Source organism: Protopterus annectens, chromosome 11.part0 (assembly GCF_019279795.1).
Source record: "Protopterus annectens isolate FY-2018-M chromosome 11.part0, PAN1.0, whole genome shotgun sequence".
NCBI classification, from domain to species: Eukaryota; Metazoa; Chordata; order Ceratodontiformes; family Protopteridae; genus Protopterus; species Protopterus annectens.
In genome coordinates this window covers 938,876,975-938,949,063 of record NC_056745.1, presented here as the reverse complement: position 1 = coordinate 938,949,063, position 72,089 = coordinate 938,876,975, and positions in this window count along the sequence as shown.

The following is a 72,089-nucleotide window of genomic DNA, read 5'->3' as shown; positions in this document are numbered from 1 at the left end:
TCCTTGTGAAGCAACAATTGGTCTTAGAGGGGGGTCAAGTATAGATTTGTGCACTTTTGGTATTCCAAAGATACCAGGGATGACAGGTTTTGGAACTTTTAAATAATTGTATAAAGCTAAGTCTATAAGTCCTGTTAACAAATTATCCTCCAAGATGAGATCAATTTTCTTGTAAAATATATTGATTTCATTTTTGGTAACAAGACAATAATTTTCATCCTTATCTAACATTTCTTTCATTTTTCTGATGTATTTCCCAAGTCTCTATCAGAACCACACCCCCTCCCTTATCTGGTTTCATCACCCTTAGCCCCCTATTGTTGCTCAAATCTTGTAATAATTTTTCTTCTGCCCTACTCAAATTGTGTTTCCTTTGTAAATTAGCTTTGTGCTCCTTCCTAATTCTATTAATAACACATCGTTCAAAATTTAAAATTTCATATTGCAAGGGTGGGTTCCAAGTACTATGTCTGATAAACTTACTATTATTGTTATTGTTATTAAAATTTATAGATTCTTGATGTATATGCCTAAGGTTCAACTTTCTTGTAAATAATTTAACATCTAAAATAAGTTTCTCTACACTAGGCTGTTTAGCAGGAACAAAAGAAAATCCTTTTGTGAATAAATCAAAATGACATGCATTAATCTCTATATCTGTGTAATTAAAGATATTAAACTTATTGTGTGTGTATATAATTTGTTTTCCAACCTCCATGTAGTCTGAAAGGGTAGATTCACTGTGCACCATGTCATAGTCTATTTTAGTTAAAAAACCTGATCTCCCCCTTTCCTCCCTTCATTAACATAGTTCCCTGTGGTAGCTTGCGCATAAGATTGTTGATTCCTATTCCTCAGTCTCTCAGATCTTCTCACTTCATCGACTGTCTCAGGGATATTCATTCTGTCTGTAATGCCATTTCTATCTAATATGGGAAATTCTTCATCCAAGTAATTGTTTCCCCTATTCTCATTATATCTGCTAGCGTAGTTGTTGTATCCACCTTGCTGATGTTGTTCATATCCCCCCTTGTAAAATGTATGGCCACGTTGTGGCCTTCTATCCACTGGTTGTGTCTGATAATTGGAATACCATTGATTACGTCTCTGCACATTAATGTTTTCACCATGTGTATAAGCTGTCCCTGCATTGTATTCGTTCAGGTCCCTATCCAGTTTCTTAAGCTTTCTTTTAATGTTTAAATTGATATATACATCTGTGTCATGAAGAACTCTGTAGTAAATATGCTTATATTCATCTATGGTAAATAATAAATCACAACTAATATCACTCTGAAGCTTATCAATTTCAATTTTAGTTTCTTGCATAATTTTAATATTATGCTCCATCATAGCCTTGAGAATGGATAGGCCACAATTATTCAAAATACCGCAAATTTCTTTGAAAAAAATCTCATCCCCATTAATGTTGTTGGGGAACTTATTTAACCTAAGGCCTTTCGGGACTATATTGTCCTTAATACATTTTTCAAAATACCAGTTCTCGATTGATAAGGATTTATACTTAGATAGTAATTTTTTAAACAACTTGCATTTGTCCTTGTAAGTATAGCCGTTAGTATGTTCCCTGACTCTGGGTGGATTGCTTTCCCTCGCGCTGCCTTGAAAGGATTTGTTCAACCAAGCACCGAAATCAATGTCCTTGTAAGCTTCCTCGTAGCACTGATCCTTGCCCTGGTGGTCGCCAAACTCGGATAAATTATTGGAAAATGTTCTACCGGTTTTTCTGCCATTATTGCTCCTATTCACAGTACGCCCATCATGCCTTGGTTGTTCTTTCAAGTCCGTAGGATTACGACAACTCCTCGGGTCCTTCGGACTACTCTGCACACATGGAATACCACTACTGGTGCCTGCCTGTGTGGTATCAGTCTGCGTATGGTTTTGTATAACCCTTAAGAGTTCGCTGAGCATACTACTGTTGTTCATGGTGAAAGTAGGTTGGATAGGATTCCTCGTGTCCAAAATGCCAAACCAAAAAGCAACTGGTAACCAGAAAAAAGAAACTGCAACCAAATAAACACAAAGGTGTCCGGCACAATGAAGGTTATCCCAAGTTCCAGAAATGTAGGCAAATCACTCCAAAATGTAATAAATCCTTTTATTACATAAAAGTAAAACACTTTTATGTAATAAAAGGATTTATTACATTTTGGAGTGATTTGCCTGCATTTCTGGAACTTGGGATAACCTTCATTGTGCCGGACGCCTTTGTGTTTATATACTCTTGCAGCTTTGTCATAGTTAAACAGATTAATCACTCCAGTGACATTATCTAATAAAATGGAAACAGTTACAATATTTACTTCTTTCACTTACCTCCTAGATGAGGGTAGGTGTACCTGATTTAGGAGTATGTGAGAGGCATCCTTCCACTTATTATCAATGCCCTATATGAGATTTTCTTTTATCCAGAATTTCAGAAAACAGCCTAAGCAATATCTGGTAGCTCCCTATTATGCTGTTGCAGACGCAGGTTGTCGAATGCATCTTTGTTGAACTGAATAGAGTGAAAAGGCAAAATAGCGAAGCGGCTTTTCAGCGAATTCTTTCCCTGGGAAAGAATTTGTTTGGCCGCTTTCGCTACTTTGCCTTTTTGGCACTGTAGTGTGATCTTGGAGTTGGTAAATTTAAGTGGGGGGTGTGGGGGTCACAGCCCCCCACATTATGTAATGTTTAACAGTTTTTTTTTTTTTTGTTTTGGAACAGCGATTTTTTTTCCCTTGGAAAAAATTGCTGTTCTGAGGTTTTGACATTGTAAGCTTTTGCTTACATGGAGTCGATTATGTGTCGTTCACTCTTCTGAGCATGCAATATCATAATATAGACCCTTACCTGGTCTCCCACCCCAGTGTCACCAGATGGTTTCCTGGAGCATTTGAAACTATCCAAGAGGCATTTTTCATTGTGTTGCCAAATTCATCTAATAGGTTCATAGGGTGATACTAGGCTGTTGACCCAGAGGCCCTGATAAGCCTAGCCAAGAATTTCACCCATGTTACCACAAAGTCAGCACCTGTTTCCCCTGTCCAGCAGGGACATAGATTGGATCCCAGGGGTGTATTTTTTGTTTCCCATCCAGTCGTCCATTTTCCTTATAAAGAGGGCTAGTAAGGTGGTCTGCTTGACATGGAGAAGGAGTCTGTTCTACATATGGGGGATTCTTGGGACACAATTCTATCCTGCCAAAAAATTCTATTAATGTCACAGACCAGGTTGAGGCCTTGTGTGAGGGTTGCGTGAATGGAGTTTGACTTACGGATATGCAGCAACTCCATCAAGGCTGGGTCTTGGCAGCCTTGTATGCCAGACACGGGTCACCTCTGAGGAGTCTGTACAAGACTTAGTAGAGGGACTATGTAGAGGATAGGTGTTTGAAACTCTGGATTTTCCTGGTCAGGAACCTATGTGGTCTCTCCAGCTGCTGCATGTGCTTGGCAAAGTACATGCCAAAGGGGGCATTGTACTCAATAATGGGCCTGAGAAGGGAAGAGTACAGGTATGTTATGACCTCTTTGTTCCTGGATGAAATACCCTTACTTATGAGGCGGGCCATGTAGAAAGCCTGCTGTATAACGGAGGCAATGTGGTTGTCAAAAGTCAGGTTGCTATCAACCTGGGTGCCAAAGTCCCTCATGACTGATTGTGTGCTTAGTACATTGTTATTAATGTGATAATTAGTGAGGATGCAATTTTCTCCAAAAGGGATAATGATGCATCTTTTGGCATTCAGTATGAGGCCATGCTTCTGGCACCAGTCATTAGTTTGGTAAGGCCCTCTTGAAGGATGTTCACATCACTAGGGGAATTTAAGACAGTACCCAGCTTGCAGTCATCTGCAAACTTGGTCAGCCACAGACCACTGGTTTTGGCTTGCACCTCAGAAAAGTATACCACAAACAATAGAGGCCCCAAGACCAATCCTTGGGGTACGCTGCTCATTATGGGTCTACTACTAGAGGTGCCTTCCCCTATTTTGACTGAGAGGGTTCTATCAGTGAGCTAGTTAGTTACCCATCTGGCAACATATGGGTTTATACCTAGCTGGGAGAATTTCTCTATTATGCCTGAATGGGGAATAGTGTCAAAGGCTTTGGCTAGGTAAAAGTCGGTGGTGTGCACCATCTTCCCCTTGTCCATGGCTTTGTTGACTGTTTCGAAAAAGTCGACCAAGTTTAACAGTCATGATCTCCCTTTGACAAAACCAAACTGTGTGGGGTCAAGCATTTGCAGGTTGCCAATGTCCTTGTTTATAAGGTCCATGATAATGCATTCCATGGCCTTGCAGATCAGGCTAGTTATGCTGATGGGCCTGTAATTGCCTAGCTCTGTGGATGCTCCACCTTTGTGTTGAGGGATGACAGTGGCTGTCCTCCATTTGGCCGGGATGAAGTCGGTGCTCAGGCTTTGGTTGAATAGCATGTGTAATGGTCCTGAGAGCTCATGTCTGAGTTCATGTAGGATGCAGCCAGGGATGCTGTCATGTCCATGGAGGCTGTATTTGTCTTTGAGAGGGCATTAAAGACCTGCTCTCTGGTGATGGGGGGGGGGGGCAGGTGCTGGGGATATCCTGGTTTATTGATGGGGGGACGGGGGGGTGAAGTTTTCATTGAACCTGTCTGCCAGCATGTTGGCTATATCTACAGTGTTTGTGTATGTGGTGTTCTTGACCACCAGTTCAGAGCAGGTTTGGGTGTTACCTTTGAGACTGCAGACGTATGTGAGAAAGGCCTTGTGATTGTACTTAGTGGATATGGCCATTTTGGACTCCAAGTTAGCTTTTAAGGATTTCACCAGTGACCTTATTTGCTTGTTCAGACAAAGGAAAAATTGCTTCCAACATGGCAGCTACTCCTTCTTGGCCCTGGACAGACATTTCTTCCTTTTATTATAGAGTTTGTTTATTGCTGATGTCCATCAGACAGGTTTACTCTTCCTTGAGGAAGATGATTTATTCCTGTCAGGTATTGCTAAGGCCATGTGGCTATGTAGTTGCTCATACAGTTTTTTGGTGTAGGCTTGACATTAGTGCTAGTTCCTTCTGAAGGGTCAGTGACTGTGAAGCTGCTTATACCTGCTCTCAGGATATTGTAGTCAGCTTTGGGAAAAGTTTTTTGTTTGACCCTGGCAAGGGTGGGGGGGGGGGGGGTCAGGGGGAAAGGTGACTTCAAAAATGATTTTTATGATCACGTCTTACCAAGGAGGATGACATTGTAGTGGTGCTACCATGTCTACTCATGTTGGTTAGTGCCAAGTCCAGGATATTTTCACCTGTCATGGGTGTATCAACCAGCTGATCCAATGCATTGGCATTAATGAACTTAAGGAATCTCCGGGCATTCGTGTTTTGGCTAGAATAGGTCTTCCACTCTATGGTTGGGTAGTTAAAGTTGCCTAGGATCAGGGTTGAAGGTTGAATCTTGAATGATTCAAGTAAGTGCAGATAGGTGGAGTGGGTGTCCTGAGTCATGGTTGGGGTCTGAAGCTAGCTATGATTTGAATAGGTGTCTTGTCAACAGTTAACTGCACTTGGAGTGTCTCCTGTGCATCATACTGTTTAACCAGCATGGAGGTGTGTACATCTTTGATAAATATTGAAACTCCATCTCCTTTGGTTTTGTAGACCTCCATTTGGGGTCTGAAAGTATGGCTGGATGAGTAACCTGGTAAGGCTGGGTTGCTGACCGCAGCTTTGAACCAGGTTTCAGTGACTGCACAAATGTCAGCATCCCTCAGGTTGAGGAATGCTTGCAATGAGTGCAGTTTCATGCTAAGACACCTAGCGTTTAGCAGCATGACCTTTAAATTTCATCTAGAAGAATGTTTCACCTTGTTAATTTTGTTCTCATGACTTTGCCTAAAAAAGACACTATGGGGGAGGCAAGAGCCTTTGCCAGAAGCCTGAAGCCCAGGGGAGACAGATGAAGACCATCTCTGGCAAAGCATCGTGGTTTGTCAATCATATTCTCCCAGGCTGTCAGGTACTCGATCCCCTTGGAATGACAACAGAAACTAAGCCAATTGTTAAAGTCAGTCATTTTCTGTTTGTATTGAGGCATCATTCTAGGTGATGGTAAGATGCTGCTTAAGGCTAGGGACATACCTGCCTCGATAGATATTCAGTGAACTCAATCATGTCTCTCTTCATGTAGTTCAGAGAGGTATGTCTCAAGTCATTCATACCAACATGGACTATGACAGAGTCATACCAGTACTTGTTGCTAAGAGACTTGAGTGCTTGCATGATATGGTGGATTCTAGCACTTGACAAGCAGCTGGTGAGGGGCACATCTGTGTCTCATGATAGAGTCTCCTATGACTAGTATATTGGGTTTGTGGCTGGGCCTTAGAGGCTGTGTGACACAGGCATGTGTACTATGTGTGGTGCTTGTTGCTGTGGGTTGTGATACGTGTGTGTGTTTTTGCCTCAGAGGTCTCTTTTGTTTAAGTATGTTTTTGTTGAGAACCTCCACATATGTAGGAGTGTGTTGTATAGGTGTGGGTGGTGTTAGAGGTGTAGTGTTTGTGCAGACAACCTTTTCAGTGCCAGATGTACTAGCTTGAGATTGAGAGAGCAATGATTCTAGGTTCTTAATGTAATTGCATCTCTCACATATTGTGTTCCTAGGTGGTAGTAGTAGTAGAGGGTTGTCTGTGTACATGCGGTAGTTGCTACACTGTCTCAGGATGCCCATATCAACCAGACTAGCAGAAGAAACCATAGGAAATTGTCCATCCCATCCTTCACTATTCCAATTACCTAGTGTTTCCTTCTAGGATTATCAGTCTGTTAGTAAAATCTGGAGACTCACCCCCTGACAAGCATTACATGAGACACTTACTTATTTAAACTGTTGGCTTTTTTACCACTGGGTCCTACATCTACAGTCATGACAATGCTGACCACCTTTTATGCATAGATCACTGCTGCCATCTCATCTACTGTAGTCTTGAACTGAGTCCATTCAGACTCCATGTTCTTGGCCACCGCAGGTATATTGCAGATGTTGTCCTTTTGGTAGTTTTTAAACATATATTGAAAAGAACAATGAGTCTAAAATTCCCAGGATATATTAATTATATATTTGGCCCTTCTCTTGCTTCAGGCATGTGACCCAAATGACCACAAAATGGTGTTCAATTGACTGCTCAGTACACACTTTGGCAAGATGATCTTGAATATGTGGCCTCAGGTCTGATGACAGGAATGCAAAGTCAACCACTGACCTTTGGTTCAAGGTTCTGTGGTACCAGATACCCTTCTAACCATCCTTATATTCAAATGTGGTGCTTTTTGTGGACAATCTATAGAAGTCTGAACATGTACAACTTGTATTTAGACCAGACGTGATGTTCCTCTCAACCACACACTTCCTTCATTCTTCAGGCTATTGATAAAATCCCCTAGTAAACGTACGTAGTCCACATGTGGAAGTCTACTGAATATTGGTCCCACAGTTTCTAAGAAGGCCAAATTCTCTGAAAAGATTTTAGGTGTACAAGCACAGAGCTATTTATTTATTTATTTAGTTAGTTATTTATTTGCAGCATGTTAACCGGGGAAGTCCACTGGGCTGTACTGAGCCTGTTTTCACTGGAGACCCCAGGAGAAAAGCTCAACAGTAATAGAAAAGTTACATAGTATAAAAAAAGTAGAATTTTAAAGCAGAGTTATACAATTACAATAATGGGTGATTAACACATTGTAATATGTATAGATATTGAAAAGTAGAGGTTTAGGGAGAACATCTGTACAGTACATGGAAAGTAATGTCATACATTGGCATATTACATATCAAGTTTTTAGAAATTAGCCATTAGTAAACATTGTTTTTAATCAGCATATAGACAATGGTTAATTTCAGGATAGGCAAATATAATGAATATGAGGCAACTATAGTGAAGAGTCAAGAAGTTTCATGGGGGGAGGTTAGGTTTTTCAGCTCATTGTTTTTATTGAGGTGTACTCTCTTTTACTGTCACAAGCCTCAATGAATAATACCCAACCAGTGAGCTTATGAGTACTGTCACACACATCAGGGGACCTTCTGCCGACTCCCGAGCAGTAGAAAAAAATGCCATAGCTCTAAAAAGTCTGATATGAACCAATACCATGTATAGAAGCAAGACCAGTTAAATGCAACTGATAATTTTTAATTTTTTTTTGTACGTCTGACAGTTTTCTCACTCCTGAAATAACATTCCATTTCCTAAGAATCAGTTTCAATTGCCATGCCTTAGTCTGTCTTTAATTCACCATACTTTTGCTACTACCTGGTTGATACTAATACAGACAAACCATTTACCATAAAGGCATTGAGCTTATACAGTGACTTCGTGCAGCTTTATGGGCAAAGGCCAGCTAAGTTGTATGGGTCACACACATATTTCTGAACCTTTTAGCACAAAAAAATCTACGACAAAGCTCAACAAAATGGGGCAACAAAGGCTCAAAAATAGGGACATATTTTAAATATTGCTCTTACAAACTTAGAAAGTTGCTAGAGTAACAGGGTTTGTTTTAACATACATTTCTGAAGGATTTGAAGTCTGAAACTTAAATGTACGTCATTATATACTGACTTCAGTCCTCAGATCATCCCAGTGATTTGCTGGAAAACTCCAAGTTTTATGAGTAACAGATCAAAAATATGAGCCAAAAATCAAGACGTTCCCCAAAAATCTGGACAGTTGAGAGGTATAGCACACAGTCCCTGGGCACATGGCCATAAACATCCATTTCTACGGTACTAATGACGTGTTTTAGCATTCTTATTTCTTGTAAAGCTCTCAAATACTTGAAATGAGACATTACAGGAAGTGGTCTATATCACTGATTGTCCTCCCCTCTCAGACCATTTTTCAAGGTGACCCAACCAGAACCATAAACTCTAACCATCAAAGTTGTTAGGATAACCAAATCACATAACTCTTCCCTATGATAAGATCATCAAGATCATAAGAGGAATGTATATAAGGAATGCAAGGCATACACAAATGCGTTATTAATCTTATCTACACTTATGAAGATTCCCTTAGTCCCCAGACATGGGTGCCAGAAGATTGTGGAGAGGAGACGACTAGAAAATGTCTTTAGCACTTGAAAAAAAATCACCTTCTACTTATTCAGCTATAGCATATATGACTTCCAACAGACATCTTATTAAAGATAAGTTGCTTGCAGTACTTTTTTTTTATTCAAGAGCATACTGTATATAGCATGTTCCTTTCTGTACAGTCAATTTTTGTCTTATAGGAAGGCTGTGGTTATTGCTCATTATACCATGCCCCTCCATTAATATTCCAAAACATGCACGCTGATTGGCCAGCGTGCACGTTGTAAATCGACTTATACTAATGGAAAAAGGGCGACGCTCGCCCGGACTTTTTCCATTAGTATAAGTCTTTTTTTAAAACACTGTCTCACTATGTTAAAAGAGTTTAACATAGCGACACAGGTTTAAAAAAAGCAACGGAGATCTCCGTTGCTTTTTTTAAAGCTGTCCCGCTATGTTAAACTCCTTTAACATAGCGACACAGTGTGTAAAAAGCAACGGAGATCTTGCTTTCTCCATTGCTTTTTTTTAAAACCTGTCTCGCTATGTTAAATGGGTTTAACGTAGCGAGACAGCTTTAAAATAAGCAACGGACTCTGTTGCTTATTTTAAAGCTGTCTCGCTATGTTAAACCCATTTAACATAGTGAGACAGGTTTAAAAAAAAAGCAATGGAGAAAGCAAGATCTCTGTTGCTTTTTACTGTTTTGCTATGTTAAATGGGTTTAACATAGCGAGACAGCTTTAAAATAAGCAACTGACATCTCCGTTGCTTATTTTAAAGCTGTCTCGCTATGTTAAACCCATTTAACATAGCGAAACAGTAAAAAGCAATGGAGATCTTGCCTTCTCCATTGCTTTTGGCCACAGCTCTGATGTAATGCGTAGGCATGCGCAGTACATCAGAACTGTCGCGGATCCCAGACAGCTGTGGAAGGGCAGCAAAGAGGCATTATACAATGCCATTATTTAAGAAAAGTAATTATTTCTTTTCTTAAATAATGTCATAGTATAATAGCCACGGTTGTCTTTGTTTGGTCCCGAGGGTGAAGCGCCAACCGTGGGTAAATCCCACATTACCCACACCCAGGCATGGGTTATTGCTATATTATGTATTAATAGGCACAGTGATACTACCCAAGTATGTTCAATTTTCTTTTCAGAACTTCTTCCCTTTTTAGCAGGAAACAACAAGAAAATGAAATCCATCTACTTATAAGCAAACATGTCTTAGATTGTAGATACCAATTTAAGTTAGAGTGTTTGACATAGTTTATATTGCCATGGTGCACAGAATGATGCCACATAAACATTTGCCATCAACCTAAAAAGTACAGTAAAATTTGTCAACTTCACATTTCTGAAAATCATTTGATATTGTATATTAAAACTTAAGTCAATCACACACACATGCTAATATATGTATGTATATATATATGTGTGTGTGTGTGTGTATATATATATATATATATATATATATATATATATATATATATATATATATTTTATTTTTATTTATTTTACATTTGTTGACCGGGCTAGTCTAGCTGGATATATGTCCATTTTCAGTAGAGGCCCGGGGAGAAAAGCTCCACACATAACATAAGCAAGACAGATAGACACATTGATAATAAAGACATTACACATAAAAATATACATTTAAATCAACTAGTAATCAAAAATCAGCATACATTAAAGGAACTCAAAAATTTAGATTCATACACAATGTTCTGTCGATTTCAAAGCAAGTTTACCTAAAACATATGGTTATGCAGTAAGGCAACAGCCATGAAGATTACATTAAAAGCTCGAAGGGAAGAGAAGTAGAAGGAGTATGAAGGAAAGAAAAGAAATGGCACAAGGCCAGAATCATAAGTAAGAGAGGAGAAGAAAAAGACAGTCAAGACGAGGTGGGAGAGATGGTAGACGTAGGTCAGAGCATAAGAGGACAGCAGGGAAGGGAAGCAGGGTAGACGTTAGTTTTCAGGCAAAATGAAGGGTTAAAGGTTAGGAGAGAGTAAGGAGAGGGAGGTTAGCCTGGAGTACTACAAGAACAGAGCCAGTGGTTTTGGAAAGTTAGCCTGGAGTGCATATATATATGTATATATATATATATATATATATATATATATATATATTTACAGTGTCACAATATAGTATGCAAACTTGTTTGTAGTCCATTGGTTAATTTGATTGGGAAATATGTTGTAAGTCAAGCTCTTTCCAATATATATATATCAGAAAAGTTTTTTTAAGGGGATTTTCATCCATGCTAAAGTTGGTCTCATTTTTGAGGAGTTAACTTTTTCTTTTGATGAAAGTTTCTCTGACAGAGCAATATATCTGACTTGGCCAAAGCACTGCATACTAGTTTCCAAGTAAGTATCACTGACCATGTATATAGGTATTGAATTAGAACTCATATTATACACTGGTTGAAAACTGAGTGAGGAGGTGGGTCAACATAAGTCAGTGGGTAAGGTTAGACAATATCACAGGGACTAATGGGTACCCTCCTTTTTGACCATTGTTTATATGCATAATGCCTAATAGAGGAACATCATATGTATTTACCAAAAACTATATCCTAGGAAACCATATGACTTGTAAGGAAGACAGGGTTTTGCTTTAGACTGCTGCAAGGGATGTGCACCTTATCCTTTAACATCTGCAAATGCTCCATCTTGCATTTTGGTAGATATAGGTTCATAGGTTTGTATTAGGCTAACAAACACAAGGGCCTTTTTAAGTCTAGTCACACATCCCAAATCTCTGGCAAGTTCTGGTACCCTTGATAAGTGTAAGCAGGGGCTTGGGAGGTGAAACATTTACAAGCAGAGGCCTGGAATATGATCTATTTACAGGCAGCCTGTGTCCATTAGAGACATAGGTGCCAAATTGGGGATGAATTTCCTATTCCCCATCCAATTGTTCAAGTGAAACTTGAATTGGATTAAGGAGGTCCTCTGCTTCACATGGATGGAGAGCCAGTACCAGAGAAGGGGTAGTCTCTGGGATACATACCTATCTCTCCAGCAGATCCTATTTATATCACAGGCACGGTTTAAGTCTTTAGAATGGGTAATTATAGCGCTGTTTGTTTTGTGGAGGTGCAGTAAGTCTATCAGAGTGTGGTCTGACAATGCCTTGTATGCCAGGCACAGATCTCCCCTCAGGTTTATAGTAATGCAAGTGTCTGCTTTTAGCCAAGACTACTTTTAATGTACAAATGTGCTCATGACCTGCCACAAAAAAAATAAATAAATAAAAGGATGCAGCATATGTCTTACATTTATTGGTTCTTGCAGTTGAAAAAAATTATGAGATGGCATCATTTATTTGATGTGACTCACCACTTCTGAAATTATTGTAGACAATGTGATGATATAAGTAATACGTTTCAGATGAAAATTAGTAAACAATGTGGTGGGGAGATGAACCATTTAAGCCTAACTGTTAGACTAAGTCTATAAAGCTAAATCCTTTAGTGCTGCAGGCAAATGTCTAGTATGCTGTTTGAAAATCAAATATTCCAAAAATAAATATATCAAGAAACAAAATAAAATTGCAGTTATTTATTTAGCAGTAGAACTTTATGATTCAGCTCGTCTATTCTGAATCTGCTTTTGTTAACATTCTAGAGTGTTTGTACCTCTTCTCACTCATTCTCTTTTATAGGTATTATTTTATTTTGTATCACATTAAAAGGTCCTCTCTGAAGTTGTTATAGTTATTGGAACAAGAAAATAAATGTACAGGAGGTTTTCAGTTTCAAGGTAGTTTTGACCACTAAGACTTTGGTTATATTATTAAATGAGGTTACTTTTTTCAATTCTGGAAACACTTTTTGTAGCCACAGGTAAGTAGTCATAAAGGGAATCTTTTGGATATTTAGTTTTAAAACCTTTTGCAACTTCATGAGTTACTTCAAATGGATTTGCATTAGCATATTAAAGCAACATATTTTCCACTTATGTCAACAATCTGTAGACTTTCTAATCAAAGTGTCTCCTAAGTTCAAGGATGTGGGAGTACAAGGATTTTGTAGATACAGACTTTACAGATTCATGTTTCAGATAATGTGCATGACCATGCTGTAGCCCTCTGAGACACTGTGGTGCCTGTAAAAGTTTTATTCTTTAACATTTTTCAGCTCACATTATACCTAATCAAAACCATCAGATCATCAGATTGATTTTTCAGGTTTAACTTAAGGGTATTTTCCTGTTTTCAGAAATATTTAAAGTATTACAGTGTCACAGTATATCCAATGGATGTTGCAGTCTTTGTCACCGTTGACAGATCCCTGACTGTTTTCTTTCTGTTCGTTTTATCATACATTGCAAATCATTAAAAAGACACACAGGAAACTTGAAGATCTTTCTGTAGGACCAAACAATACTTTAAGGACACTGCAAGAAAACATTAGCTCCTGCCTTCACTCCTATATGTTTCTCCTATCCTCACAAATTTAAATTGTCACACAGAAAGCCAAACTCTCCTCCTGCTACAGGAAATATTTAAATTTGCTGCCAAACCTATATAGATCATATCCTTTTGAGGCCCTAAAATGAATAACCTGGTTTGAATTATCCAACTACCTAAGTTACACACAACTGATTATTGCATATAGTCTTATTCATTCTCCAGAAAAAAATGTCTGGCACTAAAAGATACCCTATTGCCCTACTATCCTAGTAAGGTCCTACATTCAAGTATAGAATTCTTTCTTAACATAAATAGGTTTGACAACTCAGAGATTCAGTGTTCTCTCACTACTTCTGTAAACTCTGATATGCCATACCAACAGACCTAAAAAGGACTGAAAAACTCTAGTTTTAAGCTTTTGCTAAAAAAGCAACATATCCAGTCCTGGCTATGCTCCTGCTTCGCACCTGGGTGAGATTTCCCTTCATCCTCAGTTCTCCTGTCTCCATGTATCCTTCAAGCTCTTGTTCTAAGCTAAAATGCCACTACCCTTTATCCACATTAACTCATCAGTTTAACCATATACTCATCCATCAAATATAATTATTCTCTCATAGCCCACCTACTCCACCATCACTAACTAGTCAGTATCTAGTAGTCATCCTCTATAATGACTATAGCAACTATGCAAAATCTTACCTTTTTCTCCACAATAACCCCTTTCTCTGTTTTTGCTTACATCAAACCCAAACAATATACATACAAAGGCCACTGAAAAGTAGCTATATTCAATCAAAAATATGGACATTTACTTAGTATAACATTTGAATACCAAATAACATAAAACCCTTACTACTTCCAGGAGGAATGTGGGATACTACTTAAAAGCATATGTTTAATAAAGAGAATGTGTCAAAAACAATGGAAAGGTATAAGCATATTATCAAACAGACAATGTAAAATCTGTAGACTTTAATGGACTGCATTGTAAAAGCCCACCATGCAATGTCATGTATTTTTGCTTTTGAAAAAGGGAGATGTAAGATGTGTGTTATCTTTCTTTAAATTGCCAAAGCCACTCATGTGTCTGGTTTCCTGTGTACTGGATAGCTTTAAACAATCACACATGATGAGGGGGATTCAGAAAATTGTGTGAAGGCAAAGATCAAGTCTGAAAATCAAGACATAGCTCCAAGAATAGCTGTAGCATGTCATGGGTTAAATCAGGCCTGAAGGTAGATAAGATCCTCTAAAACAGGGGCAATTGAGAGGTCTGATATCTCTTTTAACTTTAGCTATATCACATATTTCTATTTTCACTGGCCCCTTTTCCTATCTCATTTAAATCTAACCCAATATTTCACATTGTACGTATTTGACAAGTTTCTCTAACCCCTGCCCTGCCATGATGGGTAGTCCACCTGTTTGATAGTCATTCATAGATTTGTCTATGATGCAATGCACTTTGTACCTGTAAAACAAAATGCACAATCTGCTGAATGAGTTTCAAGAATAATTTATATTTACTGAAATGCAGTTCTAGCATTGTAAATACTGCAAGTGTAATCCAGTAGACTACACATTTTTTATTTGTGAATGCACTCTTTGTTTAATGTATGTACTGAAATTGTAAACATAAATTCCTTTTTTGGAGTTTTTCTCCTAGCTTCCTCTGAAAATGGACCTTGCCCAGTCAGTCTTTCTTGGTAAAAAAAAAAAAAAGACAAAGAGGCAAATAGACAAACAAGTATTGGTATATGAAAATTTTTGTCTAAACAATCTTTGAAAGTTGCTAAGATACAGTACACTAAATCACAAAAATTTATAAAATATAAAAATGTTATAAAAGCATTTTATAAAAATTTTATAAAAATATAAAATGTATAAAATTTTACTTTCTAAACTCATTTGATTTAAACAAAACCCTACAACTAATTACAATAATGTATGTAGGTATAAACATTTACATTTCAAAATCCAATTTCCTATTTGTGACATAAAGAATATCATATTGCTCTAGAAGAGTGCTATAGAAATTAACATGTTCATTTAGGTTTATAACTAAAAACGTAAATGTTTTTGTACTCTGTCTTTCACATGTGCAATAGGCTGAGACTGATCCTTTACAAATTTACTCCATAGAGGATGATGCCAGGCTAGGCCTAAGATGCTGCCTTTTCCACTCTGTTTCAGGTATTCCTAACTGGAGGGTGTACTCCTAGACCATGTGTAAATAATTGGCGATGAGACACGTACAGCTCCAGGAAGCCAATGAAGAAACATATCCATGTGGTGTAAATGTTGTTGTTGTTGTGTCTTTCGGCTTTTCCCGGTTAGGGGTCGCCACAGCGGAACTCTGGTCCGCTAATGATTGGCAGTAGATTTTTATGTACCGAGTTGCCAGCTCTGACGCACAACCTTCAACAAAGGGACGCCCATTCACGCATGTTTCCACACAGAAGACGCTTTAGCTGAGAATCGAACAAGACGTCTTACTGTGAGGCGACAACGTTACCGCAGCACCACCACCGCAGTATGTATTTGTTTGAAATGTCATAGTTACCCAAGTATAAATCTCAGAAGTATAAATGCTTACTGTTTTTTCCAGACATTAATGGATGGTGCATGCATGGTCATGTATATTTCTATCTATGTCCCTATCTGATAGAATGGTCTGACAATTAGCCAGACTTTGATAAACTCAACAGTTCTCAACTGACAGTTCTTTGTATATTTTGTGAGCAACTCCACTGCACAGCAAAGATACATATCCTTTTGTATGGTGTAGAGATTCAGTTTCTGACAATACAAGATAGATGTTAATGGAAACATTGCCACTATCTGAGATTCTTCTGTGATAGTCTCACAGGTAAAAGATAACCATAAATCTCTTTTTTATTATTTTTGTAAGCTCAGGGGAAATGCTCAGCAATGTGCTGAGTTAATTATGAATGGCAACACTTACACCAAGCCTCAAAATATAGCTAACCTGCTGGCCAACAAGTTCAGTTCAGACTTCTCCACCTAGTCACTTCCTACCACACTCAAAGAAATACCTGCAACCATTTTCCTACACATCATTACGAGGGGGCAGGTCCTTACTGCACTCACTAAAGCCAAAAACACAGCCTTCATGGGGTCCCAACAACATCCCAGGATACTTATTAAATATCTTAAAGCCAGATATATCAGGACCACTAGAAGCACTCTTTAACCACAGCTTCCAGGCAGGCTTTGTCCCAGAGGAATGGAAGACTGCAACAGTCATCCCTCGCACAAGGGAGGGGGGATCAATCAACTGACCCAGGGAACTGCAAACCCATAAGCTTGACAAAATCTTATCTGCAAGGCCATGGAGTGAATTATGGACCTGAGCAATAACATAGGAAATGTCCAAACAGTGGATCAGACCCAACCTGGCTTTTTCAAAAGGAGGTCTTACCTGGTCAGTCTGGTGAACTTCGTCAACAAAGTCACCAGCGCCATGGGTGAGTTTAAAAGGTACACACCACTTATCTAGACCAGGCTGAAGGTTTTGACACAGTTCCCCCCACTCAGGGATTATAGATAAACATACTGCATTAGGCATAAACCCCTACATTGTCAGGTGGATAGAAAACTGTCTCAATGAGAGGACACATGTTGTCCAGATAGGTGAATACACTTCCAATAAGAAACATGTTAATAGCAGTGCCCCACAGGCCTCAGTGTTGGGACCCCTCCTGTTTAGTATATACTTCTCTGAAGTGAAGGCCAATGCTGGGGGCTGACAACTGTAAGCTGGCAGTAATCATCGAATCTCCATATGATGTTGACATCCTACAAACAGGCCTAAAGATGACAAATGGTTGGTGCCAAAACCATGGTCCGAGGTTAAATACTAAAGATGTGAAATTATACCCTTTGGTAACTCAGCTATCACTGCAAATTATAATATTGATAGTACACCCCTAAAAGTAGACCCAGTGGTGAGGGACCTAGGAACACAGATAGTAAGGTAGCTACAGTAGTGAAGAAATCCTTCTGTGTGTCTCAACTTATAAGTAAAGGCATGGCATCAAGGTCAAAATAGTGCCATTGTACTTCACCCTTATCATGCCCATAACTGAGTACAATACTCCCTTCTGCATATACTTAACCAAGCACTTACACCAACTGGGGCAGCCCCAGAGGTTTCTCACTAAAAAATTCAGCACGTAAGACACAAGTCTTATGTGGGTCAACTAGAGGCCCTATCCCTTTATCTCATCTCATATTGTTTATTAAGAGATGACCTATGCCTGACCTAAAAGGCATTCACTGATCCAGCCCTACTGAAAATGTTACATATTTGCAAGAAAAATGGTATGAAGGTTATATGGTCATGGCTCTGGATCTTATATGTGACTCTAACAGAACTTGCTGAAGAGACAGATAAGTATCCCAAAGGCTACCGTGTCTATGGAATAAACTTCCCATCTTTGTAAAACAAAATCCATCTCTCACTGTCTTCAAAAAGAATTTGGCTAAATGAATGGGGAACCATAAATTCACTCCTGGGGTACTGCCCATATCCCTTATGGACAGAAGTAATCTGTAAAATGACTCAGGGCTTCAACACCCAAAGACCCACTACCCTGATACTACCCCATCCCATATCTGGAGAGTTAAGATATAATACTGGGTCATATCCTGGGTATTATTAGCTAGGCTTTTAAAGGCTCTTGCACTATTAGCCTAGTAATCACCTATGAATTTATGAACCTGTGAACCATTTCCAGATATTGCACATGCCATGATAAGCACCTCTGGTTACCTAGTCATGTCAGCTGGCCATCTCAATAATGTCAGGATACACCATGATTTGCAATAAAAATGGTAACTTTTATCTGTAGAAAATGGCAATACAAGAATGATGTTAACAGTTCACTCATCACACATACATTCTCACTGGCACTAGACTTAGTGCATTAAGGAATACAGGATTTCTTCGAATGGCAATGTTATACTTTTAGCATTTATATTAGTTATTCATAGTTTACACAGGTTCATAACATCTCTCAATATATATCATCACATCTCCCCCTGAGGAGAGAGATACACCATTCTCTGAGACTACAAGCTATGGATATGGGCATTACATGCACATATTTAGCAATCTGGAATGATTCTGTCAGTACAAGTGCTCTAAACATTTTACATATCCTATACTGACTATTATTTATGAAAGAGCGGCACTTAAAGTAGACATAGGTTCATAGGTGTTTACTAGGCTAATGACCACAAGGGCCTTTTTAAGCCTAGCCATGCATCCCACATCTTTGACAAGTTCTGATACCCTTGGTAAGTGTAAGCATGGGCCTGGGAGATGAACCACTTACAGGTTACCTGTTTGCATTACAAACATAGGTGCCAAACCAAGGATGACTTTCTGTTTTCCCATCCAGTTGTCCAAGCTGCACTTGAATTCAGTTAGGGAGGAACTTTGCTTCACATGGATGGGGACCCTGTTCCATAGACGGGGTAGTCTGTGGGATACATACCTATTTCTCCAGCAAGTCCTATTTATATCACTGGCAAGGTTTAAGTCTTTAGAATGGGTAATTTTGGTACTGTTTGTTTTGTGGATATGCAGGAGGTCCATCTGAGTGGGGTCTGACAATGCCCTGTATGCCAGGCATAGATCTCCCCTCAAAAGCCTGTAGGAGACAGAATACAGGAATAGGGCCTTGAGATGGTCTGTACAGGACATATTACTTATGCCCGCAATTCTTTTAGTGAGGAACCTCTGTGGGCATTCCAGTTGCTGGATATGCCTGGTTAGGTACATGCCAAAGGGGACATTGTACTCAATGATAGGTCTGATGAATGCCGAATACAGTGGAACAATGAAATCCTTGGAATTAGATGCCATACCTTTGTTTATAAGTTGTGCAACATAGAATTATTTCCTCACCACTGTCGACACATGATGATCAAAGGCCAGATTGCTATCTATGTGTGTCCCTATGTCCCCGACTACTGGGTCAACTCTAAGGGGTGTGTTGTCAATATGATAGTTACCTGGGATGGATGACTTCCCAAAGGATACTATTTTGCATTTCTTGGCATTTAGTTTTAATCCATGACTCTGACACCAGTTGTTTGTATATCAGCCCCTCTTGGAGAACATTTATGTCAGTGTGAGATTAAATGATAACTCCTAATTTGCAATCATCTGCAAATGTGTCCAGCAGAGATGGATAGCAACTTCAGGGTCTTAATTTCAATCCATTTGGATGTTTGGATGTGCCTCAGCCTCTTCTTGGTCAACATTGTTGCTACTGGTTTGAATTTTGAAGGAAAAAACTTACGTCAAACTCAGGTTGCAGGTAACAATGGTATGATAAGAAAGTGCATCACTATCACATTTTAAAATTAGTGATTATAGAATAGTAGACTATTAGCGGCATCAGGCACATTCTCATTTAATGATATATATTGGGCATTTACTCTGAGCACTGTACACGTATGCAGAGCTATTGGTTAATGAGTTGAGATTCTGAATGTATGCTGAGATTCAGTAATGAGATTCCAAGAACCTCATTAATTATGTATGGTGCAAATGGTACTTAAAATGTGTTTGCACTTGACCTCACTGTGAGGTATAGCTGCCTGACTGCTATATTACCACAAAGGTAAGCTATCATATAATGTGGGTTCCTATCAGAAGAGCGAATGCTTAAATTAGTGAATGCTCTTATATCGAACTTTAAAACGTGAAACCTGAAAATGTCGAAGGCACAGAGCATCAATTTTTTTTTCCCAGGGAAAAAAAATCAATGGGCCGTTCTCCAGACTTTGCTGTTTTCTCCAGTGTGGTGCGATGTCTGAGTTGGTATATTTAAGTTGGGGTGTATGGGGGGCACAGCCTCCACATTGGGAGGTGTGGGGCGAAGCCCGTCACTTTATTTTGTTTGTACATTTTTTTTTTGGATCAGAAATTTTTTTCCCTGGGAAAAAATTCCCTGATCTGTTCCTTTGACATTTTAAGGTTTTGTGTTTTTAAGTTCGATAAAAGAGTGTTCATTATTTTTAGAGTTCGATCTTGTGATATAGATGCATATAACGTCACTATTTTGCACTGCTTTTGTGGAATACACTACTCCTTGTCACTCTCCTATGTTTGTATTGTTCTGTGTGAAACCTCTAACACATATTTCATACATATATTCTTAGTTATTTTTGCACATCAAAATGTCAGTTACATAAAGGATGGGGTAACTTCCCCAATTTGCTTGCATATGGGTGCATGTCCATCATTATCAGGGATATTTTTCTTATATGCAGCTGTATGGTTATTAGCTTCCCAGCCCCACAGAATATCGGATACAGATAGAATCCACTTCTGTCTGCCGGTAATGCAGATTCACTTTTACATCTGAAATAAGTTTGTGGATAATGACCACTTATGGAGTTGTCTGCCAGTTGTACATTCAAGGACAGATTTATGTATATTCTCTGATGCTTATTCATACAGTGGTAGCTGTGATAACATTCAATGGGATATGGGGAACTTGAGGATGGCTTAGCATTTATGTTGGTTGTTGTCATCAAATGTGCTCATCACTGCATACCTGTTCATTTTTCATAAGCAGATCTTATTCTGCCTTCATGTTTTAACACTTTCAATGTATGTGTTGTTTACCAAATCATAAATGTAACATCTGTGTTGCTGTCTGACAGTGACTACAATAACATCTGAGATGCATCCCAAATGCTTCAGGTAGAATTGGTAGGTGTAGTTTGATGTAAATGTAACTGTGGCAACAACATTTTTATACTACTTAAGTTGCAGTGCATTGGTTATGTGTTTAGCCTCTACTTGTCTAAGTGTCTACAGACATGGGTTTAAAACCCACCTCTGCATATATGACATATCCAAAGATGTGGAATGGATTGATAATTGTGCACATGTATGCTGCTGATGATATTAAGACATATGGATCAGATATGATTTTTATGCTTATCTGTACATGATGGTAATATAGATGACATGAGAGGCGAGGCACTGAATTTACATACGTTTTAATCACTGACATGTCAATATGTGAACCACTGCTTAAAATGTGATATGTGCATACTACCATTTACTTCAGATGCCCAATCCTAACAGACAGGAGGATTTTTCTCCCAGACAGTATGAAATTAACATTGATGCTCTCTGCCAGCACAGCTGGAACTTGATGGGATGGATGGGTGATACTTTATGGAGACTCAAGTGTGGATGGATCTCACCAACAAGATCAGTGATGAGGAGGGATACAATCTGCCCATGGCAGCCTGCTGGTGATATTGCTCTGACATGATCCTCCATGCAGCCAACAGACTCTGCCACTCTTTGGGGGTGAGGAATGGCAGTGAAAGTGTCCACCACTACCTCCCTTGGATGTGATAGCAACATTCCATATCACCTGCTAGGATCATCATATACCTGAAGTGGTATTGAGACAAGTGTTCCACAGCATTCTGGTATGAATGACATTCACAAACACTGAAACATAATCCAGTTATCATTAAAGGACTTGTATTCCTAAATCTTACCTTATTTTTCTTTTATTGTTACTGTAGCACCCTACGCAGTGTATATCACAAGGCTCCTGAGACAGACATACACGGTAGATGTTACAGCAAGTTATATTACCTATGCAATGTGTAGATAACACTGTCAGCAACATATGTGATGTTGTGTATTTCAGTTGCATAAGCCCATCAACAATGGCCAGCACCACTTGTTACATAACTGTCTCCATATCCTGTTAGTATGTTTCATAGTCATTATGTGCCTCTACTTCCTGTTATGACTGCGGAGTACACTTACACATTGTTTGTGTTCCACGTTCAGCCAGGATCATGGTGTGAGCCATCAGTGTGGGCATGTTAGACTGTGTTAGAGAAACACTGAAAGCTGATCCAATCTGTGTCCTGGTGTGTCATTCTGACCCTGTGGCAAAGATGACTGCTGTGCTGACCACTGATAAATCCATCTGTCAGTGGTTTCTGAAATGTCTGATGCCACAGGTTTTTCTGATTATTTGTCTGACATAAGTAACTTCCTTAGAGATGAGTTATGTTGTACATATTTGTAAATATTAGACAGATCTATGAGTCTTCTCTGACTCTGCCATCGTGTCTTTAGTATGGCAGTGTTTCATCTGTGTGAATTTCATCACCGTGTAATGTAGTGTGTGATCCAGCAGTATGTTTTTAGGGTTTTTCCCATTATCTTCACTGTTGTGCAACCATGGAGTTGGTATATATAATTTTAGGGCGTGTGAAGGGCTTACCCCCCCTGCAAAAAAAAATGTTTTTTGTATTTTTTATGTTTTTAGATCACTGTTTTTTGGTATGTAATTTGCAATGCTTTTCATCGTAAACTACACTTATTATATGTTATTTTGGATATTGATGACTGCAATGCTGTTATGTGGCAATCATTCTGCTTCCATGTTTGCATCTGTTGATAGCTGAAATATAGCAAACATTTTTCATGTTCATCAGCATGTTACCTTATTATTCCAGCATTGCTTGCTACTTTCCAACTTTCCTTACTGTCTTCCATTCCTGCATCTGATGTTATGCCTCTGTATGCATGCTAGTGTGACATATGGCATTTTACTTAGGTACTACATATACCTTACCCTCAGCACTACATGTGCTTATGTCTATGTTTCCCTTTTCTATGTTCTGACATGTACTTCCCATGTGCACCTTTCCATATCTACCTGGTTTTACACACACACACACACACACACACACACACACACACACACACACACACACACACACACACACACACACACACACACACACACATATAGTTATTTTGCTGTATTGCAAACGGTGATGCATGTTCCAAGGGAATATATATTAATTTACTTTTTAATATAGGGACATCGGGCACAGGCTCTACACTTATAGGTGCCTCCCTTTTTTTTGTTCTCCATACCTATTGTGGTCTTCTTTTGTTCAAGAATGTCTTTGATACTGCACCCTTTTCTAAATACAAATTTAAGAGGTCCGTAAAGCTGTGAAAGACTGAGAATGAAGCAGAGCAATATGAACGAGACAAGGGTATCCAAATTCCAAAATATCTCCAAAACACTAAGACATATATATACACCATTGCATGCATTCACATGACACTTACCATTTCTATTTCTATAGCAGATATAGGTTATATATATACATCTCCATACTTATATCATTCAAGATGCATTTGATACATACATATATTGTTGTCACATACACACATATATATACCAAGACATACACACTATTTCATCTATACATGAATTTTATCTTATTTTATTATTTAGTTCATTACATCACACTAAACATTACATACACGCAGATATGACTTATACATATGTTTTTAGTTTTTTATTTATCATTTTTTATTTTTTATTTCTCATAAGTGTTTTTGTATAAGTGTTTTTGTATAACATTCGTGCTTGGTTTTACTATAGCTGAACCGGTTTCACACAATTGACATTTCCCTTTTAAATATGTAAGGAGATTACTCCTAATTGAACTGACAAGACTATAAAAATGGCATTTTAAATCCATTTGTATAAAATAGACCTGAGGAAGCTATTTATAGCGAAAGCGCTTGTCTAATAAAGTTTGCATCTATTTTTGAATTTTATCGAGTGTCTTAGTGTTTTGGAGATATTTTGGAATTTGGATTTGGATACCCTTGTCTCGTTCATATTGCTCTGCTTCATTCTCAGTCTTTCACAGCTTTACAGACTATATTCTTCATTATACATTTGGCTGAGGAAGTTTACCGCAGTGGTGGTTTTGTTTCTAACTTGACAAATTTAAGAGGTGCCTTAAAATACCTTAAAAGTCTGAAAGTTTAGCAAATCTATTCCATTCTGTGGTTATAATATTTTTTATAATCCAAGAATCTCCACTGAAATTAGTAACTAAAGCTCCCTTAAATTCATTCTCATTAACGTTGCTACCTTCCTTGCCTATATTGAAAATAAGGAGTTTATTTATATTAAATGTAGGGATATTCACATTAGGGCAAGAAGTATAGTAATTGTAATAGTGCTGGAGTAATATATATCACCACATGTGACGAATGTGAGGCATTTTACATAGGGAAGATGGAGCGCAGGCTAAAAAGGAAAATATATATACATACTTATGTTGTTGTAGATTACCTAAGTTTACATTTTTTGTACTAGAAGAAGTGCCCATAGACCCTAGAGGTGGGCCATGGGAAACAAAGATCAAATACAAAGAAATACATTGCCAATTCATTCTGCAAGGTAATACAGCACCTCGGTTGAATGAAAATGTTTCCCTAGCCCCAGTTTTAAGGTTGAGGGCAGTGAGATTGTAATGAGACATCTTCTGTAAAGTTTATATATTTTTGTATACTTAGAGTGTTTTAACAATGTAAATTTATGTAAAAACTTTTGTTATGACTTTTGGACACTAGATCAGGGGTCCGCAACCTTCACTATCAAAAGAGCCATTTTTGGCCCCTCTCCTACCAAATAAGATTAATTTGGAGTTACAAAACCTATTTGACCACTAAAATGAAGATAACTCAGCACACACAGTTTTATATGTATAGTTATTATACTATAATAAAAGAACTAATTTTATAAGAGCAATATTTAAAATCCATCCTAATCTTTGTTCCTTTGTTGGAATTTTTATTGGGATCACTGTATATATGCGTGTGTGTCGGTGTGTGTGTGTGTGTGTGTGTGTGTGTGTGTGTGTGTGTGTGTGTGTGAGAGAGAGACTCATACCTCTCAACCTCTTAGATCAAGAAATCTGGACAATGCCATAAGTAATGGGGGACAAAGACCCAAAAATAGGGACAATTTTTAAATACTGCTCTTAGAAACTTAGAACGTTGCTAGAATAACAGGTTTTGCACTGGGATGAATTTTCTGAAGGGGTATAAAGTTTGAAAATCAAATATCTGTCTATATTTTCTAACTTCAGCCATCAATGATTTGCCAGAAAACCACAATTTTATGAGAAACAGACCAAAAAAATAAGGTAAACATCAGGACATTCTGCGAAAATCTGTACAGTTGAGAGGTAACAGTGTGTGTGTGTGTGTGTGTGTGTGTGTGTGTGTGTGTGTGTGTGTGTGTGTGTGTGTGTGTGTGTGTGTGTGTGTGTGTATGTGTGTGTAAAATGCATGTTAACAGAAACTGTGTTATTCTAGCAAGTTTCTAAGTTTATAAGAGCAATATTTAAAATCCGTCCCCATTTTACTTCCTTTGTTCCCTCTTTTATTTGTGGCTCTGTCCAGAATACTTGTGGTAAAAGTTTCAGAGGTATGGTGAAGAGGTATGGAAGCCTTTCAGGAGATGCTGCAGCTGCCAAGGGATCGCTCGATCGCTCTCAGGGTGTGTGGAATGCATGGCAATAGAAACGTGTTATTTTAGCAAATTTCTAAGTTTATAAGAGCAAAATTTAAAATCCTTTGCTTGATAGCTCTCAGAGTGTGTGTGTGTGTGTGTGTGTGTGTGTGTGTGTGTGTGTGTGTGTGTGTGTGTGTGTGTGTGTGTGTGTGTGTGTGTGTGTGAGAGACATATGGCTGCTCTTTCCATCACCCACACCTATTCCTCCTGATCATCCTGTGACAGCTGTGATTGTCTGACATCTGGGGATCTTGGGGTAGTTCTCCCTTATAAGCAGCTGGTAGCCCACCATGTTTTGATGTTATCATGTTGTGTAGCATGGCATATATGATGACCATCTGTGATGCCTTTTCTGTTGTGCATTGCACCACACTCCCTGGATATGTCAAGACATCTGAATCTTGCTTTCAACATACCAAACGCATGCTTGGTGTTGTTCTGTGTTTCAGTGTGTGCTATTGTATCCATCCTCAGCAGTCATTGCTGAGATTCTGTATGGCATCATAAGCCAGAGCTTCAGTAGATAACCACAGTCACCTGATTGAAAAAAGAAAAAGACACATTTAGCCCTCATGCATAATACTGAGAGGTCTTGATTTAGATTGCATCATAGCTGTGGTCCTGTCCTTACCGAGTAGGAATCCCTCTGCTATTTCACCATGCTGGAAAGTGGCCCTTAGAGCACTTTCCCTCCAAATTGCTGCATCATGCACTCTACCAGGGTGTGTTGCCATGATAATGAGGCCATCTGCAGAGCATACCAACTGATAACTGAGTGATGGCCACCCCTTTCTGTTGATCAGCACTGGGTACCACTGGGTTTTTTTATTAGGGTGTGGGTGCAGCTAATTGCACTGAGGACATAGGGTAAGTTGACAATACCATAGACTTCTTGCATGACAATTCTGCTCTCGATGGCTGTTGTTGGGAATTATACATATCCATCCATTTTGATGCACACTGTGGCCAGGAACTGTGCTGGAATGCAACTGGCAGCTGTCTAGGACACTCCTACAGAATTACCCATATGCTGCTGGCATATCCCAGAGGCTAGTATACTTGAACTCAGACACACTTTTGTTTCTACTGCTGCTGGGTTACCCCTCAGACTGCAGATGTACATGTGAGGTCCACAAATTCTGCATGCAGCCTGTACTACTTCTATATCTAATATATATCCATTTATTATTTCCTAATCAAAGCATTGCCTTCTAGGGTGCAGTAGCTGAGTGTCTTCTATTATGACTTGTAGTACCCCAGCTTGCTGTAGTGCATTAAATGCAGCTTGCATTTTATAAAAGAGATGTTTGCAGAATATGGAGGATTTCTTAGAATATTGCAGTAAATAATAAAGGTGCAGATAAGCGTAGATTGCCTCTACAGAATGCTTTCAGAAAATTATCGGCAACTTACTCTGTTGCATTTTATGTGTGTCAGGTGCACCCAATGTGTTTTTAAATCCAGTGGTCATGTGCAGAATCTGCAATTATCCTATGCTGACTAGATAATTAATTAGTCCTGTTTTAGCATACTTTATGGAATCACATCCACTTCTGATGACTTCCTTCGATGTGCTGTGCTGTTCGCAAAATTCTTCTGAAAGCCAACCCTACATTAAGTATAATGCTCTCATTTATATTTTTTCTGGGTTTACACATATTTACAAAATGTATAAAAAGCTTTCTTATTAGCTGTTTTAAATGGTGCCAGCTGTACTTCATAGTTTGTTTTTTAATCTATCATTTTTTTTTTCTGAGGTGCACTTCCGTAGGATTTTAAGAAAGTCTCACCTTTTGTGCTAATTGCCCAGTGCAGGTTGCCAATTAATATGATAATGACAAAATATGATTCAGAGAAAACCATGACTGCCACGAAAAAGACCTAATTATTAGCTCATTAGTCCTAACTTCTCCTTTGTGTGATTACCAAGGGCACACACACACACACACACACACACACACACACACACACACACACACACACACACACACACACACACACACACACACACACACACACACACGCACACACACCCCTACTGCATGTCTTTGCTGGACTGACCTGCTCTGCTAGTACTGCCATAGGAGTGAATGCATGACCACTGTGTTTATATGGTTTCACCTTTTCCTCCTAAAATAAAACTGTACACAACCTAATAATTCTCTGAATTCTTCAGCCAACAAATCAGGGGCCACCAACATTTCTAGAGGACAGCATATACCTAAGTAGCATTAGCTACTACTTGTTGTTGTTGTATCTTTCGGCTTTTCCCGGTTAGGGGTCGCTACAGCGGAACTCCAGTCCGCTAATGATTGGCAGTAGATTTTTACGTACCGAGTTATCAGCCCTGACTATGACTACCTAATTATTATGCAGCTCTGCCCAGCAGACCGCCGTCCATGATGAGGCCCCTGTGAGGGGAAAAATCTCATTTGGAGGGCAGTTTCTGAATAAGAATTGCTTAGTGTGATTGGGAAAAATAGAGTGTTAAGGTTATCATGATAAGCCTTTCCATATCATGGTATTTTTTTTTTTTTTTTACTATTGTGATTTGTGTACTTGCTTGTATATATTTTATGATCAGTTACTAGATTACAAAAGTTGTGTCCCTTACATTGCAGAAAATGTGACTGCCTGTCAGTCTTATGGGTGCAAAATGTCATGCTGAAAATTTTGAGAAAGATGTGGTTGTTGCCATTTATTACAATTTATGAATGCTCATCATTAATCAAATTATGTAACTGACCTACATTTTGTAAAATTCTTATATGATGGAAGTCATAAAAATATTGTAACTATATTCTGCATTTACAAGGCGTCAATTGTTTTTAAATTTGTCAGCGGCTTTCTAATATGAAATGAGTATTGTCATCCAGTTAAAAATAGTTTAAATAAACATGACTCGTTATCTTTACTATTTGACAGTTCTTTGGAGAGCAGACATCATCGTATCAGAAAATGTTATAGAATCTTTATTAAAAACATCACGTTTTATTAACTAATCCAGATTTATTAGGTGTTACGCAGTGTATACATTAAGCTCTAAATTACCTTCCCTGGATTATTGCTCTTAACAGTTTGCTACTGTTTTAACCTCTTTACCCACAGGTTCAACAGTGAACAGCCGCACTAATATGCTTTAGAACTGGGACTTCAAACTGAGAGACCTAGCTCATGCAAATTTCAGCTTCTAGCCATTTTTGCCATTTTAACCTCTTTCCTTACAGGTGAGATGAGAAGACCTTTTCCAAAGGTATGGCTCGGTTTAGCCACACAAGAAAGGCTAAGGTTGGCAAAACACTGGGACAGGTAGATGAACAACCATCTACCAGGATGAAAGACCATCCCCATTGGGATAGGAGCTCATTTTAAATACCACTGTTATAAACTGGAAAAGTTGCCAAAGAACTGGATCTGTGTTAGGATGCATTTTCTGAGGTATATGAAGTCTGCATGAAACCAAACATGATGGGTGGGTGGAGGGGGGCAAAGGCCTAAAAATAGCAACAGATTAAGTATTGGTCTTGATAAACTTAGAAAGTTAATACTTTCTTGGTATTAGTTGCAGAGTTTCACTGTTTTGCACTCTGTTTCACCTAGTTGTTAGAGCACAGTAGTTTTAATAACCATGCCTATTCTAAATTTCTGTTGTATTATATGCTGAGATTTGCTTCAGTTTGTGTTTACTGTTTAGGACGTAAGTAGTATATTCATCTTCTTTTTTGTAATGACATACCAAAGGAAAAGCCTTTCACAGACTGACCCGATTCTAGTTCATGTCTTGACTGCCATAGCCTTAGTTTAATGTACTGTGCTGTTTTCTCAGTGCTGCAGGCACTGTTGACCAAAAATTCTTGATACAGACATCAGTTGATGAGACTTATTTGAACTTTTACTTGTAAAATGAAGCAGTCAAAGTGAAGGATAAAAAGTCAGAGGTGTGTAGTACTGTTAGCTTGAATAGAATTGCAACTTAAGTATTATAACTCACTATCCTGTTGCTATTACCTTACCAAATGTATAATACAGCAGAACAAGAGAAAAACTTGTCTATCTGTGTTAGGTGCATTTTGCATTATACTGTAGCCATCGTAGCATCTTGCATTATACTGTGGCTGTCGTAGTGTGTTGCATTGTACTGTATTTAGGTTGAGTGGTGTAGTGGACTTCTGTGTAAACATGGAAGCTGACTGCAGATCCTCAGTTGCTCATCAGACTTGATGCTGGAAAAGGTTGCTGCCACTGTTTTAAAGCTTCTTTGGATAACTGATCCATGACTGAAATGTTGGCAGGTAGCCTACTTTAGGCTTCGACATGCATGAAATATTGGATGTACCGGTAGCTAGAAATCCTGTCCATTTTCTTGCCTCAACAGAGAAAAATACAATCACTGAACTTGCACTTATTGAGCATCCAGTGAGTTTTCCATGCATTCCTGCTGCTTATTTCCATTGTAATGCCAGCATCCAGTCTGCGATTGAAACAGAGATGTAGCTGGGCACCACTAGCCTTGTCCATGCTGCATGGGTTTGAAGTTCACGTGACAGTGGTACATATTTTTTGTGTACTGAGGAAGTTCCCACCAAAAATGAGCCATTGGGCAGTCAGTTTTTCATTGGAATGTTGCCTGTAGAAATGTAAGTTTGCATTGCCCTGACTTTAGTAGGCAGAAGAAATGTGCATTTCAGATTGTGAGTTTGTGTTGTATGAATGGAGTCTACACTGAAACATAAACAAATATCAGGTGCACAACAGAGGAGGGCAAAGTGTGTTCATCAGGAAGAAGCAGCACAGCTGTCAGCAAGTATAGCTGTCTTCCTGACTCAGTAAGTTAAAGGCCGTTGTGCATAAGTGACCATTGAGTATTAACCACTACAATGTACAGGGCTCCATACTGAGCCTTTGTAGTAGATAATTTGCTAACTTTTCATTTATCACTGAAACTACCACCATTACCATCCATGGCACTCTATAACTGAACACATCAATAGATGGATTTAGGAAGGATCCTCTAAATGGGAGTTCAATTCACATGCAACAACGAATTTCTAAGTGTGTTACTGCCAGCTTTGATTATGTCATGCAAAATTTGTCATTGCCTTTGCATTATGTAGGCAGCAATTTTTGAGGGGTGAAGTATAGACCTACTTATATTCTGTGTAATGAGTAAGGCAGCATCAGGCTGGCAACATCTCTGCCCTTATTTTACTGAGTAAACATGTGATTGCTTCAGTCATGTATTGTGCAACATCATATACAAACCAGGTTCATTTCAGCAGGCAAGCCAAAAGGCCATTGAATCCTGTGGTACATGCAGTGGTTTCAGATGGGCAGTACAATATAGGGTAACATTTTTTTAGATTGCGGAATGCTGCAGTAGTCATTTCATCATTCAGAAGTAATAAGATTATTTGTTGTAGGCATATCATGGAACCGTCAGTGCCTGCGACAGCAGCAGAGCTGGGTGTTGTAGGCATGTCACAGAACTATCAGTGCCTGTGGCAGCAGCAGAGCTGGGTGTTGTAGGCATGTCATGGAACCAACAGTGCCTGTGGCAGCAGCAGAGCTGGGTGTTGTAGGCATGTCATGGAACCATCAGTACCTGTGGCAGCAGCAGTTCTGGGTGTTGTAGGCATTTTATGGAACTGTCAGTGCCTGTGGCAGTAGCAGAGCTGGGTGTTGTAGGCATGTCATGGAACTGTCAATGCCTGTGGCAGCAGAAGAGCTGGGTGTTGTAGGCATGTCATGGAACCATCAGTACCTGTGGCAGCAGCAGAGTTGGGTGTTGTAGGCATGTCATAGAACTGTCACTGCCTGTGACAGCAGCAGAGCTGGGTGTTGTAGGCATGTCATAGATCCATCAGTGCCTGTGGCAGCAGCAGAGCTGGGTGTTACAGGCATGTCATAGAATTGTCACTGCCTGTGACTGCAGCAGAGCTGGGTGTTGTAGGCATATCATAGAACTGTCATTGTCTGTGACAGTAGCAGAGCTGGATGTTGTAGGCATTTAATGTAACCAACAGTGCCTGTGGCAGCAGCAGAGCCAGGTGAAGGAAACCTTGCTATAGGGTAAGGCCTTCTACAGAGCATTGTAGATTATGGATCAGCACACACTACCTTATTACAAGCTCTTTTGGCAACACTTCTCTTAATACCTTGCAGCAATCATTCTGACTAGCCTCCTCCTTTCTTTTTAGGCATTGTGATAAAGTGACATTACTGATAAGAGGAGTTGCACAACTGATGTTCCTGGAAAATCAGCTGCAGGTCCTGAAAGTCCAAACAGCTTTCTTCTGGTTGAGTCTGTTAGTCAAAAATCAGTAGCTGTGACTCCATCTGGAAGTCCTGAATGTGAGGAGGCCTGTGTTACATCCAGTAGCACCAATGACAGCACTGACATGATTGAGTTGGAGACCAAAACGGGATTTGAGTAAGATCATCTTCAAACAAGTGCCGTGACACTGGACTGCACAAGTACTGCAGCAGGACATGTCCAACTCTCCAAACATTCTAACACCCACACTGCAGTTTGTAACAGCATTCAGGATGACATAAATGATTATGACATTGGCTTGTACAAATGTGGTCATCTTACAAATATCGACAAAAAGATGATCTCGACTATGCAGTGGCTACCCCTGAAGGCTTTGAATTCTCTAAGCTTTTCATGGGGTATTCTGGAAACCAGCAAAACAGAAGATTCCAGCTACAACTTCGGCATGAATTCCAGTTTGCACAGATTTCACAGAGTTTGGATGGAGTCTTCTGTGGTCCATGCTTTGTCTGTAACACAGCAAGGAAGATTCTTGAATGACAAAGGACCATGGAAATGCACTTGCAAAATCAGATACATTTCTAGAAGTATGTTCTGGCAAAGTGCAAACTGCTTATCAGTGCATTGCACAGAAAGATAAGAAGTTGCAAGAATGCGCAGTTCATGCCTTGAGATGTATCATGCAGATAATTTTTCCTCTGTGGAAGACAGAATTTGCCACTCCAGCACACACTTCATCACAAATTCAAAATTAAATTATTAATCTTATTGGGTTACAGATCCAGAAAATAAAATTAAGTAGAGTTAAAGAGGCAAAGTTCTTCAGTTTAATTGCTAATGGAAGAAGAGACATCTCCCATAAGGAGCAAGTGGCTCTAGCTTTACATTATGTTCATAGAAGTGACAGAAATGTAGAAATCTGTGAAGGCTTTATTGAATTTGTGGAAGTGCATGACACCATAGGAAAAACCTTAGCTGACTTCTTTCTACAGAGACTCACAGCATGGGGGTGTGGACAAGGAGCTATTGTGAGGACAAGGCTACGACAGAGGAAGCAACATGTCTGACCATTTTAATGGTGTGCAGGCAAGAATTTGAGCTCTGTTTCCAGAAGCTGTGTACACTGCCGGTAAAGCATACAAGCTCAACACTGCCATAGTTCATTCATGTGGAATGCATGATATGGCAAGCACTCGACACATGTATGAAAATAATTGCAATGCTAAATTCATCTGCTAAACATCACATCTCACATTAAGAAATTCACTCAGTTCCTATGTTAGGATGAAGATGAAGACAGAAGTAACTCACTTCAGGCACCTGGCAACACCTGATCAAGTTAATTGCCTGCACAGCTTCAATAATAAATATGTCATCATTATCACCAATTTAGAGAGTGTTGCTGAGTATAACAAAGATGCTGACAGATGTCTGTAATCTATCACAAGATTTGATTTCATAGTAGCACTGGTTACAATGGAGTCTGTGTTTTATATAATTAAGCCACTTCATCCGTACATGCAGCAGGAGCAGATTAACTTGATTCAGGCTTGTGAAGAAGCAAAGGTTGTCACTGTCACTCTTCAAGTAATGAGATCAAATGATGCCAGTTCTTTTTCAGAGTTATATGAAGAAGTCAAATAGCTGGCAGCCAGAGTCATGGTAGAAAAAAGTGTAACAAAGATCTGTGGAAGGCAGACTCAAAGAAGCAACACTGGTGCTGCTGACCCAGAGGAGCACTATCGAAGGAACATATTCATTCCATTCCTAGATCATGTCATAGATGAAATAAAAATCAACTTATAGAATGCTACCCATGGATCATTGCACAATATCTGGTGCAATCCATGCTGCATGCTTTGGAAAATGATGAGAAAGTGGTGGAATTGTACAATGCATACAAGACTGACATATCCAGTCTACCCAGTTTTAAAAATTAGCTTAACTGATGGGTGGGCAGATGGAGAGCAATTGTATGAGAAAAGCTGCCAACTACCATCATTTCAACTCTACAGCTGTTGACCCCAGCATTTTATCGAAATATTAACAGTGCATTAACAGTTCTGGCCACCATGCCAGTGAGTGTTTCCCCTGCAAAGAGTCATTCAGTGCTCTATGGTGCATTAAGACGTGGCTACAAAACACTATGTCTGATGCATGTTTAAGTGGCTGGCCTTGATGCACATACATGACAACATCGATGATGATATCACACAGGTGTGAAAACACTTTGATCCATGTAATGATCGCCAGTTTAATGTCTTCCCAAGGTGATACAGCAGACCATCATGATGATGGTAGGTGGGTACTCATGGCTGATTGTACATTGTCATGTGCTTATGGTATGCTGTGGATGGGTGGCTTCCCCTTTTGACTGGATTGTGTGATGCTTGGTGTGAATGGTTTAGGCTGCAGTTACCAAATGACATGAGAACCAGAGTAGCCAAGAGCTCAGCCCAGCTGGCTTCCTTTTGGACTGGATTGTGGGCTACTTACTGTAAATAGTTTAGGCTGCTTAAAAGGAATCATAACCAGAGCAGTCATCAGCTCAGCATGGATGGCTTGCCTTTAGACAGGATTGTGGGCTGCTTACTTAGTTTGTAGGGTTGGTGTGTAGTGGTGTGAATGTCTTGGGGAGCACTGTCAGAGACTTCTGAAAAGGTAGAGAATTTACATTGACATTAAGAGCCTGAGATCTGTTGGGCAGGTAACTGAGGAACCAGGTGAGACTAGAGTAGGAGATCAAGGGAGGATCACTGATGAAGCAGTTTATTATGAAAGACAGTGTCAAGGGCTTTAGATAAGTCCAATAAAAGGTCAGATACAATAATCCTGCACTGCAGCTATGATTAGTGCTGTTAGAGAAGTCTGTTATTCCAGTAGTGATACAGTGGTTTGGTCTAAAGCCATGTTCAATGGAGGAGAGGAAGTGATTGGTAAGAATATGGCTGAAGAGTTAAGAACAGATACACTTTTCTAAGATTTTTTGGTAAGGAGAAGCTTGACTATGTTATAGTTGGAAAGATATTTGTGTTTTTCCCTTTGTGCAGTGGTAGGAAGAATGGCTTCTTCCACAGGGAGGGGAGATAAGACTACTAGATAGATCCATTAATGAGTGTTCAGATGGGGTAAGCAATGGCATTGGCTTCAAATTTCAGGTATTCAGCTGGTAAGTTATCTGCAGCTAGGGTAGTAGGTTTTAGTTTTAGAAAGACGGTGTTGATGGAGAACACGTTATAGTTGCCCCTGACTTGGAAGTTAAACTGGGGTGAATGGTTATTATCTTTGTTAAGCAGTGATTTTATATTGTCCATGAAGTGGGAGTTAAATAATGAAGTGATAGCATCTGGGTGCATGCCTGGATATAGACCAGCCCCAGGATTCAATAAAGGTTTTTCTCCATGTTGGAACTGTTTAGCTGCTCCTGCACGGAATATGGCCACCAAGTGATCCAGTAAACTACTGTTCTGATGTGCATGAGCATGCCTACACTATTCCTGCATGGACACAACTGCATAATGCTACTTGCCTCATTTGTTGGTGAAAACCATGCAAATGAGGTGAATTAACGATTTAAGTAGGCAGGCATCCGTGCAAGAACAGTGTTAGTTGCAGAAATGTATTCGGCTACTAGCCGAATACATTTCTGCAAAAACTAAAACTGAGGCATGACATTTCAAATAAAAGCATGTATTATAATGTTTAGGCATGCCAATGGCTAAATATATTGCCATTGGTATGGAAAAGTGTTTCATTTTTATAAAAATAAAAGTTTTTTTTTTGGCCGATCTCAGACGTTTAAACATAGGGCTGCGGAGCGCAAATGGGATCGTACCGAAAATTTAAAAAAAAATGTGAAAACACAATTTTAAGGGAAATCTGCATTTTGCCATTATAGTCTATTCCCAGGATTCAATAAAGTAATTTTTCCGTGCAAGAACAGTGTAGCTGCTCTTGCAAGGAAAAAGACAGTTGAGCGATTCAGTAAACTACTGAATTAGCGCGCATGAGCCTTTCTACACTGTTCTTACACAGAAAACCATGCAGCATGCTAATTACCTCATTTGCTGGTGAAAACCATGCAAATGAGGTGAATTAGTGATTTAGTAAGCTGCCAGGTCTCTGTGCAAGAACAGTACCAGTGCAGAAATGTATTTGGTTAATAACTGTGTACATTTCTGCAAATAACAATACGAAGGCATGACAGCTCATAAAAAAGCATATATTTTAGGCATACCAATGGCCAAATATAAGGCCATTGGCATGAAAAACTGTTTAATTTTTATAAAAATATTTTTTTTTGGCTTATCTCGGCCATTTAAGCATGGGGCAGCTGCACTCAAAAAGCCTCTTGCCGAAAATAAAAAAAAAAAAAAAAAAAAAAAAAAAAGAGAAAACCCAATCCTAAGGGAAATCTGCATTTTGCCATTATAATGTGTGGCATGCAGAATGAAAACAATACCAGGGAACAGTAGTTGTCAAGGGGAAAGGGTCTGTTTTAGTGCAGTAACTATGGACTAAGATGGTGGGGTATGAAAATGAGGGGAAATTTACTGAATCACAAAATATTCTAAGTCCAAAACCTGCACCTTACCATGTAGGTGCTCTAAGACGATCGTATAGGGAGGAGCAACAACTAACATGAAAAGGGATGTGTCATGCTTGTTGTAAGCACATTGGATCTCTGTGGTCCATGTTTGTGCTTAGGTAAGCACAGCTAAGCAAGGGGGTGTGTCTGAGGCTGTATACCTCTGTTTACATTGACTAAACGGGTGTGTGTGGTGCGCACCGGGTCCTAAACCAAAAAAAAAAAAAAAAACAAGAAATGGCAGGACATTCTACATGTAAGCAAGGGTGCTTGTTCAAGGCTGTGTAGCCATGTTTACCTTGCCTAAATGGGTGTGTGTGGCATGCAGCAGGACTTAAACAAACAAACAAAAAAAGGAACTGGCAATTGGAACAAGAAAAAATAAAAGGAAAATAACAGACTACAGCCTGTTAAATGCAAGTAATATAGCTGGCAGGTGAAATGTATTATAGTCAGCCAATTACACAGCCAGCATCTCTAGCACACCACTATAAACTATGCAAACACCTTTCAGTCTGGTTTTTCCACAAACTCCACACTACCAGTGTACACAGATGGGAGATTTTTAACTGGCAAAACTAACTAAAAATGCTAGAGGCTGCTGTTGCTTTACTCCATCAATATGTGGTAGAGCCTGAGGGTGGTGAAGAGGATAATGTTGACAACTGCCCCAGGCTTAGGAGGAGGAGAAGAACAGTGTTCAGGCCCAGGGTAACCTACTAGGGGCTACATGATCTGGAGACAGTAGAACGCTACAGGGTGGACAGGACCTACTTCAGCAAATCATTGAGCTGTGCCGGCCTCGCCTCTCACCCAGAGTCAACAGAGGGGAACCCATCCCAGTGGATACCAAGGTATGTGTAGCCTTAAGAATACTAGCTACAGGTCCCTTCCAAAGGCCTACTGGGGATATCATTGGGGTCTCACAGGCATCCATATCCAGGATACTCCACCAGTTCCTGGATGCCATGCAACCACATGCCTCTGAGCACATTCAATTCCCCACCACCTGTGATGAGAGGGCTATCAATATGCATTGCTTCCACCATATATCAGACTACCTGGATGCACTGGGTGCCATAGACTGCACGCATATCCACATCAAAGCACCACCTGGTGAGCAGGGTAGAGTTTATATAAACCACAAGGGGTTCCACTCTATCAACTGCCAAGTCATGTGTAATGCCCAGGGAATTATCATGAATGTGTCTTCTGACAGCCCTGGAAGATACCATGACTCCCACATCTGGCATGTCTCACAGCTGTACCAGGCATTTGCCAGTGGGGACATCCCATATGGCCATCTGGTAGGGGATGCTAGCTATGCACTGGAACCAAGGCTGATGACCCCTATCAGAAATGCACCCACACAAGAATGCCATAATGAGGCACATGCACAATCAAGGATCATTATAGAGCATGTGTTTGGGTTGCTGAAGTCATGGTTCTGCTGCCTTGACATATCTGGTGGAGCCTTGCAGTATGCTCCAGCTACATGTGCACACATGTTCATAATATGTGCCATGCTACACAACATTATCCTTCGGAAACAGCTGCAGCAGGAACCTAACGGGGAAGGGCCACACAGCCCCCCACCATTGCCAATGTTACCACAGGTAGAGAGGGACTCAGAAGTGGAACATCCTGAACCTGCCCCTGTAGGCAGAAGGAAGCATGCCCAGTATGCCCAGGCCTTGGCAAAGAGGCAAAGCATAGCACATACACTGACTCTGTGTGGATCCAGGAACTGATACCTCTCTCTGACTTGCACAAACACTAAAATGGATGCCAAACATTACACTAGCTATACCATACCATCTATAGGCAGTGTACTGCATGCATCTGACATAGTCAGCCCTCAAGCAATGTCCTCACAACTGCCTCGGGCACAAGGTAAGTCAATTTCATTACAATAAAGGAATGGTGTACAATGTTCTGATAGCATATCTATGGTATTGATGCAAGCATGCAAGGGAATGGGGTGGCTGCATGGAATAGCAGCAGACAATTGACAGCTATATGGGACAGCAGGGATTGTATTCACAGTACTGCCTTCCCCACACTATGCAGTACCACTGTAGTTAACAAAAAGTCCACTGCAGTACATGTGGTGAGCCAATTAACTGGAGAGTAATAGATCACATTCATGGATTTCAAAGTGGGAGACCCATACTCACCCCCAGCCTTACCCAGCAGGTCAGCTGTTGAAAGCCCAACAGAAATCTCTGGCAAATGGACTCAAATGCTGAAGCCATGAAATGTCCACCTACAGACTTTTACACAGTGATATGGCAGCAGATCTGCCAGTAGCAGTATGACTCTGAAAGTTAAGAAGCCCCCAAACTAAACATTTGTATGCAACAACAATGTGACCTCTGGTCTATACTGTTATCCCATATTCTCAAAGATAGGGCACACCACTATGCTAAATGGGACAAAAATGTTAAGCAAATAGCAGCACAGTCTGTGCAAATGTCTACTGTGGGCAGGTGTGCCCCCCCCCCAAAGTCCCATAGAAATGCAGTAGCATGTCCCTAGCTGTAAGCAGCATCCAGCTATCATCCAGAGTGATGGCTGAATACAAACTGAAACAAGTGTCAGTAATGCTCAGTCCACTTACTGGTGCCATCCCTTGAGTGTCCCCTGCCTTGTAGCCTGGGAACATATGCTCATCAGAATGCATTGCCTTGCTACAGATGGTCTACATCTGCCACACCTGGCCTACAGGCCTCAGGCAAAGGCCCATGGCTCACACACAGTGCCCTTTTAGGGAGTGGCATGGAGTCCATAACCAATATAATATAGTCAACAAAATGCAGAGAAAGGTCATGTTGTTAAATTCTAGGAGCATACCCACTAAACTCAGAGAGACCCAGATATCTGGATAAAACCATAAATAATGGGGTGATAAAGGTCCAAATAGATGGCCACATGTGAAACTCAGCTGTACTAATGTAATAAAGTTGATCAAGTGGAAAAGTGTTGTATTACCATGGAATGTCTGCATAGTGTGAAGTCTGAAACTGTGAATTTACTATCACTAATATCTCACTTCAACCCTGACTGAGTTGCAAATCACTAGTTTGAAAACCACACCTGTATGGGTAACTTACCATATATATGAGTCATGAATATGCACATTCTGTAATGCCCTCTACAGTCGAGAGGTATGGCTAGGAGTCTAAACAGGGGAATGCACACATTGCAGGGAGTCCTAACCCTGGAAGATGGTGACCTGTCTGCACCCACAGAAACCTGGCCCACAACCATGGGGAACAACAGAAGCCTTCCCTGATCACTCATCCCATACAACATGACGCAAAAATGTGGGCAGACAAGCAAAATGATGTGGGGATGTACATATATGTGAGACAGACACACACTTCCAGTCTGGTCAAACAGAGTCCCAAGTGTGGTCAAGCCTTGACATGATCACTATGCAAACAGTTGGTAGCTACAGGCCAACATGTATGACCCAGACTCCCCCCAAACACATATCGTACCCCTGACAAATCTATCTGGAGTCCACCTGTCACCCTGATCCTGCCTGGCTTGTATTACCCAACCATGTGGTAACCAAACCATGCCAGAACAGAAATTCCCACAGATTCCCATATCCTAGTATATCATCAAGGTGCTTGACCATTTACATAGCATCAGCAGTCAATTGTCTGTAGCCACACATCTCCACAGGCTGGATTGTGCAAGAATGCCTAGCAGTTGGTCCATAATATTTGCTTGTGCATCATCCAGGCTGTATGCCTCTGGTAAACACTGCTATGATCTGAGGAGGTATGTCTGGAGGTACTGCAACAAGAAATTACAGTGTCAAACATCAAAAATGGCAGACAAAATCTCTGCCCAAACAAACCCTGTAACCCCATCACTTCAGACATTAATAACAAATATAGTCACAATCACCCCCTATGTATGGCCTAACAGGTGGGATGCATGGCTGTAGCACATAAATTCCCAGACTGGAGTACTACAATCTCTGGAATAGAGTCCCACATGTACTATAGAAGGTCACACTGGGCATGCTCATACATTTAGATACGTGTCTGTAAGTGCCTGTAAGATGTGGGAAATAACAAGCCTTCTCAACCCAGTACACTGCCCATTGCCCTACTTTAGCAGTCCTGCAGATGTCAGTCACCTTAGAAGTACCTTTAGGCAATCCTGACCCTTGTAATCTCTGTGGCATGTGTGATAACTGCGTAACACTCTAGTGTAAATAACCTAGCTAGGTAGGAGTGTGTGCATATACATATATGTGTCTTTGTAGCTTGAATATTTTGGCCCCATTTACACCCAGCATACTTCTCAGTGCCCTAGTTTAGGAGTCCTGCAGATGTCATTCATCTTAGAAGTACCTGTCAGCAGTCCTGACTCTTATAATCTCTGTGGCCTGTACGATAACTGTGTAACACTTTAGTATAAATAACTAGTTAGGTAGGAGTTCTAATCTCAGTCCCGGTCAATGTAACAGTGTGTATATATATATATATATATATATATATATATATATATATATATATATATATATATATGTGTGTGTGTGTGTGTGTGTGTGTGTTTGTAGCTTAAAGATTTTAGGCTCGTTTACACCCAGTACACTTTTCAGTGCCCTACTTTAGCAGTCCTGCAAATGTCTTATGTCATTCACCTTAGAAGCACCTGTCAGCAGTCCTGTCCCTTATAATCTCTGTAGCGCATGTGATAACTATGTAACACTCTAGTATAAACAACTAGTTAGGTAGGAGTTCTAATCTTAGTCCTGGTAAATGTAACTGTGTGTGTGTGTGTGTGTGAGTGTGTGTGTGTGTGTGTGTGTGTGTGTGTGTGTGTGTGTGTGTGTGTGTGTGTGTGTGTGTGTGTGTGTGTTTGTAGCTAAAATATTTTGGTCCCATTTACACCCAGTACACTTTGCAGTGCCCTAATTTAGCAATCTTGCAGACATCATTCACCTTAGAAGTACCTTTTTGCAAGCCTCAGCCATGTAAACTCAGTGGTGTGTGTTGGAACTGTGTAACATTAAAGTACAAAACCCTGGTTTGATAGAGGCTCTAACCTCAGTTCAGGCAAATGTAAAAGTGTGTGTGTGTAGGCTAAAATATTTTATGAAATCTCTCACCCACTACATCACTCATTGCAATAATTTACAAGGGCTAGTGATGTTCCACACTGTAGAAGTACCTTGGGACAACATCCTATAAGCTCTGTGGCACATGCCGTAAATGTGTAACTCTGTGGTAGCAATACATAGATAAAGAGGGTTCTAATCTCAGTACTGGCAAGTGTTTGTGTGTGTGTGTGTGTGTGTGTGTGCGTGCGTGTGTGTGTGTGTGTGTGTGTGTGTGTGTGTGTGTGTGTGTGTGTGTGTGTGTGATAACCGTATACTGTGTTAGTGTTGGTGCGATTGTATAATAACAGGATCCATTGGGGGGGTGGGTTTTTCTAAATTATTATATTGATGAACTAGTATATGTCCCAATGTCCACATTACAAGGCCAACAGTTGTCAACCACTGTAGAGGTAGGTGTAGAAAATCTACAGCCCTAAAAGTGTTGTGCCATGTGCAATGACTATTTGACAGTATGGAAGAGGTATCAAGATAGGCAGCCCTTTTAATACTCAGAGACCACTCTCCACTCAGAAATCATATACAAACACACTCGGTTGGCATCAACCCCTATATCATTAGTTGTCTCGCAAATGGTGGAAACTGAAAAAAGGTGATTGTGAGGTTGAGTTCAGGGAAGAGTTAAGACAGGCAGCAGTGGCAGTAAGACTTACCGAATATCTGAGTAACTATAGCAGAGCTAGTAAGGGAAGTGACTAGAAAGGTGCTTGGTGTGACATCTGGACAGAGGAAGGAGGACAAGGAGACCTGGTAGTGGAATGAGGAAGTACCAGTAGTATACAGAGAAAGAGTTTGGTGAAAAAGAAGTGGGATTGTCAGAGAGATGAAGAAAGTAGACAGGAGTATAAGGAGATGAGGTGCATGACAAAGAGAGAGGTGGCAAAGGCTAAGGATGAGGCGTATGAAGGGTTGTATGAAAGGTTGAACACTAAGGATGGAGAAAAGGACCTGTACCAATTGGCTAGACAGAGGGACCAAGCTAGGAAGGATGTGCAGCAGATAAGGGTGATAAAGCATAATGAGGGAAATGTACTCACAAACAAGGAGAGTGTGTTGAGCAGATGGAAAGAGTACTTTGAGGGGCTGATGAATGAAGAGAATGAGAGAGAGAGAAGGTTGGATGATGTGGGTATGGTGAATCAGGAAGTGCAATGGATCTGCAAGGAGGAAGTAAGGGTAGCTATGCAGAGGATTAAAAATGGAAAGGCTGTTGGTCCAGATGACATGCCAGTTGAAGCATGGTGGTGTTTAGGAGAAATGGCAGTGTTTTTTAAGTAGATTGTTTCATGAAATCTTGGAAAGTGATAGGATGCGTGAGGAGTGGAGAAGAAGTGTTTGGGTACCGATTATAAGAATAAGAGTGATGTGCAGAGTTGTAGTAACTACAGAGGGATAACATTGATCAGTCACAGCATGAAGTTATGGTAAAGAGTAGTGGAAGCTAGGTTAAGAAGGGAGGTGATGATTAGAGATCAGCAGTATGGTTTCATGCCAGGAAAGAGCACTACAGATATAATGTTTGCTCCGAGAATGTTGATGGAAAAGTACAGAGAAGGTCAGAAGGAGTTGCATTGTGTCTTTCTGGACTTAGAGAAGGCATATGACAGGGTGCCTAGAGAGAAGTTGTAGTACTGTATGAGGAAGTCAGGAGTGGCAGAAGAATCTGTAAGAGTGCTATAGGATATGTACAAGGGTAGTGTGACAGCGGTGAGTTCTGCAGTGTGAGTGACAGATGCATTTAAGGAGGAGGTGGGATTACATCAGGGATCAGCTCTGTGCCATTTCTTATTTGCAGTGGTGATGGACTGGTTGACAGACAAAGTCAGACAGGAGTCCCCATTGACTGTGATGTTTGCAGATGACATTGTGATCTATAGTGAGAGTAGGGAGCAGGTTGAGGAGACCCTAGAGAGGTGGATATATGCTCTAAAGAGGGGAGGAATGAAGGTCAGCAGGACTAAGACAGAATATATGTGTGTGAATGGGATGGAGGATAGAGGAATGGTGAGGATGCAGGGAGTAGAGTTTGCAGAGGTGGATGAGTTTAAATACTTGGGATCAACAGTTCAGAGTAATGATGAGTGTGTGGGAGATGTGAAGAAGAGAGTACAGACAGGATGAGGAGGGTGAAGAAGAGTGTCAGGAGTGATTTGTGACAGACGAGTACCATTAAGTGTGAGAGGGAAGGTCTACAAGAGGGTTGTGAGACCAGCTATGTTATATGGGTTGGAGACAGTGACATTGACAATAAGGCAGGAGTCAGAGATGGCTGTGGCAGAGTTACAGATGTTAAGATTTGCACTGGGTGTGACGAGGGTGAACAGGATTAGGAATATGCATGTTAGAGATGTGGTGATAGAGGACATGCAGGTGGTTGGTGTGACAGAGCAAGATTCAGAGGACAGGACGAATTGGAGACAGATGATCCACTGTGGCGACCCATATTGGGAACAGCCAAAAGAAGGAGAAGGAGATGTTGTAATGTCATTCTTCACAGGTTGCCAATGATTTGCTAGACATAACCCAACTTTATAAGTAAATAACTGCAAATATGGGGCACACATATGGTCAGTGTGCATAACACTGGACAGTTGAATGGTATGACCTCAGTATATCACATGCAGTTCAACACACACAGCTGCAACAATAGTTTACTATGCAAATACTCTGTATAGGTCTCTCACATTTATGAGACAAACATGTATATCATAGTTGTATTCACAATTAACATATGGATATCTATGACATCCCAGTAACTGGCCTAGCAGTGTCAAAGTCAGTATTGTTCAACACACACTCCAGTAGTAGTCATATGTGAGCCATCCTTTCCTAGGGTGACTCAGGGGCCTGAGCTGTGATCTATACCACTGCAGACAGACCCAGATGCTATGGCCATAGGTTCTGATCAGCAGTATATCAGTACAGCAAGTCTTGTTGAGACATATTTGTTGAACTTCGTATTTCCCATTATTACATACCCCCTACTGCATTCCATTACATTCTTACTTGTTGGACATACCATTTTTTTTCAAGTATGGTTGGTTTGATTTAAATTTGTGTTGGTTGGTTTGTTTGTCTGTCTGTCTGTCTGTCTCTCTCCAAGATGTAGGTATACATCTGTTTTGCATAAGCAGCAGCTTGCCTTTTGTAGGTAATGCTCATGAGCAGCTGATGGCTTGTGCACCAATTGGTGTCCCCCACTTTCTAATTGCATGCAGAACAGCTGTGTTGTTATTCCTATAGCCACTGGCATGGCAACACACTCCAATAATTGAGTACTTCATGTGGGGGTTGCCCCTTTTCCTTGCCTGTGAGGGGGACTTCATGGAGGTGTGTGAACAACAACATCACAGAGTCTAGTTGGAAATACCTCTTACAATGAAAACTGTGGAGACAGCCCAACAAACTGGAGGAGAATGTTCCAGACATATGGACAGAATGTAAGTAATGCTGTTATACAGTTGAATTAATGCTAGTTTAACAGGGTTTGTGTGGGCATGGCTTTTCTGTGTAATTTTAAGTCTGACAGTGTTATGTGGTTGACATAACTCTCAACTGTAGGGCTATACGCAGAGTGGCCAGAGTTTAGACTCTCGTGTTTGGTTTGTTCCTCAGACATTTTTTGTCTTTGGAAAATCAGTAGCATATTCTGGGGATTGCAGTCAGTAAATGGTATCATCCATATGTGTTTCTGACTTCATATCACTCAGAAAAGATATGTTACAACAAACGCTATTACACCAGCAACTGTCTCAGTTTACAACAGCAATATTTCACATATGCCCCTGTTTTTAGGCCTCTGTCCCCCAAGTATGTCAGCCTTTGTCCAGATGTCATGTAGTAAGAGGTTGATAGGTAGGGTATATCATTATTTATTGCCTTCATTCCTGATACCATCCCAGTAATGTATCAGAATGCCAGACATGTTATGTGTAAGAGGCCTTATATATGAGTACAAAGCCTGGAGATTCTGTGGAACTCTGAACAGTTGAGAGGTCTGTGTATTTCTGGAGATTGTTGACAGACTGTCAGGACTGTGTAGCAGTGTAGTGTGTAAATGTGATTTGGTTTGTGTAGGGAGGTAGATATAAGTGTTATGGCTCCTTTTCTATCTGACTGTGCATGCTGTTCCTGGTTCTGGTGGTCTATCGGCTGTATATGTTTGTAGGGGCAGCCTGAGACATGTCCCGTACCACAGTCAGGCATCATACTACACTGTGAATTTGGCCAGTATATGTAAGGGTAGTGTGTGAGTGACAAACATGATGAGATGTTTTTGTTCACACGGTAATTATACTCTTCTGTTCATTTGGCTTACCAGTATGTCACTGTGACTGTGGTGAAATTGGTTGTGGGTATGCACTTTAACACTGCTGTCTGTTTTTCAGTGCTGTTACATCCCTGTAGTGCCTGATATATTTGTAAATACATGTGTAAGTCCCCGTAGCAGATGTGGGTTGGTGTTGTTTCAGTCTGACTGTAGTTTGGATGGTGCTTGGTGACATGCTTCGTAGCTGAGTGTAGTTTCCCTAATGTGATATTATGTCCAGATATTTGTAGGATGTACTGTTGCCTGGCCCCCATAAGTGCTGTATATTTCTGACACATCAGTGGGATTATGTAAGGATTTCAATTACTAACTAGTGAGAAGTCAATATATATTAGGACAGACAGGAGGGTGTAACTGCAGCAACTGTGTCAGCTTATCTACTACAGTATTTCAGATATGTCTCTATTTTCATGGCTTTCTCCCCCCACTTTGTCAGGCTTGGTCCAGATTCATTGCACTAAGGGGTTCTGGGCATACCTCTTGACTGGCCGGATTGTTTCAGAATATCCAGGTTTATTGCTCATATTTGTGGTCTGTTCCACATATTCATTATTTTTATTTCCCTGGTAAAGCACTGTGATGATCTGAGGATTTCTGTCAGTAAATGATGACATACAGTGGCTATAAAAAGTTTACACACCCCTGTTAAAATGCCAGGTCTTTGTGATATAAAAAATGAGACTACAATAAATCATTTCATAACTTTTCCCATCTTTAATGTGACCTATAACCTGTACAATTCAATTGAAAAACAAACAAATCTGTTAGGGGGAAAATATAAAAAATAAAAAAATGTACAATAACGTGGCTGCATAAGTGTGCACACCCTTAAACTAATACTTTGTTGAAGTACCTTTTGATTTAATAACAGCATTCATTCTTCTTGAGTACACACCTTCTATCAATTAAAGAGACTCTGATTAACACTGGTAAAACACACCAAATGAAGGACAAACCACACTGAAATCCAAAATAAAGGTTAGCGCTTTCATTTACTGTGTTAAGTAAACTTCATCAAGACCAGCCTTGGGCTTGGTCTTGTTCGAAAGGAAATGAGGTCATACTGTTTTAATTACCTTTCATGTGTATATATATATATATATATATATATATATATATATATATATATATATATATATATATATATTGTTGTATTTTTATTCCATTTTGTCTGATGAAGTTTGCTTAACACAGTAAACGGAAGCTCTAACCTTTATTTTGGATTTCAGTGTGGTTTGTCCTTCATTTGGTGTGTTTTACCAGTGTTGTTTCTTTACCAGTTTTTGTAGACTCTGATTAACACCCAAATAAACTTCAGTTGTCCTAGCAGGATTTTCCTGACATTTACTCAGTTGCCTGCTACAGCAAAAGCCATGGTTCACAGAGAGCTTACAAAGCATCAAAGGGATCTCATTGTTGAAAGGTATCAGTCAGGAGAAGGGTACAAAAACATTTCTACAGCTTTGGATGTACCATGGAACACAGTGAAGACAGTCATCAAAAAGTAGAGAAAATATGGGATAACAGTGATGTTGCAAAGAACTGGATGTCTCTCCAAAATTGATGAAAAGACAAGGCAAAAACTGATCTGGGCGGCAGCCAAGAGACCTACAGCAACACAGAGGGAGCTGCAGGAATTTCTGGCAAGTACTGGTTGTGTTCTACATGTTACAACAATCTCCAATATTCTCCATATGTCTGGGCTATGGGGTAGGGTTGCAAAACAGAAGCCTTTTATTACACAGAAAAACATCCAGGCCTGGCTAAAATTTGCAAAACAATACATCAAGTCTCCCAAAAGCATGCGGGAAAATGTGTTATGGTCTGATGAGATCAAGTTTTAACTTTTTTGGCCACAATTCCAAAAGGTATGTTTGGCACAAAAACAACAGTTCACATCACCAAAAGAACACCTTCCTCACTATGAAGCATGGTGGTGGCAATATCATGCTTTGGGGTTGCTTTTCTTCAGCTGGAACTGGGGCTTTAGTCAAGGTGGAGGAAATTATGAACAGCTCCAAATACCAGTCACTTTTGGCCCAAAACTGTCAGGCGTCTGCTAGAAAGCTGAAGATGAAGAGGAATTTCACCTTTCATTATGACAATGACCCCAAACATATATCCATTCAACAAAAGAATGGCTTCACCAGAAGAAAATTAAAGTTTTGGAATGGCCCAGCCAGAACCTAGACCTAACTCCAATAGAAAATCTGTGGGGTGACCTGAAGAGGGCTGTGCACAAGAGATGCCCTCGCAATCTGACAGATTTGGAGTGCTTTTGCAAGGAAGAGTGGGCAAATATTGCCAAGTCAATATCTGCCATGATGATAGACTCCTATACAAGAAGAATGAATGCTGTAATTAAATCAAAAGGTGCTTCAACAAATATTAGTTTAAGGGTGTGCACACTTATGCAACCGGCTTATTATACGTTTTTTATTTTTTATTTTTTTTACCCCAACAGATTTGTTTGTTTTTCAATTGAATTGTACAGGTTATAGGTCACATTAAATGTGGGAAAAGTTTTGAAAAGATTTATTGTGGTCTCATTTTTTTATTTCACAAAATCCTGGCATTTTAAGGTGGGGGGGGGTGTAAACTTTTTATATCCACTGTACATTTCAGTTACAGAACTCACATCCTTCAGAACATGTATGCTAAAACAAACCCTGTCATTCTGGCAACATTCTACATTTATAAGAGCAATATTTAAAATATGTCCCTAGTTTTGGCCCATTGCCCCCCATTTTGACAGCCTTTGTCCAGATTTCTTGCACTAAGAGGTTGAGAGGTATGGTTCTGAGATATGACTCCATTACATGTTATGAGCATATCTATATCGATATCTACATCTATATATATATATATATATATATATATATATATATATATATATATATATATATTTTTTTTTTATATATATTTTATTTATATATACTTAAGTGATCATATGTTAACTTACATTATAAGACAAAAGAATGACATCCCTATCACCCCCACTTATAGGATCTCTCGAACCAACAAACACTTTAACCCTGTATTATTCCAAAATGAACTTAATGCCTGTAACTGGAACCCACTAAAAACTCTGCCTCCTGAGGAGGCTGTTAATATTTCAACTCTAAATTCTTAACTATCCTTGATAAGCATGCTCCTAAATGGTCCATAAGAATGAAGTCCAAACCAGCTCCCTGGCTTTCAAAAGGAACTAGACAACTGATATTGCTTAGGAATAAATCTTGGGCCAAGTGGAGAGCATCCAAAAATATCTCTGAGCAACAAACATTTAGACAGCTGAGGAATGTTACAAAAAAAGCAATACTCACTGACAAAAAAAACTACTATTGTAAACTACAACAATCTCACCATAACAATCCACAAAAGTTCTGGTCTACCTTAAATAGACTCCTACACCCAGGCCACTCTAGCACACCACCCCCTATAGGAGCTGACAACAGTACCTTCCATCAAACTGCCAATGCCTTCAATACCTTCTTCACAGACACCATAAAATCCCTAGCCTGTCAACTTTCCACAAACAACTCTAATCTCCCAACCTCTTTACCTGATACTCTCCCAACATTCCAAATACAACCCATCGCTACCTCGTGCATCCAAAAACTTATCCAAAAACTTAAGCCGTGTATTTCTCTTCTGACCAAATACCATCTGAATATCTGCAAAAAGCAGCTAAAGTAGTTGCTTATCCTGTATCCATCCTTATAAACAGAACCATAAATGAAGGAACCATCCCTGATATCTGGAAAATCTCCCACATTATTCCCCTACATAAAGGCAGTAACTCAAATGAGTATTCCAACTACAGGCCTATAGCTCTCTTATCACCCTTATCAAAAGTTATGGAAAAATGCATTCACCATCAACTAATTAACCACTTAACCCAACATAATATACTAGCTGTCAGCATGGCTTCAGGCCATTTCATAGTACCACCACAGCCATCCTATCTTTTACTGACTCCATCAATAAAATCCGTAATAACAACATCCTCTCATCAGCACTCTTTATTGATCTGTCAAAAGCCTTTGACATGGTCAACCATCCCCTGCTCCTAAAAACTCTTGAATCCCTTGCTCTAGACACCAAGGCTGTTCTCTGGTTCAAGTCCTACCTTACCAATAGGCAACAAGCAGTCCTCTGGGAGAATAAACTATCTTCCCACCTGCCAGTCTCCCTTAGAGTCCCTCAGGGCTCCATTCTAGGTCCACTTCTATTCTCTTTATTCATCAATGACCTTCACTTAGCAATCCCTCAAGCTACCTGCATACAATATGCAGATGATTCCATGCTCATATGTTCTGCCAACTCCACATCTGGACTACAATCCCTAACCCAGACAGTATTTAACTCAGTTGAGGCATGGTTCTTAAAATGTTGCCTCCTTTTGAATGCCAAAAAAAACAAGTTCTTACTCTTCACACCTAACAGTAAGTCCCCCCTATAAATTTCTCTATCAAATCAAATAATAGCACCCTTATAACCCCCGACTCTACCACCAAACTATTAGGAGGCTTAATTGACAATAACCTTACATTTGATAACCATATAAATAACACTATAAAAACCGTAAATAGGAAATTGGGCTCCCTATATAGAATAAAACCCTTCTTAACACCAACAGCCAGAACTACAATTGCCCACTCCCATCTAATCTCTACTTTTCTTTATGCTTCCTCCATATATACTAACCTAAAGAAAAATAATCCACTAAACTAGCCAACTCCTATAACAATATTGCCAGGTTTGCCACTGGAAACCCATTTAGAACTCACCACTGTCTAAACCTACAGCAGCTAGACTGGCTTGAACTAAAAAACATTCTGATACTTTCCCAACTCACCATGTCCATAAGATATTCTACCAACCTAACAACACACCAATACTTTCTAACCTTATTATCCCCTATACAAACCTCAGTTCCTTACTCTCTTCCACTAAACTCCTGTCTAGCATTAGCAAGTCTAATAACTTAGCAGGTGACTCCTTGTTTTCTTATACCGCTGGAAAATATTGGAACCTGTTGCCATCAGATCTAATTGTACTTCCCACCTTCCCGCTCTTTAAACAAAGGCTCAAGAAACATCTTAAAACACACTGGTTATGCCCATGCTATTTCCCTGACTAACTGTCTGCTTTCTCTATTGTCTTATTCTCTATATTGCCTCCCTCACCAATTAATACTGCTTACCCCTTGAGTAGTAGTAACTGTCTTAAAATATTGTTACAAATAGGATATGAATTAAACTGTGAACATATTGTAAATGACCTCACATATCTTAATGTAAGAGTGTCATTCCTTTTAGGTTTTGTGTTTCACAATTAGCATAATTCTCTTTAGCTAAGGCTCTCTGATTATTTTTAACTTAATTGTTTCTTTATATTTGTGTATGTAATTCTTTTTGTATGTTGTGTTGCTCAAATAGTATGAATTTGTAGCTACTGCTCTCTGATTATTTTTATTATAAATTTTTTCCTTATATTTGTGCATTAGAATCTTTTGAATGTTACTGTGGAGCTTTTCTTCCCGGGCTTCTGTTGAAAATGGAAATATATCCAGTTGGACCAACCCAGTTAACAAATGTAAAAATAAAATAAATAAAGATATATATATATATATATATATATATATATATATATATATATATATATATATATTATATATATTTATATTATGCTTATATTTTTCCATATATATGCATCTCCAGACATATATACATGTGTATATGTATATATACAAAACCTGACTGATTCAACATAAGCTTTTTCCTACTGTTGAATAACTCTACTGCATGATATATGTGAAAAAGCATCAACAATCCCTACAGCTCAAATGGTGTAGTGGTATATTGCTCTGACTATGGTATGAAGAGTCCTGGCTTTGAGACTTGGCAGCGTGCTAGGCAGAACAGTGTCTGATGGAGACAGAGTAATTAAAACAGTTTTAAGCAGTTGTAAGTGGATTTGCATGGGTTTGTGTGACACTAAGCAATGCCAACACACGGTTAACTGTAGAGATGCTTAATCCATGTTGGCTTCACTTAGCATTGCACAGATACGCTTACTCCTGCTTACTGCCGCTTACACTCACACTACTTATTTTAAAAGAAAAGAAAAAGGGGTGATAGGAAAGTGGTGCAAAAGGGGCATGAAGAGGGAAAACAATATGAAAGACAGTGAGGGATGTACAGGACAAGGGTAAGGAAGGTCCATAGCTGTCCATTTCTTATACAGCAACAGCTGTGCATTTGTACAGAATTTGAAGGTGAATTTAGGCAACCAAACCCCAGAGAGAGGGGTGAAGACAATAGAATGTGTTGTCAAGCAAATTGGACCAGATTACATGTGTCTAGTGGACACCTGTGTGAGATGGACAACTATGTATGGGGCAATATTTTTTTTCTGACAGATGCCCTTTTCTTTTTTTTTATGGTGAGAGTGGGATGTTGAGAAAGGATTGTAGGTATGTCTGGGGAGGTATTTTGGGTAGGGAGACAGACAAGGCAGACAAGACAGTAGACAGGGGTGGTATATGACACATGAGTGGGTAAACACATTTGACGGGGAGAGTGGTTGTGAATCCGAAGCCCATAGGCCCCCATATGGTTACAGTGGGACTGAGATCACCCCCTTTGGGCAGTCACCACTGCACCTTCACAGCCCCAAAGGTGGCTGTGTTGGGGGCTGGACAGAAGGGGCAGCCTGACCCTCGAGGTGCACCAGGTGGCCCTCAATATGGCACAGCTGTTCTGCAAACTTGGATCAAAGGAGGCTGCACACCAAACCCCGGACCTGACTGTGGTTGACATCCTCCTTTCTGCGCCCACTCCCGGGGAGATGGGCCCCATCCTCTGCAGTGGTTCCACCCAAAGGTGGTGCAGGACCAGCAGATGAGGGAGATCTGGGTTGGCTCCCAGATGTGCTGGGGCCCAGTGTCATGGCCAGATGAGGTGGGACAGGTGGATCCACTGGGGTCTGCCTTCCCAAATGCGCTATGGTGTTGAGGTTTTACAAAATATGTTGGTTAGTCATGAACAACACATTGCAAGATTAGTTATAACAGCATGCATGGGTGTTCCAATTAACCCCATTAAACAGATTTGAAACAGTTGCATAGCAAACAGAACACATGCATAAATGGAACAACTGTATGCATTGTAACAACATGCCAGTAACATTGACTGCAACAGGCCACCAACAATGATATTTGAACAAGATATGTTAACATGAAAGCAATCAAACATATTAACATAATATAGCACAAGTCCCAACATTAGGGTTGGAGCACAACATACCCATAGTATATGAGTAATTATTGATGTAGATGAGGAGTGGGGGGAAGAGACAGAAAATCCATTAACAACTGTTTAAGCTTCTATTTTCCACAACAGTACTGCTCAATACTGTAATGGTCTGCCCTCACTTTACATCTACCTATGACCATAGCTTCTGTAGTGCAAACATACCTATTAAACTGTCAGCCTGGAATGGTATGAGGCAAACTGTGACAACTCTGGGTACATGTCTAGGGGGGACTCGTACATGTCAGGGTTACATATCTGGCACAGTAGGGGTACCCTGAACTGCTGTTATGTGAGTGTGCTACTGGCATATGTGAACTGGTTTCCTATCTGTGTCCAGGATTATTTGCAGCAGTGACCACTAGCCATGACAGCATGACACGAGAGACATGTATGGGGAACATACCTCTCAACCTGTTAGAGCATGATATCTGGACAAAGCCATACATAAGAGTGGGATGAAGGCCCATAAATATGGACAATTTTTAGATATTGCTCTTACAAACTTAGAACATTGATAAAATAACAGGTTTTGCATTTGCATGGCTTTTCTGATGGATATGACATCTGACACTTGTATGTCTATCATTATTTTCTAACTTCAGTCTATAATGGTTTGCCACTGATTTGACATGACACAACTACTTTATGTAAAACGGACCACAAATCTGAGACAGATATCTGGACATTCAGTGAATATCTTTACAGTTGAGAGGTATGCTTCAGGAAGAGTGCATATTGTATGTATGTACCCTGTTGTCATTTGCAGGCATGTGGTGGGACAATTGAACAGTTGTACACAGTTTATTAGTATACCCTTCATACACCTACTGGCAACATTTACTTACCTGTAAAACCTGTGGGAAAAATATCTGTTAATACTACCTGACTATTTTTACATTTATTCCTGATTACTTGTGCGTAGATATGTGTACATCTTAGTACCGCTCCCTGGATTCGAACCGTGTCTGGGTGTGCAAAATTAACAACTAAGCTATTTCGCATCGCAATGAGCTACTGGGGAACTGTTGTTGCTGGCTTCAATGATTTCTGCCTGATAGTCTCTTGGTTAGACACTCTGAACTTGCAATCCTGTGATGCATGCATGACAGATAGTAATTGTACTGTGCATTACTCCTTTGGATTACTACAACCTGGAAAGCAAAGGTTAACAGAAGGCAATACTACATGGTGCACACATTGATACTTGACATATTACTATTCAGTTTTCCAAGCTTAGTGCAGTGTATATTTCACATTTAATTTATATCTCGTTTTACAGCTACGCCATGGGTTGGAGACAGTGGCATTAACAAAAAGGCAGGAGTCAGAGTGGGACGTGGCAGAGTTAAAGATGTTAAGATTTGCACTGGGTGTGACGAGGGTGAACAGGATTAGGAATAAGTATATTAGAAGGTCAGCACAGGTTGGAAGGTTTGGAGACAAAGCCAGAGAGGCAAGATTATGTTGGTTTGGACATGTGCTGAGGAGGGATGCTGAGTATATTGGGAAAAAGATGCTAAGGATGAAGCTGCCAGGTAACAGGAAAAGAGGAAGGCCTAAGATAAGGTTTATGGATGTGGTGAGAGAGGACATGCATATGGTTGGTGTGACAGAGAAAGATGCAGAGGACAGGAAGAAATGGAAACAGATGATCTGCTGTGGTGACCCCTAATGGGAGCAGCTGAAAGAAGAAGAAGAGTTTTACAGCTACACCATCTGTGGTTCTTCTAACAGCTTGTTCGCAGATGAACCTCAGTTAATGTATGCTGTCACAGTCATATTTGCTGTGAAGAATCTGTAGACATTCTATATATGTCTACAACAACATACCAGAATAAGCACAATGTTTTTTAATGTCTTTATTGTACTTCAGTATTCATTAGTCATACTTTTTTATTTATTCAGTTCACACAGTAACAGTATACCTACTAGCAGTAAGCAATGTACTCCTTCTTAGCTATTTTAACTATATAATGCAAAATAGATTTGTACTCACCAGCCTGTCAGCACAGCCTCAGCAGCCTGTCACCGTGGGCTTCGATGTTGACAGCCCTCTCTGCTACAGCTGTAGGGAAGAAAAACACACATTATGCATATTGGTCTAATACATTCTCAGGCTAGTATTGGCTACAAACTACTGGATAGTGATACTTCCATACTACTGGAGCATTCTGGACCCATCCATCTTGGAGCCACTGGTCCAAGAGTGTCCCCTTCCTATGCTTTAGGTCAGCGTAGTGGTGCTGTACCTGCTCACCAGTCTGGGGGGTGCCAGTACCTCTGGTGAGGTCATGTGCGAGATGTCCCAGTGTGCAAATCCGCTAAGCTGGTTTTAACACTGCTTAAAGTGGAAGTTGTTGAGCAGTGTTTAACCGTGCACATGTCCACTTAGCTGAGCTACCTGCTGCTTAGCATTCATGTCTTAGCAATGGTTACACTTTGTGTATTGCTAACCATTGCTCACTTTTAATTTTTTAAATATATCAGAGGACTGACTTCATTTATTAAGTGTATGCAATGTACTTTACATGACATCCCTCTATGTGCTTTCCTTACATTGGCAAGGGGTGTGACTATACTGTATGGGACACTTGTGTGTACAAGGGTGGTTTCACGTCATATGCACTCACACTTACATTGTACACCAGCTACACTACCCTGGTTGGCAAAAAACAGTTGCTACATAATTTAAGTTTAAAAAAATAATTTTAACACTACTTTCCCATATAAAAATAACTCACCTGTCTTGGTACTCAAACCGTAAACACCTGCCTATAAAGCCAGGACTCAAACCACTTCACTATCTCAGCTTGTAAAGTTCATCTCTATATTTGTATTTATCTCCTATAGGATGTTTAAGCTACAGTAAGCAGAGAGCCATAACACGCACACCCGCTTAGCTACACTTAAACATTCCTTACCCTAGAAAAAAATTATAATATTATTATTATATTATTACATTATATAGTGAGTATTGCGGTGTTCTGACAAGTCATTGAAGACTGCAATAGGGAAATAATGGCATACATTTGGCTTTCAGGCTTCTATCCTTCAGAGATTCCTGCTAATACATATCTTGTTTTCTATAAACTTTCTAAGTGTGTGAGGGAAACTTTTCAGAAGTGTCCCTATTTTTATTGTTTTTTTCCCCGCATTATTTGTGCCTTTGTCCACATGGACTGCTGTTAGGGAATATTGGCAGACATTTGCTTTCAGACTTCTATCCTTCGGTAATTCATGCTAATGCATGACATGTTTTTTATCAACTTTCTAAGTTTGTAACCCAGAACAGCACCTGAAACAACAGACAAAGGTACCCAAAACATTGGTACAAATACTTTATTGTACAACCATAATCACAAATCCAAAGTGCTCCAAAGGTTAAGCGCTTTCATCAACAAGAAGTTGACTTCATCAGAACAATTAAAAATGTGCACACACCCTGTTTAAATACCATATAGCCAAACCCGATAGGTTACAAAAAATGTCAGTCAAAATCAACATCACAATAAAAAAAATCCCTGATAAAAAATTCTTGATAAAAAATTCTTAAAGGACATATAGATTTTTTGAAAATTTGTTAAAACATATTAGATGTTACCTGATATGTATTAATAATATTAATAACTTTCTAAGTTTGTGAGGGCAATATGTATGATGTGTCCCTTTTCAGGGATTTATCCCTCATTATTTGTGCATTTGTACACATTCCCTACTTTAGACGGTTGCAGAGGTGTCATATGGCACTTTTACAATGCAGGAGGTGTGTCACAGAACCTGTCACACACCCCCTGCATTGCTTTCCTGCTGCTGTATGTATTTCAGTGTCCATGGACACTGAAATGATCATTTATTTCATTTGTGTCAGCAGACACTCAAATACTGGTATAATATTAGAGTAATTCTCTAATATTATGCTAGATCCTACTAGAAAGTGCCATACGGCATTTTCTGAGTGCAGGGGGCTTGTTCAATGCCTGTGCACTGCGTGAACACACCCCCTGCACTCATTCACAGTTCGTGTCCATGTAGGTTACACAGCAGCATTCCTTCATGAATATGCAAGGTGCGCTGCTGTGCTATATGGACATGAAGCACTCCTTGCAGGGAGAGCACTATTCCTGCACGGAATTTATTGAATCCCAGGGTGGGTTGTTATGCTGCATTTTATAAGCAGAGTTATATTGAATACGTAGTGTGTTGCTTGGTTAAGTTTATATTGTGCTTTTGTATGGTATTAGGTGCAAAGCATGCGGGTGTTTTATGCAAACAATGCTGCCCAACAGGGTATATATTATTGTGGAAATAATGCATACTCAAGGGAATTTCTGAGGCCCAGCAGCATAGTGTTTCGCAAGTATAAAAATGGAGATCATTTGCTTTGTGTCAAAGCTTCACAGTAATTTAATATACAGCCATAAAGCGGCAGACTGTTTTTTTCAGTGGTCATTACCTATAGATTAATACCCTGCTGAAGAACATTCATTCTTGAATCAGGATTTAATGTACAGTTTTTCCCATTCTCTAAATATATCTTTTATTCTAGAACATTTATTCTGCTGCCATATTTAGAATACTTCCCAATTTGTTTTTCGAATCATTGTCCCATCTTCTTTATTAACTGTCTAAACAGCAGTGTAATTCACTTTTGTCTTAAAAAAACAGGTTTGAGTGTAGCTGGACTTAATTTTAAAGAGTTCCAAGTATACTTGTGCAATATTATTCCTTGAATTTCCTTTTTTTTATGCTTACTGATATAGTAAACCAGCTAGCAGAAAGTTAGATAACATATCGCAGAGTATGCATTTGTACATTCCTATTACACACTACAAAATGTAGTAATATTGTTTGTTAAACACTAATGTTTATGTTTATGTATTTTTTTAAATATTTATGCATATATTTAAAATTATTAGATATGAAGAAAAACATATCAGGGCTCCTTTTGAGCTCCTTGAAATGCATAGGGACCACAGATGGAACATTGATATTACCATGATGAAAATACATAAAACTTGACAGAAATCTGCATTCTGTTACAAAGTATAGCACATAAAACATGTTATAACTCACTAGTGACAGATTTCACAGACATTTTAAGAACTTTCCGACTGTGTTAATACATCAATAGGTTGACATGTTTGGCAGGTTGAAAACCAAGCACCTGAAATACTGATCATAGCTTATAAATGATGAAAGTTCAGACAAGGACTAGATACAAATTTGGAAGCAATCAAGTTAAAGGGATGGATGATTCTTTCTTTGTCTTCACCAAGGGCAAAACCCAAACACATCTGCTCATGTAAGCATCATAAGCTTCTTAATATCGTATTGTCATTTCAAGGTTATTCTTTAACTCCATGCATGAATAAATACTTTGTAATGCACAGCAGCTTGCATTTTCTAAGCCCAGCTGGAGCAGAATACCCTGAAGTGTAAGCAGTCATCAGAAACAAACATTTAAATGCTTACATCATCATAATGCTGAACAAACTAGTTATTTGTACATTTTAATGGTTTGTCTGTTGTAGCAGTATGGCAGTATAAAAGAGCGATCAAGTACAGAAGGTTTTCGCTATAAATAGGTCCTGAAGGCTCCATGGGAGTATGTGAAAAGCAAAACAAGGAGAAGTTAAGGTAGTAAAAGGAGCAGAAAGAAGGAAAAAGGAAAAAAAGCATGTGATAAATAATTGTTAATAACATCTGCCAAAACCTCAGAATAGTGGTGCCTTCTACACCTTAAAAGTTATATAAATAGTGCTGATGTCATATGGGTATAGTTCACACTGTGGTTTAGATTGAGAAACAAGCTGTACATTTCGTAAAGCCCTCTTGCAGTATGTTATGGCTGTACATATACAAAATTCACAAACAGGTGTAAAGCAACACATAAGTCTACTTTGGATTATATAAATCATGGTTCTTCTTCCATAGGGAGGTGCTTAGCTTAGCTAGATTGTCATGGCTTCTGTTCTTCAGCAGTGTGTCACCACTTGAACCCTCCTAACTCTTCATTCCGACATCTTCTCAGACCTTGGGATGACATAGCTTCTGCCTTACCTGGTAGAAAAGGAGAGAAGTCCTGAGCAGGTCTGGCATGCAAGAGGAAGAAGAGTTAGATATGCGCCCCTAGTAGTACTGGTTTTCAGGAGGTAGTGGCTTGCGTGATGCATGTTATGCCCTAGTCTTCTTCAATATATTGGGTGTATTATCTGGTAGGGAGCATGTGATGGGTGTTCCTGTGAGTGTGCATGCTCCCTTCCGTGATGACATACTGCTAAAATGTCCTTCTTACTACTGCAGTGACTTCCCTGTTCTGATAACACATACCTCTCAACATCTTAGCAAACTAATTCTGTACAAAGTCAAAAATAATCTGGTGACAAAGGCAACATATGTTAAATATTGCTCTTATAAAGGTAGAAAGTTGATAGAATATCAAATTTTGCATTAGCATGCATTTTCTGAAGCTTGAAACTCAAACGTTTGTCATTATTTATTGAATTTAGTCCTCAATGATTTTCCAGAGAACAGACCAAAGATATTAGGCAAAAACCTGGGCATTCTGCAAAGTTAAGGACAGTTGAGAGGTATGTTCCCATCTATGATTCTTGGTCTCCACCAGAGATTGAGTTGTTATGGGCATGCCCCCACAAACATCTACCCCATTCTCCAAGAGAGTGGAATGGGCATTGCGTCTTCATTCTTCTCTTACTCCAGGCCGCTTTCTCTAGTACTCGAGCTGCTAATTTAATCTGGATTGACTAGATTGTAAATCAGGACTTTATTCTTGTACACCACATAGTAAGCTATGTAGGCCATTTCAAAGCAGGATAGTTAGATGAATGCAAATGAACATCTGCATAATGTAATGTACCTGTTTCACAGGCCTGTGCCCAAATTTTTGACAATATAAATATGCAACTTTTGTGTGGCACTCGGTAGCTGTCTGGACACATCACTGGACATCATAGCAATGGATGCTACAGTGTTTAATGAGACTAGAATAGCAGTGTTATATGGTGATAATGCAGTGGGTATTAGTGCCAAATTCCATGACAGCTAATGGGGGGCACAAAGTCTTCAGATCAATACAGAAACTCATCACTTTAAGTGATGTAAAGCTCTTGGATTATTACAGAGTGATCAGGAGCACTCTGCAGTTTAAATGTCAGATGTAGATCCATTTGTTCTGTAATGGATGGATGGTCTCTATTTTTTGACAATTGTGCCCACAACTCTTTGCTTTCTGGCAAAAGGAACCTCTCGGGGGGTGTATTTGGGGTACTGATAGATATTTCACTGTCATATGCATCTTTAGCTGTAGTCTTTGGACAAATACATACTGTTCCCCAAAAGCCCCTAGGAACATTATACCACCACTCAGGGTTTCTATAAGATTACATGCATTCCAGTGCCACAACACAAGGCACCTTAGATTACATAAGTACTGATATCATAGTCAGACTTCACCATGGCATGCATTATAAGAAAATGGTATCTTTCCCCAAAATGGCAACATTTATAAGGTAGAGGACATCATCCCAAAGGATTGTGTGAGACATATTGAGAGTGTCACATTGCTTACATCCTCTGCACAAAGGAGGAAATTCAACATACATTACTAATTTAGACCTATATCAATCTCATCATCCCTCTTCAAAATACATAAAAAATGTATTCAAAAAATTGCTAAACTATCTCCTGCAGGAAGAACTCCTATTCCCCACACAACATAGCTTCTGTCCTTCCCACTTTACTAACACTGTAATTCTAACCTATGTAAAAAGTGTCAATAAAGCTAGATATAATGGCAAACTAGACTCTTCCTTATTTCTAGACATGTCTAAAGCCTTCAACACAGTTTGTCACAGCAAACGTCTACTTCAAATGTCCTCATGTATCTGTCAGCCAACCCTTCTATTGTTCAAAAGATAAATATCCAATTATTATCAGTAAAATGGCACTCCACCCTCTCTCCATACCTCCCAGTTACCACTGGTGTACCCCAAGGCTCTATCCTTGGTCCCCTCTTTAACATTCTCACTAACATTCTTTACATATCCACACAACAGGCCTCCCTAGTACAGTACACGGATGGCTCCACACTCATTTGCATATGTGACACATGGCACACCTCCAAAAAATAGTCAGGAAGCTTTAACAGCCACTGAAACATGAATTTGTAAATCATAACTAATTTTATTTATTTATTTAAAATTAAAAGTATACTGCCTGTACAGAGTAAACGCTCCTACTAAACAAGCCAAACCCAAAAGTAAAAAATATATCAAAAGTTGTAGGAGCGATCCACAGTAGACAGACCACCAGTTCATATAAAGTCCTCAGTAGTCCCAGTATTCCAAGACGAATATTGCATAGGCAAATCAAGACTCGTTCAGTTCAAGGACAGCTTTTAATGAAGTAAAAACAAAACTTCATATGAACTGGTGGTTTGTCTACTGTGGATCGCTCCTACAACTTTTGATATATTATTTATTTATTTATTTTATTTTACATGTATTTACTGGGAAAGTCCAACTGGACATCTTGTTCATTTTCAGAGGATGCCTGGTGTGAAAAGCTCCACTTAATACAAAACAGGCTGATAGAAGATATATAACAAAGTTGCATGTCTAAATACAGAAAGAAAAATAGTGCAAAATCTCTTCATAATACAAAACAAAATACTAGTACATATAAAACAGAGCTACATGTCTTAATGCCAAAAGAAAAATAGTATATATATTACAGAATTAAATGGCCTGGTATATACAAAAGATGTGTAGGCACCAAAGAGAAAACATACAGATTTATGATTTTTAGCATTCACAAGTTAAAGTTTACAGAATAGCATAGGCATAAATGAGATAAAATTTAGCTTAAACAGATTAAAGTTCATCAACAAAGGTCAGTCAAAGAAAAGGTGGTTATAACTTCATTGGCTATTCTGTGTAAGCTACTTACTAACCAGAGTCTGTGCAAGACCAGATTCATGTATTAGATAAATGGGTTTTAAGTAATTTAGTGGCTCTTATGTTTAGAGGTAAGGGATTCTAGATTTTGGATATGCAGTTGGGGTAAAGGGAATCATGAGCAATGTTTGTACTTTTGCTTATGCTTAATAATGATTTGTTACTGGAGCGTAATGCTCAGTTATCTGAGTAGTGATTAAGAAGGTTTTGTAGAGCTGGAGTTTTTTCTGGTTGGTTAGTTATTTGATGAGCCATGGTTATTTGGTTGTAGGTCAGTCGATTGGGGAATTCTAGTGATGAGAGTTGTTTAAGGGCCAAGCAATGAGAAGATCTATAAGTAGATTCTGTAGCAAACTTTGCAATTTTATTATAACAAGTGCTAATTTTACCAATGTCAGATTTCTTTGGGTTAGCAAGAATGGGAGAAGCATACAGAGGGGCGATAAGATGAGTTCTTGCAATGGCGGCTTTAGTGTTTTTAGTTAGGAAATGCTTACTCCTGTATAGGGTACCAAGTTTTTTTGTGTACTTTTTTTTTTGCCTTGGCTATGCGTATATCAAATTTCAGGATGTGATCTATAACAACCCAGGAGTTTGGCTTGGGATACTGTAGTAATAATGGTGTTGTTTGATAAAGATATTTCAGAGGTGGGAGGGGTCTGTGGCTCTTGTCAGATAAAATAGCATGAGCTTTGTTTTATTAGAGTGGAGTATAAGCTAGTAAATGTCTTTCAGCTTTTCCTGATTAGGGGTCACCATAGCGGAACTCCGGTCTGCTAATGATTGGCAGTGGATTTTTTTACGGTGCCAAGTTGCCAGCCTGATGCCCAACCTTCAAAGAAGGCACACCCATTCATGCATGCATCTACCTGTATGTCTTTAAATGTCACTTGACTGCGGGGAGGACATGCAGACTCCACATAGAAAGTGCTCCAGCTGAGAATCGAATGGGAGAACCTCTTGCTGTGAGGCGACAATGCTAACCGCTGCACCACCGTGGCTATTGGCTTTCCAATACACAGCTTATACTTAGGGTGGAGTATAAGCTGTGCATTGGAAAGTCAAGATTCCACTGCAGTGAAGGATTGCTGTGGTATTTGTTGGAGTTGAAGTGATGGTGCAGCACACATCAGGGGTGAATCGTCTGTATACTGGACCAGGGTGGCATGAAGGGTGGCAGTGTGAAAATTGTTAGTAATTATAGTGAAAAGAAGAGGACCAAGGATAGAACCCTGCGGAACACCCAATGTAACAGCCAATAGAGGAAAGAGATTATTTTGCAATTTTTGCTGCTTGTTGGCATCCAGATAGATAGTCCTGAAACCATGCTAGTACAGAATGGCTGAGTTTAAGTTCTGAAAGTACATTTAAGAGTTTGTTATGTTAGACTGTATTGAATGGTTTGTAAAGATCACAAAAGATAGAGGAAACTAGTTTGTATCCATTCCAGAGATGGTTAATGGTATTAGTAAAGGTCATCAGGGCAGTGGTATTACTGTGGTATGCTGAGTGTTAGACAGATGATTATTAGCTAGGAGATAGTCTAGAATTAGTGAAGGAATGCATTTTTCAAGAATTGTATATAATATCAGTAGCTGTGTACATGACCTCATGCAGCCTGCAAGTAGTTCTTCTAGTTAGCCAACCTGTGCAGGATTAGATTCATAGGTGAATCAAAGGGAGTTATGACCTGTGTATCCTATTACATTAAAATCATTAAAGTATTGTTCTAGACATAAGTGTATAGACACATTGTTGGTTGAGGAGTCTGAGAGATATCTGGCACTACTATAAAGCATGACACCTTTTCTAACCAGTAACCAAATTTTTTTTAATGTTTCAGCCACCCCCCAACTTCCCAGACCATCAAGCTTCCACTTCCAGATGAGCATGTGGCTCATTTTTTCCCTTAATGCTATTTTCTTCCATGCAAGGGAGCAGGGTTTTCAATAACTGTCCAAGACATTTCTCCTGGGCATGTACGAAGATGTTCCAAGGAGGATCTTTAATGGATCTTAGTGAGAGGTATTACCCACTTGTTTACGTGTCATACTCCAAAGAAGGCCTCACTTCCTTTTGTCTGTGTATGTCCTCTGGTCTCCACCAGGGATTCTAATATGGTGTGTAAAACCCAGACAAATGAACCCAACCTTCCTACCCTGTGACAGCAAATCAGGCACTGGCATATCACTCCCCCAGTCTTCCTTACAGCCTGCATCACTAACCAAACTGGACATATGGTTCTAAGTTAGGGCTTCATTTCACTATACAATGATGCTGTCACAACCTACTGACTTTACTGCTTGTCTTGAAGGCAACATTTTCAAAAATCACCACTATTTATACTCAAGAAATCTCATAAACCTCAAGTCTGACACTTTTAAAATGTAATAAGCCTCCTGCTCTCCCCACTTCAAAATTCTGCTAAGGAATATTATCAGTTCCACTTAATAAACCACTATCAAAAACAATACCCCACAGGATTTTGTAAGGTTAGGTGAAGAAACTTTCCTAGGATCACATCTGAGATCATGCAATTGATGTCTCACAGGAACAAATTTAACACAAAAATGGATTTCACCAAACACATTTAACTGCAACAAATAATACGAAAGCTGTTGTACATAATACCAAACAGTTGTTTTAAAACAACATGGGAGATTGTTATTAGATTTATATGTTAATATCAGAATAGTGCTGGTATTCCAGGAAAAGGGCTATATAACAAATTAGTGTAGTTTCTTTACAGCCAGCAATTACACTACTGAACAGTAGTGAAGCAGTATTTTTTTCTTATTGTTTTAGTGTTTGTTAGTTACCATATGTGCATGTTTGGACTTGATTTAAGAGTTGACCTAAGAGGACGATGTTATATTGTTATACTGAAGTGACTAGGAGAGACTGATTTATTTATTCTGTAAAATTATATTAGTTTTTTTATGAGGTTAGATTTAGTGTTTTGGGGATATTGTATTATTAGATTATATTTTTTGGGACAAATTGAGATTAGATTGATGTTTTTGTATTATATTATTTGAAGAACTTGATCTGGTGTGATTGCTTACCTCTGTTAGGATGATGTAATCAATCTGTAGAAATCTATAGAATGATCTAGTCAACTTATAGTCTTTTAATATGTATACGTTGTACTAAATATGATACATGCATATATACCTATAAATTCACACATACGCATATGATAACTGCAGTTCAGTTTCCTGGAACAGCTAGAGATAATGTGGAAAGGAGCATATATATTTTACAATTGGGACTGAGATATTTTCGAGTATTCCACTTAGCCCAAGGTACATTGATCTCAGCGTTAGTATATATATATATATATATATATATATATATATATATATATATATAAAGAGAGAGAGAGAGCAGGGGTTTGAATGGCTCTGGAACAAATGCCCCTTCCACAGAATGCTTTAATTGTAGTACAGTGAATTTTGAATTTTGCTGTTTAATTTCAGAACTGGTCTTTGAACTGCGGTGGTGGTGCTGCGGTAGCGTTGTCGCCTCACAGTTAGATGTTGCACGTTCGATTCTCAGTTAGAGCGTCTTCTGTGTGTCGACATGCGTGAACGGGCATTCCGTCGTTGAAGGTTGTGCGTTAGGCCCGGCAAGCCAGCACGTAAAAATCTACTGCCATTCATTAGCGGACCGGAGTTCCGCTGTGGCGACCCCTAACCGGGAAAAGCCAAAAGAAGACAATGACAATTTCAGAACTGGTCTTTAGGTTTCCCAGCCCTGTGACACACAATTATGAGTCTAACACTTATGATATGAAGCTTTGATTTGACAGTGAGGCCACTGTTAAATTTTTAGGAATATCTAAACCTTGGAAGCACATTTTTACAGTAAACCTTTTATACTTGTGAAAGAAATGGGATAGGTCTAGACATATTCCAAGCTATCTACAGTCTTAGAGAAGAATAGGTGAAGATCCATTAACTCTTTGGAATATACCACATAAAGAAGTTTCATTTCTTGGGTGTCTAGGATCAGTTTGTTTAGGTGAAATCATCGATATAGGTCATAAAAATATACTTTTCGTTTTTTTTCTAAATGGGGGTAGCAGCTAGCTTACTTTGAGAAATAGGAGATCATTAGCACGGGCTATAATTTTAGAGTGGGAAACTCAGGTGGGAGATTGTTAATAAAGAGTGAAAAGAGGCAGGACAAGGATTAGAACCTGGTGTTACTCAGGACAAAAGAAGGGACTGTGGAAGAAGAGCAGATAGTAACAAGGTGGTTACATTTGCTTAACAGCATAAAACGGAATTAAGTCCATCTGGGCTGCTGTTCTACACGCAGTCAACATTCTACCTGTTGTCCAACTTTACCTTGAAACCTATCATTTTTCTATGTGACCCATGCCCTCTTGAATGATTCTATGGGGTCCCTCTTTTCATCCATTCTGGTGGTCAACTCTTGGTATGGGTCTATAATCCTTTCAGTGGAAATATACTTGTGGAGATCCGAGAATAATTAGTCACTGTACTATGGTACTTGTTCATGCTCATTACCCCTCTGGCCTTCCTGCTCATTTTGACCCTATTATGTTTCCCCAATATGCTTGTACTCACCAATAATGGTTCTCTTTCTCCTGTCTAATCTTTAAAATTTTCTGACTAGGACACTGCCCACTACTAAAGCCTAAACTACAAAACTGGCTACAAGGGTATCTCCTAAGAGATTATTGCAATGACGCTACAATACAGATTCAAAACCACTTCTGGAGAAAGAGCCTTTGTTAACTATAACAATATGGAATTATCTGTCATCTGAACCTGGAAAAGAAAATACACTAAACACTTGATGAACTAGAGGATGTTTGATTATCTTGATGCTTGTTTTTGCTCTGTTACCAGAATTGCTACCCTGTGGATGTAGGTTGAAGCTGAAAAGGTTCTGCTGACTAATCCATGTTCCTGGTTATCAAATGTGATAAATAAGTAAATAAACTGTGTTCTCATTGTATTGTCTACTCTCTTGTGAGAAGAGCTAGAGGGCCTTTACTCCAGGTCATTGTTTATCAAATATGATAAATAGGTAAATAAATTGTGTTCCCTGTGATACCCATGCACTGGCCGAGTAATCAAGGAGCCTCAATCCTCACCACTAACACCAGTGAAAGGTATGTACATTGGGAAGGATAACAAGCACACACACAGTAAAGTACAATTTCCCTTATGAGCACACAGAGATCACAGTCAGTCTGGGGCTGGTTTCTCCCTTTCTCTCCAGATCCCCAATAAGACTCCCCTTTCTCTCCAGATCCCCAATAAGACTTGGCACTACCAACTGCTATATCCTCTCACCTTCTAACCCTCCCTCAGGGGTCCACTCTCTATATAGTAACCCTTTGTTCCAGTAAACAGATTCCCCCTTCCTTTGAGAATCAGGTGCCTCACTAGCTACCTGCCTCAGGCCTTGTAATGTAGGGTCTGAGTGCTGAACCTGTCTCAACTCTCTCTTTGTAACCCTTCCCAGCTCCCCTGCTACAGGAAGTCTGCCATCATCTGACAGCAGTGTCTCACTGTCAGCCTGGGTACTACTACTCACCTCTACCTTTGCAGTCACTCTGTCCAAGGGAACATCAGTACCCACAAGCAGCTGTGGCTCAACTTCAGTCTCAGTGCTGCAGGGTAGCTCCCTCCCTGAAGTAACCACCTCACCAGTCCTGGCTGCAAGTATGCAGTCTGTCTGGGCCTCCCCCAGGCTACCAGGCCCACATGCTTGTCTTGAAGCCTGACTGTGTGTAATTGCATAAGCACATGGTATTGCCTCATCAAAATCTTTCCCTATCAGGACATTTGCATGATAGTAGTTCGGTACCCCTGTTGTCTCAAGACAACCTACTATTGGCATTCTGTCTTTCCCACTTACTGGCTCTCTCAACTTTTGTTCCCCAACTTGCCTCCATGGACATCTGTATGCCACATGGCCCCACTGGTTGCATTTAAAACATTTAACCCTAGGTCCTGGATGTGTACCTGGACTAGTGGCTTCCCCTGCTACTGGCAGATTCTGTTGGGGCAGTCTGGGCTGCACACCATTAGTTCCTTTAGACCCATGAGCAACACTGGATGTCCCTTTCCTGTTCAGGAATGCCCTGCTTGCTAGGTATAGGTCTCCCTTCTTCCTCAACTCATTTGATGTAGCACATTGTCTGTCAGCTAACCAGATCCTCATGTCCTCAGGTAAAGTGCTAAGGGCTTGTTCCCTCACCAAACGGTCTGCCAGCCCTTCAAAAGTGGTGACCTGACATCCACTCACCCACCTATGAAAATAAGTGCTCAGTTCAGCAACATATTCACACACACTTTCTTCTGCCTTGGGTCTATGCTCACAAAACTTTTTCCTATAAGCTTCAGGTGTTAGATTAAAAAATTCTAACAGACAATTCAATATAATCAAAAAAATCATGATCAGAAAGTTTAGACAACACAGTTACAGCTTCACCATGGAGTAAGGCAGTCAGGAACTGTAGCCAGAGCCTTTGGTCAACATCATATTTTTTGCATACCCTCTCAAACATATGAATGAAACTATCAAAATTATCCCCCTCTGTAAACTGCAGAAGAAATTTACTGACCTTTTGTGCTTCTAGGGTCTGGTTACTCCCTTCCCCATTACCTCCATGACTCTGGCAAAGAGTCAGCATCTCCTTTTCATGCTGCCTCTGCCTCTCCTTTTTCTCAACTTCCAGGCATAGCAGTTTCTCATTCTCCTCAGCCTGCAAGCATCTCAGTCTCTTTGCTGCTTCTGTTTCCAAAACTGGGCCTCCAACTCAAGTCTCTTTAGCTCCAAATGGATTTTTAAGTCCTCTGCAGAAAGGTTGAGCTGTCCATTCTCTGTGTGTTGTACATCTTCACGGCCAATCTGATCAACCTCCTGATTGCTGTTTTCTGATGCAGCTGTGACCAAAGCTGCAATCATGTCTGCCTTAGTCAGGTTTCCATGCACCAGTCCCTTAGCCTGGCACATCTCATCCAATTGGCTCCTTGTCAGCTTGCCATACTCCTTTGCTGACATGCTTGCCTGCTCTCCCTGACTAATTAAGCTAACAAAAGAAATAAAACAATTATGATATTAACTCTGAATATTCGCTGTATGGCTGATTTAGAGTACAAAAACACCCTCAGTGATCACTGTACACAAGCTACAAGAATTCACCATCCACACCACTACAATCCAATTGCTAACCAATTAATATGTGTTGTGGATATTCCACCACTGCCTCCAATTAATATGTGATGCCCATGCACTGGCCCATAAATCAGGGAGCCTCAATCTTCACCACTAACACAAGTGAGGGGCATGAAGATTGGAAAGGATAACAAGTACACACACAGTAAAGTACAATTCCCCTTATGAGCACACAGACATCACAGTCAGTCTGGGTCTGGTGTCTCCCTTTCTCTCCAGATTCCCAATGAGATTCACCACTGGCACAGCTATAGGGTACAGATCTCAGCTAAGTAGTCAAGCCAAAGCCTCCAGTGCCCTCTCTGTTCAACCAATGCTTTGTGTCCCTGCCCAAGTAGCTGACACACACACACACACACACACACACAAACACACACACACACACACACACACACACACACACACACACACACACACACACACACACACACACACACACACACTTTGAGATTTGGTTTATATACAAACACACAGACACTCCTGGGGAAGGCTGGCACAGTTCCTCTAGCTATGCCCCTCCTGCCAGGCTATAAGGTAGTAATCACTGCCACCAACTACTCTTAGCTACAAAAAAGGCCCTTACCAAAGGGTGTCCAATTATACTGTACAATATTATTATCCAAATATTAAGTGCAAGACTTATTGGAGTGGCTTTGTACAGTATCACCAAATACATGCAAGGACTCTAGAGCTTAAATTATCTCTACACAAAACAGCCACAGTTGAAAGGTTTAAAATATTTAATAATAAATAATAAAAACACAAAACAAATCTCCTCAGTTCAACACAGTGCTTGTCAAGAGTTCAGAGATCACAGGAAAATGCTTAAAATAATACTGCAGAATAGTCTGACATAAGTATAGAAAACAGCTAGACTAAAACTGATTAAATTCCTATCTATCTCTAAGAGCAATCACAGTTCTAAATATACTTACATATAGAGCAAAGGCAGAGTACTGGTGAGATATGTTCTTCAGACAAAATCCAAAATGCTCTGATTCTCTCTCTCTCTCTGAGAAAGTCTTAAAATAATACATCACTGCTGACTCATTTTAGATTACATCATTTTTCTCTGATTCCCATGCTAAGAGAAACTCAGAGTTTTATAATTTCTTTGATCTTGCAACTGGCCAGGAAACTACAGCAATAAAAGACATTATATATGTAAAATCTAGCAATTAACTCTGGTCTCAAAACAATAGAAGGAATTCCTCAGTCCAGACATTATGTCTGGGAGCTTTAAGATCAACCAGTCATACAATGCTTGACTTATCAGCTTTCTTCCAGCACAGTGCACTGTGGTTATATTTTAGAAGTTCAACATTTAACACAGTTTTCTTACATTTAAAAGGATAAGCCTGTGGATTATATTCATATTTACAATGACATAGAATTATCTACAAAATTCTATCTAGCTAGGTTGACAGCCTTCACATATCTTCACATTCCCCTTGTATTTTCTAGTCTCCTATGAGAATTGCTAGAGGTCCTATGCCCCCTGATCATATCTCATCCTCTCCATACCATAGACCTTTCTGGTTGATTTCTTATGGAATCATAACAACAGCATGATGTCCCTTTGTTTATATGTCCTCCCGAATGTCATGCACCACTCAGCAGGTTGGAGCATTACCTCTTTGTTTCTGAAATCTGTCCTCCTGCAGACACATCCCATTATTCTGTGTGCTGCTGTCACATTCATCTCACATTGCTCCTGGCTGTCCATTCCAAGTGTGATCAATGCCTCCAAATCCTTTTCTTGCTCTCTTTCCATCAGGTCCACCCTTCTCAGCTGTTATTTTACACTACAGTTGTTGTGTCCCAATGGTAATACTTAGCATTTGTTCATACTGCACCTCAGTGGCCTATTTTCTGCCCACTTATTCATTATGCTCCTTTCCCACCCTGCATTACTGTAACTGTTTTTGTATCATCAGCAAAAAGGATAATCCTGTTCTCTGCTTTTTCAGATATACTTGAGAGAAGCATGATGAAGAGTGCTGGGCGGAGGACCACTAGTCACTTCCCTCATTCCTGCTACTGTCCCTTTCACTTCAACCTTGTGTGGCCTTCCAATTAACCATGCAACATTCAGTTTCTTGATGTCAGGCAAACCATCTGTACTTCCAGTTTCTGTTTTTCTTATCAGTTTCTTGGTCGGTCAAAGGTCTTGCTGAAGTCCAGACATATCTAGCCTTAGACAGATAGCCCTGGAACTACTTAACTGTGTTTCATGAGAAACTGAGTGAATAAATAAACCTTTGTGATAAAAACTTAGGTTTGATATGATCAAATGATATCATATCTTGACCA